Source organism: Cryptomeria japonica, chromosome 7 (assembly GCF_030272615.1).
Source record: "Cryptomeria japonica chromosome 7, Sugi_1.0, whole genome shotgun sequence".
Classification (NCBI taxonomy): Eukaryota; Viridiplantae; Streptophyta; class Pinopsida; order Cupressales; family Cupressaceae; genus Cryptomeria; species Cryptomeria japonica.
The window spans coordinates 540,826,141-540,898,229 of NC_081411.1; positions in this window are offsets into that span (position 1 = coordinate 540,826,141).

A 72,089-nucleotide genomic window follows, 5' to 3' on the forward strand; every position below is an offset into this window, starting at 1 on the left:
TAAAGATTTGAGGCTGAGGACTTGTGCCAATCAAAGTTGAAAGATATGTTTCTACTTTCGCCCATCTTCTTCCTGGCCTTTTTCGAGCGAACGATATGCCAGTTTCCGTCGGAGGGTAGTGACAAGGCATCATCCATTTTTGGATTAATTACTACATTTTCCCCAAACTTGCCCGCTTTGCCAACTGAAAACCGACCTTCGTTTGTAACAGGGTTTTTCTTACCTTGCGGGCTGAAGATTGAAATGCTCCTCGGACAAGAGGCGAAGACTTGTCTGCACCCCCCCGCCGAAAACCTTGGCAATCTCGCATGACAGAGATTTTGCATTTCGCCAGATATCAAAGCAGAAAACTACAATTTATAAATATCAAATTTTCAACTTCCAAGAAATATATATATATATATTAAACCCCTCATCAATTTTTTATTAAATTTAACATTGAACTATGCATTAAATTCAAGGCAGACAATTAATTTTTGCACAGGAAGATTGCGCATTTAACTCCGTTAAACGGAGGAGGCAGTGGGGAGTGGTACCCCCCACTTTCCTTGCGGTCACTATCATGACAATGGCCACAAGGGGGTGGTAGGCCCGCGGACCCCACTCTCCCCTCCCTTTTTCAAGACATTACCCATTTGGAATGCAACTGTATCTATTTGGAATGCATTACCCAAACACCGCAATCGATCACTCGCACACGAAGTTCCACGAGTGTGAGATTTTTCAAAATCCTAATATAATTTCTATCTCGTCAACCTCTAGAGGAGCCACCTGACTTGGCCCCACCCAAACTAAGATCCATTCTTCCCACTTTTCAAGATTGTATTTCTCTTCACTATCTTGCAGTTTCCCTCATGAATGTTCAATTATAGTGCACAGTTCTTCACGAAGGACACCACTACATCGTCTAGAGTCTATGCTTCAATTTTTTTCTTTGATCCCATGGAGGCCAATAGTCCTTTGTCTGAGGAAGTGCTTCCTGAATAGTCATGGGGGGGAGAGGTAATTCTTGAAATCGCCCTTCTATTGGGAGATTGTGTACATAAGCTCTTGGTCTTCTGAAAGCTGAAAATTACTTTGAGCCTGCCAACTCTAGTTCCACACTATAGAAATTTTTGGATATTGACTTCCAAATATCCCTCGGTGCAAAAGCATCATTCTCATAATAGAAAAAAGGTTCTCCTTGCATGAACACATTGATTTCCTCCAAGCATGGCCCAATAGGTTTCGCAGAAACTCCAAAACCAATTAGTCCCTCTGGACATAAATTAGAGATGTCACATCAAACACTCCAAACATTGTTTGTTTGTATTGCATACTCTCTATCTATTTATCACCCTTAAACATTTTCCTCTGCCATTCTCCAATTGCTCTCTTCTAGGCAGCTGATGAGCTTGTTTCCATGTCATTCAAGATAATGCCTGCTTGCTTTCTTTTAGGAAATTTTCTTGCACATGACTCTTTAGCTTGTATGTTCTGCTTCCATACAGATATAAATTTTAATTCATGCTCAGATAATAATTAAATAAAATAAGCATTTGTAATGAAAATATTTAGTCATTTTATGTTACATATTATCTGACGGAAAGATCATAGATAATTCTTGGAGAAAGGAAACATCATTGATAATCATTTTTTGCAAATAACACTAAATCAAATAAATTAAAAATGTTTCATGTAATTTTTAAAAGTAGAACTCGTTCAATGCTTTCATGCACCAACGACAAAGTTGTCTGACCCACACCATTATGCATAATAGAACAAATTAATATAATAGGCTATTATAAAGAATATATACAAAAATATGAAAGAACATTAAATTACCATTACAAACCCATAAACCATTAAATAGTGAAAATAGATATAAATTTGTAAATGTCTCCCTATAAACACCACAACCATAACCAAAACAAAAAAAAATTTTACCCGCAAAAACTAAGTAGCTGGTGAGTTGCAAGTCTACAACATCTCTCAAATAATCAAACTGTTTCTTAATTTTGTTCTTCTGATTAGTCAATGGATTTAGTTGCATGTACAAGTTTTGTATTTGAAGCCTTTTGTTTCCCTATATTTGAGACATAATAAAATTCTTGTGACTAGGAAATTGATTCAGGAGTTACATGTGAAGAATTTGGCAAAGTAAATGATGACAATCAAACTCAAATTTTATTTGTCTTGATTAAAGACTTTTATCATGATGGCATTAAATTAAAGTTCTTTCCCTATTTTATGGTGATCTCTAGAGTAGAGGTTGCTTTGCATCGACCTGGGATACATTTAACTTGTGTTGTATCTATGGAAATATGTATCCTAGGACAATGCAATGCAACCTCTGCTCCACCAATACCAGATAGAAGATAAAGTACTTTAATTTAAATCCATCAGGATAAAATGCTTTCAAGACATATATTAGGTATAAAAGGAAGCCTACCCTGTCATTTGAAGAGGTTTACCTACAATTCAAGTGATCTCTTAATTATAAAATTAATTCAATTCCAAGTGTATAGGCAATCAAGTAATCATCAAGAATTGAAGGAGAAATCAAATTAATAAAGATATTCAATAGAGGAGATATTTAATAAAGATGTCATCTTTTAAATTAAGAAATGGGCAGGAGATTAAGAATACAAATCTTCCATATTGCACACTTCAAGGTATATTAAAATCAATTTAAAGTGTATTCATTTAGGGACCTTTCATAAAATATTCTCAACTTACACATCATAAAAGGATCTTAAAATATTCATTGTTTATAATGATAAGAATTTGGTTGTTCCATACACCTTCCTTTACTATTTTAAAAATATAATCGACCAAAATATTGTGCAGCAATAGTATGGAGTGCAATTCATCTATTTTATGCCTAAATATTTCATCATACCACTTTCTTTTCAAAGGTGACTGATCGATTGCGGTGTTTGGGTAATGCATTCCAAATAGATCCAGTTGCATACCATTTATCTATCTTGATTAAAGACTTTTATCCTAATGGCATTAAATTAAAGTTCTTTCTCTATTTTCTAGTGATCTCTGGAGCAAAGGTTGTTTTGTATCGACCTGGGATACATTTAACTTGTGTTGTATCTGTAGAAATATGTGTCCTAGGATGATGCAATGCAACCTCTGCTCCACCAATACCAGATAGAAGAGAAAGTACTTTAATTTAAAGCCATCAGGATAAAATGCTTTCAAGACATATATTAGGTATAAAAGGAAGCCTACCCCGTCATTTGAAGGGGTATACCTACAATTCAAGTGATCTCTTAATTATAAAATCAATTCAATTCCAAGTGAATAGGCAATCAAGCATTGAAGGAGAATTCAAGTTGGTGCAGGTGCATTTGGAAGGCCAAAGGACTCAATGAAGCCATTAAAGACTTTTGAAGGTCTTAGGAGTGAAGAGCCAATCAATTATGATGTCTTAAGGGGGTAGTCTTAAACAACACACACTAAGCTTTGACTGCTTAGGTGTGTTGTGGGCCCATTCCTTCCCTTCATGTCCCTTCCCATCTGTTTCCATTAAAAAGACAATCACCGTTAGCATTTGAATTCAAACAGTGTTCCCACATTTGACTGGATAGAACAAAGCAAATGGCATAAGAAACTCTCATCTACCTTGCAGCTGTCATAGAATACCTCCCCGAGGAGATATTCTCATGTCCTTTCTTGCTTTATGTTGTTGATGAAATACATAAGCATCCTCACAATGCAGTCAATGCAACAAATAGATTTCCATTTCGATCAGTTTTATTTGCCAACGTACTCCCTACCTGCGCCAAAATGGGAGCTTTGGAACAGAGTATGGGCTTCCATCAAAGCAGAAGGTAAGGGAAATTAATATCAGATGCTTATAGTTGGAAATGCTCTGTTTGACATGTTTGGAAAATGTGGAAGTATAGACATGAATGAATGCCTCATCTACAGAAGAAAAAGGTATCTCTAATGGTTTCAAAATTTGTCAAAATAGTTATGATATACCAAATAATCAAGTGGAATATCCTTTAGGTAACTAATATTATCTTCAAACTGTTTATTTTGATTTTCATCATATATGGACCTAATTGCCCCAACTTTAGGAGATAACTATAGGAGATAATTTATTACATTTAAAAGTCCATCATAAATAAATTAATTATACATGCTATGTGAATGTTTACTATCACAAATTGATTTTAATTCATTTATCTACATGAATACACTCTTTATTTATTAGTTCTAGGAATGGAGCACTCACATGGGCAAACAAATGCTAGGTTTGAGAAAAATAGTTAAGAGATTGGATATATTTTTTTATATTTTCCAAATGGCTTGAGTATAATGATAATATAATTTTTAAAATAGGTTTATATCACTTTCCTTTGACTTGGTCATGGAAGATCATCTAAACCCCGAATGCACCTTCATATTTAAAAACATGTAGTTTAAGGTCAATCATTCATATCTATCCTATCAAACATTAGAGGAGTGAGCTTCTAAAAGTAAGAAGTACCAAGATGCGTGGTCTAGTAAAAATTTTGTAGTCCTATATCACTCAAAATCATAACCAAGGTTTTTGCATTGCATATCTATCATTTATTTCAATTTATTATTAAACCAAAGAAAATAGGATTCATTAAAATCCATAATTCCATTTAAAATATTATTCATATCTAAGAAGGCATGGAGTGGGATGAGTATTCATAGAAATAACCCTTTATCCTTTCTAGGTGCATTTCCCTTGGTTTTAGTCCCATTTTTTTTTTATTCAAAACAAAATTTATTGATGCCTCTACTTGTCTCACCATTCATTAATTGTTTGGGATTTTCATTCCATTCACCAAGGTTGGCATCTATTCTAAGACTCTGTGTAATGGCCAAGCTAAATGATTTGACTCTAGTTTCTCTCCAATCTAGTCACCTAGTAGCATGTGAAATCTATCTCTTCCTAATTATTATTCTCTCCATCTTATTAATGACCATTTCATTAATGAATCCTTCCTCATAATTTTGGAAAAGTGAGACAATGTTAGCTCAAGGAATCTTTTCAATCCTCTTTCAAGATTCTTTCCCAAGTAATAATCTTGCATATTGGAAAATAAGTTACGATTCTATTTTTCCAAGCTACTCTTCCTTATAATGTTTAGATTTACTCTAAAGTGCTCATTGTGACTCATGTTTACTACTCTTCCTATTAGTCTCATTCCAATATCTCCTACAAAAATATGGAATGATTATATTTATATTTTATTTGTGTCTCCTAAATATCCACAAAATTTGGAACAATAATACAATTTTTTAATAATATTTAATTATAAAAGAAAGGATTAAAATGGAACTAAACACTCTAAATAAATTAATCAGGGTTAAAGGGATAAACTAGGATCAATTCATGAAGGCAAGATCTGTTATCTCAAAATTAATAGATTCATGCAAGAAAAGAAATATTAAATCTAGACATAAAATTCTTGAAAAATTTAGCTAGCTAAAAGTGAAAGAATGTTGTTAAGCTCTCATTTTCGCATAGACTGGAAGATTGGTGGCAAAGGTTGTAGAGGGTAAAGGCTGCTAGCCATTGTAGGGTCCGACTTTATACCCACCAATCAGATTTCATTGGAATTTTGTAAATCCATTTCAACAAACATTGTTTGTGCATATCCTGCAATCATAAGATTTCATTAGACCACATTTCTTTGAGGCACCTGACCAAACAGTTCATTTCTTAATTATAAATCAACTCAATTCCAAGTGAATGGGAAATGAAGCATTCATCAAGAATTGAAGGAGAAATCACTATTGAACTTACCCCTGTCTCATATAACCCTATGTTGGCTAGGCCCCACAATAATTAGAAGATCCTAATTACTGTTGTCCTAAACCTTGCATTGACCATCACAATTTCACAGTGTGTTGAGTTAATTAGTCCATTAGTGAGATTGGGAAAGAGTTTGGTATTGAGTTAGGTGTTGGTGGAAGGTTTAAGGAGGTACACTATCATCATAATTAATGTTAGAGAGTGTTGTGTGAAGAATAATGGCCACGAAAGGAGTGACTATCCTAAGTGCTTGAGACTGTCACAAAAAGTGAGTGTTGCAGTAGTGAATCTTCCTTTGACCTTTGTGTGTTTGGGAGGGTAAAGACCCATGGTGGTATATGTTGAGTGGTTGGGAGGGTAAAGACCCACATATCAACTATCTACTTTGATATCCTAGGATGGTGTCCACCTACTGTAAAACCTTGTGGGCATTCTCTATCTGATACTAACATATACATAACATGTGCCTCTCATATAACCTTATGTTGGCTAGGCCCCACCATAATTAGAAGATCCTAATTACTAAAAACACTAGATTCTCCCCTAAAAGGTTGTTGAGTCATAGAAGGCCTAGCTTGATAGCCATATAGTCTCTCATACCTAAAATGAGAGACTTTTCCATAGCTGGTTACAAACTTCTCTCATGCCTCTTGTGTCCTCCCATGTACCTCCTTTTCCATAAGAGACTTTGCCATAGAAACCCTAAAGCCATTTGGATTGGCCATGTGTAGGAAAACTGAAATTTTTGGGCTTTCCACCCCTAATGAAATAATTGAAAAGTAACTTGTCTTGAATGTAAAATACAAACTACAAGAACTCCAAAAACTAACTCTCATATTGAGCCACTATGAAACCTTATTATGTAAATTGTGAAACTCATCTATGCATCTCTGTCAAAAATATTTTGAAATAGAACACACTTTGAAGCACTCCAAAATGGTATCTGGAGAGGGTTTCCAATGTGATTTGGTGCATTTTATCCTCCTAGTACCACAAGGTGGAATCAAGTCCTCTCAAAAATTGCATTGAAAATTATGCCTTTAAGTTGCTCACATATAGATGCAACCCAAAGCATAAGTCCAAGCTAAGTAACTAAGACTTAACCTCAACCCCATTTGTGGATCTTAAAAATATAGAGGATTGGAGATGAAGCAACTCTCTAATATGATCCTTTGGCTCATGATATGTGCTTGCTATAGTCTATACCTCTTGTATTTATGCATGATGAGGCTAGGTAATGTGTATTCATCAATATTCTATCTCCTCTATGTGTATTTCCCAAATTTAAGGTGAACTCCTAATAATCTCCCAAGATGCAAGTATATGCTCCTCTACTACAAGTGGATCCTCATGGCTTGTAATATTTGAGGTCCATACTCCGGCTACTCATCTTGGTGAAAACTCTCAAAGTGATATGACCCTTCCTTCCATTTCCTAGACCCTATTTTCTAACCCACACCTCATAACCTTTATCTCACTTCCTATCATTATTACCTTCCATCTACCTTTCATATCCCCTATTTTAACCTCCTCCACTTTCCTACATCCTATCCTAAGCCTTAACCTCATACACACTTACTTTTACTTCACCTACCTAACCCCATTCCATCCTTCACATCCTTAATTTATCTCCCCCCATTCACTTTCCTACCTTCCAAACCCCTAACCTATCCTAACTTACTCTTTCACCATTACATCCTTCATCACTTAGCTCCCTATCTTATCATCTTTCACCATTTTATACCACCTTCCTAGTGGTACACTTATGCTCCCTTTCAAAATATCGATAAAAAATAGCACTCGATCACTACACAGTGCTCTCACGGTTCTACAATAGGAATATCACCTCAATTTGTACATATTCACCTCAATTTGAGTAGTAGCAGATATCAAAGCATAGAGAAGTGAAGGACAACTATAGTAGTAGTTGCCCATAGGATCACGAGATGGATCTATCACCGAGGCTGCTTTCTTTGTTGCCTCTGCCGGACAAAGGGAAGCAGTGAGGAACAACTAACACCTCTCTAGATGTAAGGTATAGGTTAGGGTCATTGATTTCAGTCACTTCACCTATCATGTATATGAGAAAAATGATCAATTGATCGATGGTTTATTAGCTAAATGTACTTTGGTCGCTTCTACAGTCATGTCTGCGAGAACAATGATAAATGGAGAGAGGGGTTATGTTGGGGCCCCTACTATTCTATGGTGGAAGAAGATCTATTCCATCTAATTTTTTTCTGGTCAGAGGATTGATCCACAGTTGTTATACTCCATCCCAGGGAATCCATCCCGAGGAAGAAAGATTGAAGTCGGTCCAAAGGATGGAGGTAGTTCACCCAAGTTGAGGAAGTTAGGTTCTTGACAATTCAGTTGAAGGGAGGGAGGATCTTAGGGAACCCCACTTAATTATATTTCATTACCCCACTGGATTGTTCTCCCTCGTTATCGGTTTAAATCCTAAACCCATGCACAGGGGCTAAGTGCGGGTGAGTTGCCTTGTAGTGGGGTGATCTTGTGTGTAGAGAGAGGTTTCATAGTAGGAATCCACTGTGTGTTGAATCACAAACTTCCCTCTTTCTTGACCGAGTGTTCTTGGTAAGCCAAAGGATACGCTCATGTTTCCATGTGTAGGGGCTATGCCTAGTTCAGATGCTTTCATGAGATGGTCAAAATATTTGGAAAATCTAGTAGTATATACATATTGAGTGGGCTTTGCTCCTAGTTCTAAAACTAGAGGATTAACTAGCAGCATTTATCGTTTAACCACCACCAGTCAAGCTAAACATCCATTCCATTTCAAGAACCATAGCCCACTATTCTGGCATCTCCATGCGTTCCAATAAGTTTTGTTGCAAGATTTGCGGAGGGAGGATCCGAAACTAGCGCTACTACTGATCATGAGTTTTTGGGATATATTTTTATTTTCCAACTCATTCTTGAATGAACTAATACCAACCACTATATGCAATCTCAAACTAATGATCACAGATGAGTATCTCTCCCGAGCCTGGTTAGATTAATTGCAGGGTGGGGGCCATAGTATGGTAGTGGGAGGGATTATAAGGAGTAAAGTTCTGGGAGGGAAGGGTCGTGCGTGTCGGTTTCACCAGGATGCAGTATACCACCCACCCATCATTCGATTGACTAGCTCTCGCCCTAACAAAATGCCAAACGACTTACAAATGGGCCCAAAACATGCCCTTATTACATTAAGTAATGCAGCCTAGACTTGAAAATTCCTAACAAAACACAAAAACAAAAACATAACAAAATTCCTACCATGAAGCTAGAAAGTTTCTCGTCGCCTGGTATCCTGGTATAATTGCTCCTGCAGCACCACTTCATTTCATGACTAGTTCCCTATAGAGGCGGGATTTTGTAATGGTAGAGGCGGGAGGAAGAGGTGGGATTTATGAAATGACTTGGTATTTTCTTTTTTTTGAAGTAATCCATGCAGTCATCGGAATTTTGATGAACGCAGACACTTTTTCTAAAAAAACCGAAATGCCATTGCCAATTCCTTCTCTGTTGAAACCAAATGTTGCATTATCGTCGGAATTCTGATGAAATCGGGCATTTTTTCAAAAAAAAAATCAAATTTGATCACAATATACCTTCTCCATCAGAAACCTCCGTCGGAATTTTAGGCCGAATGTATTAGTGATTAATGTTAAAACATTATAATGACCTTCTCGGCCAATAAATACAATTGCTCATTAAATTAATATTAATATAATAAATTTGTAATAATATTAATATAGTAGGTTATATAATTGTTTAGATAATAAATGATTAATAACCTTAATGTTAGAGTAACATTGTTAGATATGTTTCAATTATTCCTAAGCAAAATTGAGTACTTAACCAAAATTACATGTAGGTGAGAATAAAACCATTGTGAAATTATATTTAGGTGTGGAGCCTTATTTCAAGTACTTAGCCCTATGTATTAAATAAATTAATTAATCAAATAAAAAATATTAAAGTCTACTCTAGGGATAGTCTCTTTAATTAAATTTTAAGGAGCTATTCCCTAATGAGGGAAAATTAGTGAAATGACTTAGGGGTTGAACTTACCCCGCTTAGTTTAACTTACGCTCACACTAATACATTTGGACTAGATTTCTGACGGAGAAGGTATATTGTGACCAAATTTGATTTTTTTTTTTAAAAATGCCCAAATTCGTTGTAATTCCGATGGCAATTTGCCATTTGGTTTCGATAAAGAAGGCATTAGTAATGAAAATTTTCTTTTTTTCAAAAAAGTGCTCGAGTTCGTCATAATTCCGACAACAATGACCATTACTTAAAAAAAAGAAGAGGGCAATTCATTTGTGCATTGAAATCTTGCATAGGCATTCATGGTAAATTCAACCCCCAACAACATCAAACCCACATCGAAGGCATTTTTTCATTGCTTGCAATCTCGCACAGGAGGTAGATTCTTCACCTTAATTTTATGTTGCAAAAAATATACCATTCAAGAGATTCTACAACTTTTGCTTGCTTTTATACATGCTAGCTATGCCTACATTCTTGTGGGATATTGACCGATTGTGGAAGCAACTCTTGGAGTATGAGAGATTCCTTTTTTATGCTAAATATGTTAGGAAATAAGACATGTGGTGATTAATTGCCCTAGTTTTTAATGTGAATTGGTCAATCGCGTATTCATATTGATTATCCAATCTCAGGCTAGATGGCTCCTAGTCAAAAGTTTGGTTCCCTGAATGTGTAATACCCTATAGGAATCCACTCCTCATAAAACCATAGAACTGTGATTGAGGAGTGAGTGTTCAATTTTGTTGCAGCAATCCGTTCCTCATGTATACATGTTGATTGTTCACTATTGTACGAGCTAATATATAGGGCGGTGTTTGCCTCTGGCTGCTGAATCAATGAAGCTCAAACCAACACACAAGAAAACAATGGGAATGAATATTATTCAAGTGATTTGCAACCTTGATTCAGTGTTTTTCATGCAAGCCTTTCTTTCTCTTGCCAGCCAGCCTAACACACCCGACTCGGAAGCCCTAGGGAGATACAATTGTGTTTGGTTCAGCACAATCCTAACCTAGAAGGAGTAGACTGAAAATTCTCCAACCACACAAATTATCACTTTGTAATTAACATACAATATAAAGCTAGTCTATATGACCCCCGAACCATTTTCTTACTATCTCGAGTTACCCTAGTTTAGGGTATTGGCAACTATCTCTCCTTTTGTATAGTTTTAGGTGGCATACAAAGTCATTGCCTTCTTTGGCTTCCTTGTAGCCTCAACCTCAACGATCATCTTTTGCAAACTTACTTTCTTCAATACTCTCTTCTTTATCCTTTCAAAGTTGAATTGTAGCCACTTAGGAACATCTAGATTCTCATCACTTTGGATGGACGGGTTCATGGTAGTTACAACCTACTTTGGCCTTTGTTCTTCATCTTGTTTCTTGTGCACCTAAGTTTAAATTTTTTGGAGGATTCATCTTGGGTGTGGGGGCCTAGATAGATCCTCTTTTTCTTGTTCTCCATGCTTCTTTGACTCCATATTGTAAGTTCCTTCAGACTTATATTTCATTTTCATGAGTCAACTTATAGTTCTTAATTCAGTTATAGGCTAGTATCTTGTGTGTTGATTGTACCTCTTAGTTTGATAAGGTTTTGGGTGGAATTTAATCTCTAATTTTGAGGAAAAATTTCCATATAAATGTAATTTCAAATTTCATTTTGAGCTTCTAATAATTGATTATTTAAGGTCCAAGTTTAGTAACACTCATTAGTGTGTTTTCTTTCAAAAGACATTTAGCAATAGGCTGTAGATTGAATACTTGTGCTTTGCTAGTATATTTTGAAGAATTAATGGAAATTAAGTTCATAGTTTGCAATGGTATTGGTAGTCTTTTTTGATTGCTTGCCATTCTTTTATTTCTTTCATTTTCTTGAGTCCTGAATTAATATTTACATTTATGAAACATCTTCTTTGTTATAATCATTTGTGCATCTTTCGTGGTGATTGAGGTTAATAAGGAACATGTGAATGAATAGTAGTAGTTGTTTTGATTTGATTAAGTAAAAATAGGTTTTAAGGGACCCAAAACCCAATTACAATCAAAAGATATTCAAGAAGGAAACAAAACAAGACAGCTGCAAAAGACCAGCAAAAAACCAGCAACAAAGAAAAGGACAGCAAGAGGCCAGCAAGAAATTGACCCCAAGCTGAGCATTACAAGAAAATTAAAAACTCTTCATAGTTTCCTCAACATTCTGTACCAAGAGAATCATCACCTTGGCCACTTCCCTCAGGTCGTTATAAAACTCTTCATAGTTGTTATAGAGCTTTCCCTGGTCTCATTTTCATGTTAGAATTGGCAATTTTGGCATGATAAATTATTTACATACAAGGTTATTTCTATATTTTGTTGATAATCTGGATTTAGGTAATACTGATGATTCATTTTCTCGTAGCCTTGTTCTATCTTTTGCAATTTATTTTAACCTTTTACCTTAGGCAGATTGAGAAATTGACATTTCAACTTGATTAGTGACATTTTCCCCTTGAACAACTTGACTAGGAAATGATAAATTCTAAAGGTAAGCTAACTTAACTCAAGGGACTAAGATGGTATCCAACCATGAAAGATGATAGTTCTAAGCAAAAGACTACCTAGTGATATGAAAGTTGATGCAAGATAGTAACAACAAGGAAATTTATTTTGAACTTTGACAAGATTGAATCTTTGGGTGGAAGTTTGAATGGATTGATAGTGAAAAGGCACACTGATGTAGAGAATCCAATAAACTCAACCAATAAGGGAGATATTTCTCCCAACTCACCTATTCAATTAGGTGTCAACCCTTCACTTACTCACAAGACCCCTCACAAGGCCACAAGTTACTCAAAAGGATTCAATACCCCAAAACACACCCATACTCACCAACCCTCACCCAACCATTGAATCACACTCAAATAGGACAAATAAACATGTCTAAGTCACAATCCAACTCTCCAACATTCAATCACCACCAACAGCCTCAACCCTTATTCACACAAATCCTCCTTCAACTGGGTCTTCTAATCCCCCCTGGTACTCAACTCACAAAATGTACTAGATATCCAAAAACCAATGTACTTTCGGATACTCTTACAAGAACCACTAAAAATATACCACAATTGGTCTTTACCCTCCCAACCACCCAAAGGTCAAAGGAAGATTCACTATTGCAACACTCAGTTTTTGTGACAGTATCAAGCACTTAGGATAGTCACTCCTTTTATGAAAGTATCAAGATCAGATCGATGCTGAACTGGGTAATAACGGAGCCGCCAATAATGTATTTCTCATCTCAAATAATAAAGAGAATATAAGGCTGAATCTATGAAGAAAAAAATTGTTGGAAAAGACCATTTCCACCTACTTGGCCGCCGGAGTGGTTTTTGAGGTGTATGCAAAGCTTTTACTCCTTTTGTTGCATTTTCACTTGAAATGTGGTTGAATTGGCTTTGTAACCTCCTAGATACTTGGTACATATTCTAATCGAGTTAAAAGAGTCTCAAGACTACCCTATAGTCATGCTCTACCTTATCCAGCTACTCAATTAGCTTCCCAAACTTATAGGACATATGGTTTTATTCCTTACTTTGAGTTGAAATTGTCTTGGGTTAGATATAACTAAAATAAGCCATTCATTCAACTACTTCAAAAATCATCAAAAATACTTCATACTAATATCTACATGTGTTTCTATCGTTAAGAAGTCTAATTTATGCAAGTGAAAAAACACCTAAGAGGTCATAGCTACTCCTTTTGACTTGGTAATATTCATAGTTTTTCTTTGTCTATTTAACTTCATTCCTTGCATCTTACCCACTGTCTTGTAGCATACTTTGTTTTCTTTTTTAGTGAATTGCATTTAGTGGACTGTTGTGCATCTTTAAAATCATTTGACAACTTCAGGAAATGGTTTTCCTTCTTTATTACTTGACTATATCATTTAATATGCATGGATGGTATTATCATTTAATTTTCAAGATGGACCTTATATGGATGGTCCTTACACCTTTTCAAATTGAACTTTTGCAAAAGTCCAAATTTGGAGAGGAAATTCCTACAATTTGCGAATCCACCATTCATGTTTCAAATTTTAGGTCCAATTTCCATGAATAAGGGTTCCCAAGACCGTAGTCCTATAAAAATGAGCCATGAGTAACATCATGAATAAGGGAATGAACCAAATTTATGGAAACTTTGTCAAACCTAAGTACAATCAGGCATAAATAAGGCACAACCACTTAAATTGAGTCCAAACTTAGTATATATTTTTAAAGAGATACAACTTATGATGTAATATTTAACCCCCTCTTAGCAAGAGTATGAAATTATGCTCATTTACTCTTTGGAAAATATGGAGAAACCAAATATTCTTTCACCAAGATATTGAAGAGTCAAGATGTCTACAAGTTCGGAAAGGTGGTAGCTCCCAAGACTTATGATGTAGCTCCCAAGACTTATTGTATATTTTTAAAGAGATACAACTTATGATGCAATATGAGTAACATTGGTAACACACATGGAGCATGCAAAACACAAAGTTATGACATTTTGAACTAGTAAGATTCATATATTCTCACTGGGAACCATATCAAAAAGACAAGGCATAGATCTAGGACTAGTAAGATCCTTATATAGTTACTAGGAGTAATTTTAGAGACACATAAAAGCATGATACCCAAGTTAGTAAGATCCTCTAATACCTAGTCATAGATCGCATTCTAACAACAAATAGAAACCTAATTGTGAAAGTTTGAGGTCCATTGGGAAAAAAGTTGTCATATTGCCATGACAACTTTTGCATTTCTTGTAGAAACTTCTTAAAAATATGGTTGGAAAGTTATTTTATGGTGGTTTGAGGTTGTAACACACTTGGATGGGAATAAATAGGCCTTTGGAATTCCATCCAAGAGTTTTGCTTAATGAAATTGGGGTTTTATGTGTATTTTTTCATGCTATGTATCATATCATGCTTGATGATAGACCTTTTTCATTCTATGTATCATTTCAGGGAAGAATTTGGTGGGAAGACCAAGTGATTGGTATTTTTAAGTGGTTTATGATAGAGAGAGGGGTGAGGGGACCCTATGCAACCTTTAGAAGGGTTTGTCGATCAAAACCAAATGAAATAGATTAAATTTCTATGACTATCCTAAGGGTATTTGATTATCACAGTAAAATTGATGTAGAATTGGTAGAGATATGGTGGTATAAGACAATGCCCAAATAGATATAGATGACTTTGTAAAATATAAGGGAAATACAAGGTAGGAAATGATAGATCCTTTTAAGCCTACAAACACCCCAAATGGTTCAAATGGGCCAATTATGAAACAAGACCTTCCCAAATGAAAATGATGGTTTAGAAGGTGTAATTAGGTCTATTATGAAAGGTTAAAACTATTTTTGGCCTTCTCTTCAATACCCAAATTCCCAAACCACAATTTCCTCCTACTAGCCCTAGAGCCCCTATTAGCCCTACAACGAGAGAAATTTAATGATAATTATAAAAAATTCCAAGAAATAATACAAATAAAATATATTTTTGGATACCCTTTTGGATTTTCTATAACATACTCAGAGCATTTAGCAAGTTGTTTTGGAAAGTATCTGTTGTTTTTAGACTGTCCTTCATTTTCAAGCAACTAGAACATTGGGTTAACATAGCAACTACAAGAAATATTACTTGTGGGTACTTATAACCTTAAAAAAGTATTTCTAAATATCAAATGATGAAGGAATCCATAATCAATTTCAGTTTGTGAGGCCTCTAACCCCAAAAAGCCCTAAAATCTAGGGTTTCTCCAATCTCCCACGTCTACTCACTCCTGGATCAAATTGGTTGTTGATTCACCTTTATATAGGTGTTTTACTAATTTAAAAATCATAAAAACTACCCCTCATGTAGGTAGATCTCTCCAACCTTCACCCTACCGGGCCTCTTCACTAGGCTTCTCACTCCCTCAAATGGTGATCACCTACACTAAACCCCTCAATTTCACATTTTAGTTGTTATAATGTATTATACATGTTATAAAATAGTCATCCCATGAGAAACAGGGTTCAACATTCATGGAATGACCCCATGATTGAATTTTGTCAAAGCTACCAAAGGAAAATACTCAAAAAGTTATGACAGTCAGCCCTATAACAGAGTTTCAGAATGAATAATGAACTCAAATCATCCATAGAGGTGTGGACTATTGATAAAAGTTCTTTAAAATGTTAGGGAATGAACAAATATAAAGTAAACCTTCACAAAGAATAGAAAATATGAGAAATTACTCCAAAATTCTGAATTTTCATTGAGTTTCTACAGCAGTCCATACTCCTTGGCATTCAATATGACTTACAAAGCATGTCTATGGCTTTAAATAGCCTCTCTAAGTTTTTTCAACCACCATATGGTTGGTTACAAATTTTATTTAACACTAAAACAATTAAAACTTGCTTTTCCCTCCTAATTCTTCCTAACCGTTGGAACTTGAAAATTTGAATTTTACATTTTTTGCAAATGCTTGACAACTTTTTGAATAAAAACTACAATTATTGGATTTTCATCCTTATTGGAATATTTGATGAATCTAAACCCTCCTAAATCCATTTTTGAGTGTTTTGATCTAATATCCAACATTTGACAACATTTTACAACTTTCAGGACAATTTGACAGCTTTTGCATTTTTTTAGTTTCAAAAGCCATTATTGGCTTTAGGATCTCATCATTGATTTTATTGAATTTGTTTGATGTTGGACACTCCTCCTTGGTCTCAAAGGTCTTCAAATTTGAATTTTTTTTCCATTTGTAGTTTCAAAGGGTGGAAAAAGAATAAGCATTTTATTTACCGTCCTAATAGACCATCCATCATAACAATTATTACCAATATTTATGTGTGCGTTGCAAACAAAGTTCTAGAGGAAGGCTCTTTCTATTTTAATACCAAGTGAGTGTTCATAGACCTTTTTTAGGGTCCTCCTAGCCTAGAGTTAGGATTTCGAAGCCTACATACATTGATTTGGCCTTGTGGCCATCAATGAGTGCTCACCCAATAGAACAAGTCTTGAGATTAGCAATTTTGGAAGTGTGGCATTGTTGAGAGCCAACACTTATGTGTGAACCCCATCTTCATGTATTATTATTAGTTTCCATATTGATACTTGACCCTATCCTCATGGTGTTGGCTCAATTCATATTAGTGTATTTTGTTGAAGAAACATGATGTGAGAAGTTTGATGTAGAGGCAAGGGTAGAACTCAGTATTTCATATTAGGACAACAACCACATTGATTAGGCAAGTCAGATAAGGTCTCTCCAATGTTTAGGATACTGAATTCACATTACACGCTCATGGATTACCCCAATTAGACATCAGTCAACTTAATATCTTATACAAGGATTGCATACCACAAAGCCATTAGATATGTTTTGAGATGAAAAAGAAGAGTTAAATGGTTTTGCTTCAATGATGATAATTTCCATTTTCAAGTAATTTGATTCGGTATATTATACTAAAACATGATTTCATAACTAACATTTCAACTTCTATATGACTAGTTCTATAGCTCAATTTTCTTTCCTGTGAAGAAAGACCATATCAAACAATATCAATGAACAACAAAATAAGGAGACAATTGCTAGATTGTGGCCTAACTTGAAAAGAAAAGGTGATGGAAAATGTTATTGTCTGTGCAAAATTTGTAAGGGGTTAAAGACTAGAAGACTTCTAATCAAAACAACGAAGAAACATTGTAGGTTGCATGGTCACATTGAAGGCGGACATGATTATCATCCATTGGTAAGTTTTTCATTATATCATTTTAACAATTTATATACATAATAAATCACGTGATGATGAGATCATGATCACGGTTTATTTATGTTTATCAATTTTATATAGGTCGAGAACCCCAGAGCACATGGTATGGATCAACACAACCTGGAGAATATGGTTTTTGAAGTGGATGAACATGGAGGTGTGAATATCGAAGCTAAAGATAATGATCCCATGGAAGATGACGATCATGAGCCAGAAAACACAATTGAAGATGATGGTACAAATACATTGATCCATGACTCATTTAGTACTCATGCAGTTGATCATGATGATGAAGATGACCTTGATGTTGTTCATGATGTCCCTCTACTTGAGAAGGCATCTGAGGCCCTTTACGAAGGCTCACAGGCAACTCTTTTCTCCACTATATTGTTGTTGGTGAACTTGAAGGTTATGAATGGTTTATCCAACATAACAATGTCACGTATGTTAAGGTATGCCATATATGTCATAATAAATTGTGAATCATGTTGTACCATTAATATTCTTTATATTAACAAATTATAATTTTTTGTTGTAGATTGATAGGTGAGCTTTTGTTACCACCATCAAATATTCTACCTCACTCATACCGAGAATTATCTGCTGTTATGAAAGATATTGGAATGGAGTATCAAGCAATAGATGCTTGTCCCAATGATCATATTATATATCACAAACAACATGAATTTTGAACTGAATGCCCTGAATGTCATATCAATAGATATTGAATAGATCAAATAACAAAAAGGGTTCCTCGCAAGGTTCTTTGCTATATTCCCATTATTCCATGTATGCAATCATTATTCAAGTGCACTAGCTTGGCACAATTTATGGATTACCATGCACGTAATAGAAGTCAAGATGACATTATTTGAATGCCTGCAGATGGCTCAACATTTATGGACATAGAGGAAAAGTGGCCACACTTTAAAGAAGTGTTATTACTGTTTAAGAAATGGGTTCTCTTTTCCCATGATTGGCTAAGTTTTGAAATTTTTGGGTCAGGTATGCTATTAGTCACTTCAAATCTGTTCTAGGTCTTTAAGGGTTGAGGTTTTAGTTTTTAATCACTCAAATGTCTGATAAAAAAACCTTCTGGCTTCTATTTCTGCATTACTTTATTCACTTAAGTAATGGGTCTTTAAATCATGTAAAGTGTCCCCCCCTTGTTACTTGCCTAGGCGATCATTAAATAATTATTAAACTTTATGCCTTATGCCTTTTCCTAATGTTTGTCAGGCCTAGTAAGTGTCGTGCAACTCTTAGATAGATCTACGGCTTTCGCTGTTTCATTGGGTGGAGTTGCTAGTGTGTTAGCCTCTGCGAAATAGCGAAAGGCATAAGTACGCCCGACCGAGTACACTAGGATCCAACTTAATGAGACTCCATCTAGTTTTGAATCTAACAGCTTGCATTGTTTCGCAAAAGAAATAAGCCAATAAGTTACCTTTCACAAAATGGTGAAAAGGTTTGGCGGGACCCAGCAGTGAAGACTTTTCCACAGCTAAAGGCGATCAAGTTTAAAAGAAATCGATGGCTCTCATTGTTTCACAGCCGAGAGATGCTTACAGTTTATTCTCTGCGAAATAGCAAAAGGTTCTTTAGCCTAGGCAAAAGAGGTTACTAAAAGGCATAACAGATGCATAGGTCCTCGAGATCTAACGGCTGGCGCAGTTTCGCGGGGTGAAGGTGCTTGAAAGATAGCTTTTGCGAAATGGTGAAATGACATGGCATTCCAAGCGAGTAGTCCAGCTAGCTGAGATGGCAAGTAAGAAAGTAACATGTGGCCAAAAAATTAAAGTGTTCAGCGAGTATACATTTGAGGATTAAGAGGTGGGCCCAAGGAGATGAGTCATACTGCGAGATGAGAAATGACATAGCAGATACAGGTGGCAAGGATGAAGTGGATCCCATAGAATTCTCTCAGCAAATAAGAAGTTGACACGTCAATTCAAGAGAGATAAGATGCCAGGTGGATGAAGCCGAGTCAGAGGCCCATGTTTGCCAGTTTTTAAGCAATTTGTTAAAGCATCATGCAAGTTCTTGAGATCTGACAGCTTGCATGAATTCACAAAGGTAAGATGCTAGTATTTTAAAGCCTGCGAAATGGTGAAAGAGCTAGTGGGCCCAAAGGACAGGCAAGGCATAAAGGTAAAGGTCGATCAACTTTGTTTTGATCTAACAATTCCCATGACTTTGTGGCTGCAAACCAATCAGACATTAATGTTCATGAAGTTGCGAAAGATAGGTGGAAGTCACATGAAGGTGTGACATGGAATGACAACTGCTATGTTTTTGAAGAGCCCGACGGTGATGTGTTGATTGACATGTGGTTTTAAAAGGCAATTGAGGGCCTACCAAGGTATAACCAGTAGTTATGTGGGAATAGAAAAGTAAGACATGTGGCTGACTCAGAATTGAACCCGAAGGGGCTTCCAGGGCAAATGGTCAGATGCCACATGGCATTTGTTAATCGGTGAACAAGTGGGGTATGTAGTACTGAGATAAAGGTCCAATTTAAAAGGTGTTCATCTCAAGATCTATCCAATGCTTCTCGTTGTTTCATGGCCCAAAGATGGAAGTAGATTAACCCCTGTGAAATAGAGAAAACTGTTAGCTGTCAAGATGAGGCATGGTTAGTGAAAAGGGTTGATGGTCCCGATTGGAGTTAAAGGTCGGGTGGTTAGAGTTCCATCTAATGCTTGGCATAGCTTCGCAAAAGAAAAATGCTCGAGGGTTAAAGCTTGCAAAGTGGCAAAATGGAAATAGGGCTAAAGACCGATCAAGTTCCATCCGATCGGACAGCTAGTGCGGCTTCGCTGGGTTAAAGTGCATGTTGGCTACTCTCTGTGAAGTAGCGAAAGGATTTTTAGCTCGTTGCCGGATGAGGAAAATAAAAGGGTAAAAGTAGTGCAAGTTTGATGTGATCTAATGGCTAGTGCAATTTTGCTAGATGAACGTGCAAGGATGTTATGCTCTGCCAAATGGCAAAAGAGAGAAAAGGAAAATACACAGGTGTGTTATGACCCGTTGGAGTGAAATTTTTGAATTCTTCTATGAATTCAATTCTGAAGGGACAACCGAAGCATGCGGTATCAATGTCACAGTTAAGAGCCCGACTACCGTATATGATCTCGTATCAATTGAATGAAGACATCATTTTGAAGAGCTGTTACAGAGGAGCGGGTGCAAAGCAGATTTTTTCAAGTGCAGAACAAAATTCTTCGAGCCAAGAACAGGTTCTCTTGTACTCTTGCTTAGCAATTACTTGATAGTTTGTTTCAATTGGGGTTTCAATCTGTTACAGGACTGTGTGGTTAGTAATTAAGTGCTTTCCTAGTAGTTTTAAGATGGCACCTAAAAGGGAGTTCTCAGGAAAGGTTAATTACCAAGAGAGGGCAATCTGTGATGATTTCCTAGAATAGTTGACCATGTCAACTAATGTGACAGCTAGGGTAAAAGAGTTAGTGCCAAGAGCTCCTTGCCTAAAAATAGGAGAAGGATTGTATGACAAAGGAAATTGGCTGAGAGACCCATAGATTGGATTGTCTGGGTTGGGGATATTCAAGGTGGGATTTGGTATGAGACACTCCCTAGCCCCAATGAACAGTATTTGGGAGTTGGATGTAGGAAAATTGGTTGTCCCCAGAGTATTCATGGATGTGGATCTCCTAACTCAGATTGCACACAACTATGACCCAATTACAAGGAGTGTTAGGGATATAAATGGAAAAACCCTCATTGAAATAAATATTGAGGACTTCAGAAATGCTTTGGGGCTTAGTGAATTTTCCAATTTTTTAGAGCCCATCAATTTTAAATCACTAGCTCAGGTTTACAGTGTACAGAGGAATCACCTTAGGGATGGGCCTCTTAAAGAATTACTTGTGAAGATAGGTGGATTAACAGTTGTAGGCCCCAACACTATGGAGCCTTTCTCCTTAAATTTGTTCACCCTTAGAGCCAAGGGATTATACTAGTCACTCTACCAAATTTTAGGAGAGGATGCCAAAGCAAACATGCCAACTCATTACATGTTAATGATTGCTCAAATTTTGAATCCTTCTCTGGCAATGACCTTTGATTATGCCTCCTATGTAACTGATGCCATCCATGAAGGCTTGATAGTGATAAAGAATGGGAAATCAGATAGGCCTTTTGGATGGTACTCCCTCCTCATGCACTTATTTTTATTGAAGGGTGGTGACTATTTTGCAAATGGAATGGATCTTGTGAAAGAAAAGAATGGAGAGAAGATGCCAGTTCAGTTATGGAGTACAGTGCTTTCATGGGATAGAGAAGATGCTAGCTACTTGAGATTTGATAAATGCTTTGCATCCAAGATCAAGACTCTTGTATGTTCAAAGAATCCAAGAGTTCCTAAGGTTCTTTTGGAATTCATTAGGCCAAAAGAGTTTTCTGAAAATGTTAAAATTGTCCACAATTGGGGTGATATGTACTTATACCCTATCTCCACAGTTTTCAGAGTGTATGGTTTTAGAGGCACTCCATTTTTGTTGCCATATCAGGTCCCTCTTAGAGTAGGAATTGAAGAAGTTCTTAGGCAGATTGGTAGTGTGCAAGAGGCAGAGCTAACAGGTAGAGGTAAAGGGACCATTTTCCCTATAATAACTATAGCTCATCAGTTTGTAATAACTAAAGGGGGCTGGAAGTGCTTTGAAGATTTCCTTAAACCATACCATTTATCAACTACAGTATCAAGGTGTGCTGACCCTGAAGATTTCTTCAATGGCATGTTCAGAAAGAGGGCAGTATGCAGAGGTAGACCTCACCAATTCCAGTTCCCTAAAGACCTCATTAGGAATGAGTTTGATTTGGATGAGCAAGCGCTCAGGAAAGAAAAGTGGGTGGCCTACAAAAAGGCCCTAGATTTTATGCACCAATTTGACACCAGCAATGACCCTTTGTCCAGCTTTCACCCCTTTGAAGAAAAGGTAAAATTCTTAATTCTTTGTTTTGAAGATGTGATGCAGAAATTAAAAGAGAAGAGGGAGGTTGTGATTAAGAACAACTCTGAGAAAGCAAGACTAGTTTTAACTAGGTCTACATCTACCAAAGCAATCCATCCAAGTGATTACATGTTACATAAGAAGTCCAATTATAGTGTGTTGATGCCAACAACAAGGGAGCCTTCTACCTCAAAAGGGAAGAGGAAGATATAGGATGTCATTGGCATTTAGGAAAGCCCAAAGAGGCAAAGAATGGGAAAGTAAGTACAATCTAATGAACCCTTGTATTCTCCATCTCAATCCCCTATTCATATAGGAGATGAACAGGCAGCATCTGAGCAACTGTTACAATTAGGCAGTCTTGGAGAGATAGCCTACACCTATGATGAAGTAGAAGAGGGAATGCCAGAAGAGCCCCTTAATGCTGAAATGAATATAACTATTGATGAGTTCAAAGGCCAGGAGTTGGATCCTGAGATCAAGCAAGCCAGTGAGGATTTCTTGGCTAATAATAACTTTATCACATTAGGAGCTTTCATGCAATTTGTGTGGAAGCAGAATATTGATCAATTTAATCCTAGGTGTGAAAAGAGGAAAGGTGAGCAGCCCCACAAGGATCCAACTATGGTGGAGGAAGAAATAAAGCAAGAAATGGTCACTGAGTTCAAGACAATCACTCCCGAGCAAGGAAGAGACATGGTAGAAAAGGCTGGTGTACTCATTTTCCCTGAATGGGACATAGCAGATGCCTTGGTTTTAGAGGCAGTAAGGAAGGAGACTAAACCTATGGAGGGAGTCACTTTCACTAAGGATAATGCTGCCCTAGTCATGTGGTCTCTGAAAAGAGATGAAAATAGAAAGAATAAGGACACCCCAGGGTCAAGCTACCTTGGAGGTATGGTTGTGAAAAGAGTACAAAGCACTGGGGTGGTAGAAGTTGCAAGCATAGTCCTAAAGACTACAAAATTCAGTGTTGCAGTAGCAAAAAGAGAGGCAAAGGAAAGGGTAGATCTCCAAGCTAAGTTGGAGATAGTTCTAAAAGCTTATAACTGTGCCAAGGAAGAGGTAAGGGGTAAAGATAGCATCATTGCCAAGTTACAAAGCCAGTTGGTAGGATAATACCATCAAGGTGAGTCCTCAACATTGATGATCTCCTCTTCTCTTGCAAGGCCTCCACCTACCAGCCCCATTATTGAATTCCCACCATCTCCAGCACCTTCTAGTTCCCAGTTGATTGAAATCACTCCCCATGAACTGGAGAAGCTAAAACAGGCTCAGGCCCTGTATGCAAAGAAATATGAAGATAGAGTAAAGGCTATAATTTTGAGTTTTGCTGACACCATAGGGTCCTCACTAATGTACAATAACATGAGTAAGATTTTGGAAATGTGGAATGAGCTAAATGGAGACAAGGCTGTTCTTAATGCCTATTTTTGACAAATGGAAACCCAGAGAGCAGGATATAGAGATTATTTGTGTATCCTATGATGAGGCAGGGGCTGACCCCATTATTAAATCTACCAATGATATGACAAAGGATTTAGTAAAGTTGGCAGAAGGAATTGATAATGCAAATAGAAAGATCAATTTGTACAAGAAAGAGTATACTGATCAAGTTTTTGAATTACTCCTAGGGGGTTTTTCCAGTCCAACACAATTAAAGGACAAACAAATATGGCTTAAGTAATTAGAAGCCAAATTGTCATTGAGAAAAAAAGGAATTATTAATTCAAAGGATGCCTCCATATTTATCAAAACAATTGAGGAGATTGAGAAAATCAAATCTCATTATAGTTTTCTGAACTCAGAGGTCAACAAAATGAGGAACTCTTGGAAAACATTAGCCAAGACAAAAGGAAAAGTGGTTAACTTCTCGTGGCCTACTGATGATGTATACCAGGAATGGACAAGAAAATATATGGTATTGGATGTGGAGCAGTTAGAAGATGTTGCAAAAGAACAACAAGTAGAAGAAGTTGCGGATGTTGAAAAAGACTTGTAACCGCATTTGGAAAAGGTTTTGTAACTACTTCTTAAGAGAAGTAATGATTGTAACAAACTCTCCTAGGAAAGTCTGAAGCTTTGTATGCATCCATGTTATTATAAATGGATACCAGGACTAGTAAAAAAGGGATCGCAAGGAATTGTAAGAAAACACTACAGAAATTTATCTGAGCTTCTTTCTAAGTCTTAATGGAGAACATCCAAATGTTTTTGTAATACTTTCTGAAATAATATCAATACAAAAACCATGGGTTTTAAGCTTAAACTTTGTGTTGTCTTCAAGTATGTTTATAAATATTTACTGTTTCATTCTGAGTAATCTAGGGTTATTCCTTTTGAATATGGGTTGTAAGGCAACTTCAAGTAGATGTGCTTTTTAGCTTTTCTCTTTAGGAGGGGTTTTAAATACGTAGGAATCACTTCTACCAGTAAATTATTTGTGGGATACATTGAATTTGATAAATGCAGTTTAGTTTTGGTATGAATAAATTCTTATGTATGTCAAGCATATGTGGGGATCTGCAGAAGCCAAGCTGAATAGGATGTGTGGGTATATTTGATTGTGGGAGTATTGTTTAAACTTAGATGACTCTGTGGCCTGGATAAGGCACTGGTATTAATCGTGGTTATCTTTTACATCATCTTGTAGGTCAATACCGAACATGAGTACAAGTTTTATTTCTTTATTTCAGTTGGTTTTAAGGTGATAAGATCCACTGGTTTTTAGACTGGTTTACTATGGGTTTGTCTTTTAAAGGTGTGAATTCAGTTCACAAAAGGTATACCCACCTGAACTTTGGACAAGTTCAAAGTGTAGACGGTTACTCACACCTTGTCATATGTTGTTCTGGAATTTCTTTCTCCTTGTTTTCTCTCTCACACACAAAGTTATTATTTTATTACCGAATCAGATTTTGAGAACAACAAGAAGAACCTCATAATCTCAGGCTTTCATTGGTAGTGGGCAATGTCAATCCATTTGGAGAGATGAGATCTGTTTACTCAGTGTGGCCTGTTTTTGTTATCAACAATAACATTCCTCCATGGACGTCAATAAAGAGGGAGCACATAATGTTGGCAATGATTTTTCCAGGTATTTTATCATTTAAATATAGTCATCTAAATTTAATTAAAAATATTGCAGTAAAATAGTCATAATAATTATGTAATGTTTTTGTTCATTCGATTAGGTAAGTACCAAGTTAAACATATGAATGTATATATCGAGCCTCTTATCAATGAGTTGCAGGAGTTATGCAATGGTGTCACTATGTATGACATCTCTAGACCAATAGGACAAAGACAATTTGAATTGCATGCGATGCTTCTATGGACAATACACGATGCCCCGGGGCTAACACATTTTTGTGGTATGTTATAGTGTTTAAGTTGTGCATGAACATTATAACTCAAAAACTTATCATATTTAATCTAATTATACATTATCTTGTAGGTCTTCAAACAAAGGGAAAATTTGCATGTCCTGTTTGTGGTCCAAAGATGAAATCTCGTCATTCAAAAAGTTTAGGAAAGCAGGTGTTTGATGAGTATAGGCACTTTCTCCACAAAAATCATGTATCAAAATACTGAAAAACATCTTTTCAATGGGAAAGAAGAGAATACATCAAAGCCACGAAGAATGACACCTCACCTATGGAAGTTGGAATATAATAGAATTAACCATCAAGGTAATGCCATTCCATCTATTGGTTTGTCATAAAACATCTTTTCTATTTTGTTTTGTTTACTGATGATATGATTGATGATCATGAAGGTCGTGAAGGCATAAATGACCACCTTCCTAAGGGACTAAAACTTTGTCCCCGACAATTTAGTAGGTTGCCCTACTACGAGCTGTTACAAATTGTTCATTTGTTTGATAGTATGCATATTGGAAATAATATAACAGAGATGGTATGGAAAATATTGGATGGAAGGCATGACAAAGAAAAAAATGTCAAAATATGTAGTGACATTCAAGATTCCAATCATGCAATGATAAATTTCATTCAATCAAATAGCCATGGAGACCAGATTAATATAAGTGAGCTTCCTTGGTTATTAACAGACCAACAAAGCAATGCTATAAAAGAAGTCATACGAAAAATTTGATTTCCCACAGGATTTGCTATGAACATAAACAATCTCATATCAAAGAAAAGTGAATTTGGGCCAGGGATGAAAACGCATGATTGGCATACCTTCATTAAGGTAATTAATGTTCTTGTGTTTTTAGTATGTATTTAAGTACTGCGCGTACGTGTACTTTTCATTGTATTATTTTACAAAAAAATGAAAAGATAATTTTATAATTGTTGCAGTACGTTCTACCTCTATCTCTCCTAGATGACTTCAACAATAATGTCAAGCAAGTCATATATGATCTTGGAAAATACATGAGGTAAGTAGTGATATTTGTTCAGTTTGTTGTATAGATATTATATTTTCTATTTGTTTTACTTGTTATGTAATATATTTTTTTGTGGCTTGAATATCTTGTAGGTGATTGTCATGTAAAGAAATCCATAAAGATGATATAAAATATTGGAAGAGAAAAATTCCTCATTTAATGTGTGAAATGCAAAAGTGTCTACCTCTAGCTTTTTTCAATGCACATGAACACTACCTCATACACCAAGTTGGTGAGGTTGAATTGTGTGGACCTGTACACACTAGGTCAATGTGGATGGTTGAGAGGCACTTGAAATTTTTGAAGGCTTTGGTTCGACAAAGAGCACATCCTAAGGGTTCTATGGTGGAGGGATATATGGTATACTAGACTATGGTGTACATTTCTGAATATCTTCCTAAGTTTGCAACAAAGATCCACATGGATCGCATTTGGGATCCCAACACCATTAACAAATTCGAAGGGGAGTACTTGACAGGGAAAGGTAGATTGAGGAAAGTGAGAGGTAATTATAAGATGTTATTGTAGTTAATTAATTCTTAATCTTCAAAATAAATTGATTGTAAGATGTTTATTTATTTTTTGTATAGTTGGTCGAGAGTGGGATGCCCTACATTTGTATATTGCAAACAATCTTGATTGGATGATAGCATGGATTGAACATTATCAACATTCTGGACGCACGTTAACATGGGAAGGTGTGGCTTCATTGGTTAAAGAAGCTCATCGTAATAGAGATTCCAATGTTACGCAAAGGGAAATTGATTTAGCATATGGTTTAAGAGATAAACAGGTACGTATAAATTTATTAATCACCCAAATGTTTATCAACTTGCAATGGAATAAATTTTACATGTCTGACATATCATAGGTCAAACACCACAACACTATGTGCTACAATGGTCATAAATTTTGCATAAAAAAGTTTGATGACACGAAGAAAACTTGTGATTCTAGCATCACTGCAGTCTTTGAGGTGACAAATATTTCATTGAGAAATGACATACATCCTCAACAGTCTCAAAATCACTACTATGGCATTTTGGATGATATACTTGAGTGTGACTTTAATTCCTTCAAATTAGTTTTGTTCATTGTCAAATGGTATAGGCTACGATTGAATAAAAATGATCCTGATAGAACTGTTATTGAACATGATAATGGTTTTATAATCCTAAATACAAGGTCATTTGAACCAGTTGAGGATGAGCCCTATGTTCTTCCAAGCCAATGTGAGCAATTATTTTACTCAGAGGTTCCACATAAACCGGGTTGGTCATTTTTTGTTAGATATGATCCAAGAGGAAAAGTATAAACCAAAGAAGAAGAAGAAGAAGAAGAAGAATATGTTTTGAATTCTAATACCATTACATAATTAATTCACGATGCACCTTTTAATATGGAGATGGAGATAGGGAGAGTGACTATTTATGTGACATTTTTTAGACTGTGTTTATTTATGGAAATTGGATTGTTTATTAGCTATGTGATGGATGTTGATTTAAAATACATATGTGATGGATCACATGTTTATGATGATGCATGTGACATTTTTTGAACTTTGTGTTTATTTATAGAACATGGATTGTTTATTACCTATGTGATGGATGGTGATTTATGATACATATATGATGGATTACATGTTTATGATGACACATATGTGATGCTAATTGTCATGCTCAATTACATATATGATGACACATCATGTGATGCTTCGGATGCTTATGATGCGTATGTATTTATTGTTTATCAACTTAGAAATGTAGTAATGCTTATGATGCTCAATTGATGGTGTTGATTTGAGGTATAGTCCCTCTGTGATGTTGTCACCCTTGGTGGGAATAGGTCATTGACTACAGAAAATGTCAACCATTTAGTTGAGGATCTTGCATAGTCTACAAAAAGTAAAGGTTCATGTTGTGTACTATGTAATTTTTAGCTAACATAAGATAATTGAATTACATTGTATAGGACCTTGAACCCCTTTGATGAGGATCCTGCACAGTCTCATGGATGGATAGGTATAACTAGTCAATACACCCTATAGAAACAGTTTATTTTTTAAAAATTACTTGGAAAAAAACTTCCTCAGTTTTTCAAACTTCGACATTAGCAGCAAATCTAATACAGTTATCAACACTTGAGGCCCTAGTTGGACTTATTCCAATTTTAATCCCAAAATCAACTTTAGGGTTGACTTCTTCATCAACATTACCCTCATTTGAAAATTTTCTCTCTCATTACCAATTAAATCTATCATTTCATGGAGTGCGGGTACCCCCAAATAGGTATTTGTCAGATCTGTCTTCATCGAGTGAGGAAAATGCAGGAATAGAAAATGAAAGTGACACATGTAGTAGGTCTACAATAGGGAGATCAATAAGAGGTCAAAAGATTAGAAGAAAATTCAATAAATGCATGAAATTTTTCCTTGCTCAAGGGGGGTCATGTTCTTATGATGATGAGACCAAAGGTGATATTGAGGAGCCCAAGGAACTTCCTCCAATAAACACTGATTTTTGTGTTAACGATAGGATATATCGTATAGCACCTTCGTCGTTACATGGTTTAGGCTTATTTTCCATGGACGACATAAAGGTTTATTACAATAGAGTTGTTGAATTGATGGAATTTGTTGGACCTTGTTACAATTACAATAATTGGATGTAGATTGTAAAATATAAATAGTATCAACAAATTATATACAACAGAAAGATAATGATCAAAGTAAACAAGTGGTTGTATACATTGATGGTCGGCCAAAAGCAATAGGGAATATTGTAGGTGTTATAAATAGCATGCAACCTAGGTCAACTAATAAACAACCCAATTGCATATTTGAGGCGCGCGAGGGAAATCGTGTATTTGTATGTGCGATAAAATCAATAAGTGCAAGCGAAGAGCTTCTAATCAATTACAGTTTGAATCGTATAGATACAAACAAAGTTAATATCATGGGGGTGGTATGTACTATATACCATTTAAATTAACCAACCTCCAATTAATGAATCCAATATACCATTTTATTATGAAGTTTTTTTGCTAAGTCTATTGGTTTAATTTCACTAACATTTTTTATATTTTTTCTTTGTCACAGGCCGACATGGATCCATCACATATCGCAGACAAGGATGTAGCTTATGACACTTCTACCGAGCAGGTAAACCTCATTGTAATTGTACAAATTAGATAGAAGCAAACTGTTAAATTATTATGTTCTTTTTTTTAGTGATTTATACTAATTTTGTAATTGTTAATGATATTCTTGACACAGACAGATGTTTGGCGAAAGGGAAAGGGAGTTGCAGTACCTGAGCACCTTTCTAGGGATGTGGAATCATTAGGGTTAAGCGATGATGACCCTAAAGATTCCACACACCTTATGAAATTCTTTAAAATTCCTCTTATAAAAATTAGAAAAGAGATTGTTGCTTTGGAAGACGTGCATCCTATTACTGATGAGATATGAGAGAGGGTGGAATTATTGCTTTGGACAATAGAAAACTTGCAAGTAAGCAATAATGAAAGCTTTAATTATAACAAAAGTTCAATAATGGTTTATATTTTATTTTATTTTATTTTATGTCATTAATGAAAATATGTACATATTGTGTTTACAACAATTTATCCGCCCTCATGAAAGTCATTCCCATGATCAGGGTGTTGCAGGATCTTTAGGTGATGACAATTTTCTTGTATTATCACTTGCTTGGCTTATCACTCTAAGTACCCAAAACACATCATACTTGATACTGTCAATTTTCAAAATAAAGGTTCATCCTTGTTTACAATTCTTGCACTTTTCATTTATTTAATGTATTATTCTTTAGGTGTTGTTAATATTACTGTGCAAATATCCCTACCGCCTCATCAGAGGTTACCCTCACCTATATTGCCGACTGCAATGTCGACAACACGTAGCATGTAGAGATCCTCTACTACACGTCATATTGGCCCACCCACTGTTGGGAGATCCCTTTTTTTCTCTATCTTTTGTCATGTATTTATTTCCCTTCAAGTGTTCTTTCTTGAATTCTAATGCCATTTCATAGTGGATTCATTTTTTGCAAGAGGAGATGCACATGAGGATGTGCTAGAGGTGACTACTACTAATAACATACCATCATTTCCTGGATCTTCTCGTATTGCTAGTACGGGAATGTTGCAGGCCACATTGGTGGTGAGCAACGAAGAAATGATTCCCTTAAAGATACAAAAGGTTCCATGTACTTCAAAATTATTATTATATATTCTCTAATTGTAATTTACTTTATGATCACTCATTTTGGACTAATGATCCCATGAATTTTTTTCAGGCAATGATATTTTCTATAACATCTTAGTGACATTGCATTGCAGATATTTGGGCCCACTATACGTAAAAGGTGGTACATCATATGTGAACTAACCCTAATCCACTATTTTGATTTCATATCATTGCTAGAATAGTTTTCCTTTGATCCATTTCTTGAAGTGTAATAAATGTAGCTTCAGTTCATTTATGAATCTAACAGGTTTGCTTTTGCTTTAAAAGGTGGAATGACGAAGAAAAAAGGTTAAAAGATGAATTGACAAACCAAATGGTTGAGTGGTTTGGAAATAACATCTTTGACAAAACCAAGCTCCTTGAAAAAGCTAGCACATATCTAAAGTATGCAAGGGACCAATACAGGACCCATTTAGAGAGGAACCTAAAGTATGAGCGTCCCCCCATGATTCCAGAGAGGGAATGGAAGGACCTGGATGCCAAGGAGAGAATTGAAAGGAAAAAAGGAAAAAAACCACTAGATGCCAGAAGAAGGTATAGGATACTATTAATAATGTAATTATGTACTAATTAATTACTCTTAATATTTATATAATCTAACATATTTCAAACTTTTGATAGACTGAGTGACACATCAAAGGCAACCAAGGCAAGGCAAGAAAAGAACGGGCAACACAAACTCGTCTATGGTGGTTACATGAAACTTGTTGCAGGAATTGTAAGTATCTCATGTAAACAAAATATTGCATCAAAATATTAATAAATTGCAAACGTTTTTTTTTTTATCAAACAATGCAAGCAAAATGCATGGTACCAAGCAAAAATGCAGGGCTCTGAATTCAATAGAGTGCCCACAGAAGATGACAAGAGGATTGCCTACTAGAAAGGCTATTTAGTCGTGGTTGATAGACTACGAGAATTGAGTGGGCATACACAACATTTGAGTGCATCTGTCATATAGGTAAATATGCTAAATGGAAATTGTTTTAAATTGAATACTTTACCAATAATCTAATTGATGTTGAGTTCCAACATAAAGTGACTATAGTTGTTTTAAATAAGCAAGCAATGATAACAATGTGCATGTCATTGGAATGCAGCCTGCTAATCATGAAACACCACCTGCACATGAAGGTCCGGATGTGCATCCCAGTAGTGGAGGTATTCATTTGCTATTCAAATTTATTTATTTAGCTATTAATACAATTAAACATCTTAATTTGTAATTAGAGTAGTAATTAATGTAACCTTTTTTGTTAATATGTTAGAGCATGTAGTCAGTGGTGAGCAAGTGGAGCATGATCTGGGTACACAACATCAAGAATGTGATGTTCCCCACTCAAGTAAAGAGGACCACTATTATTACTTTAAACAAATATAATTGCAATTGGTGTTCAGCATTAATGTAACCTTTAGTATTTCAACTCCAGATGATCTAGAGGGTGTTCAACATGTTGAGGTTGAGGCTACACAAAATGATGTGGCCCCATCAGGTAAAGAGCACGACAATTATGTTCTCTAAATTAATGAAATACTTGTAACAATAATCTTTTTTTTGAATTTAACCCATTTCTTTGTTATTGCAGAGGACCCCCCTTCACTTCAATGTCCTCGTCCTCAGTATAGGACTAGGCATACATCAAGATCACGAGCAGTTGGTGGAACATCTGCAGAGGGGAAATGATGAAGAAACCGACGTTCCACTTAGTCTTTTCATAGCTTCAAATAAAAAACAAAAAAACAAATAATTGTAATCTAACTTATTTGATAATGACTGATTTTTATGTGTTAGTGAATGTAATTGTGTGCTAATTAATGGTTATGGATGATATGTGTTAATTAATATTGATGAATGTTGCATGTTAATAAATGTTAATCAATGTTATGTGTTAATGAATGTTATGTGATATTAATGAATGAATGCTATATTTTATTAATGGTAGAAAGAATGAATGAATTAATGTTATAAGATGTTAACGAGGAATTTAGAGTGATGTTAGGGGGGCAGGAGGGGCCAAATGAGCTTCCACCTTCATGTGGTTGGCCCTGTTAAGTAGAGAATATTAAACTATTCTTGAAACCAAGTGAATCTTAACAAGATAACACACTTTTTAATATTTCATTATGTTGCACAGTTAATCTTATTGAATAATGTATATTGAATCTTAATTGCAGGGTCCAACAGAGCCAACACGAACAACAACACCACATGTTGCTGGGTATAATGAACTCCCATATTGTCTTGTCTGTACATGAACAATATGAGTTGCTTCTAGTGTTGATATCCAAGGCGAGACTGCAAAAGTTATGAATATGCCTAATCCTTATAAGTTTTTTTATTACTTGTAAGTCATGACTATTGCTCTTTAGTTGATTAAAATCATTTTAGTGAATGCAAATCTTGATTATTATAAAGTGATATCTACACTATCAATTCCAAATTGAAACCCTTTTAGTGCATGCATGTTGTTTTCAAAAATGTCATCTCAAAAGTATTAGCAAACAAACATTGGCATTCACAAAATCAAGAAAGACAAACTGAAAAATAGTAGTAGAGAATTCAAGTAAACTGTTTGTCAAGGAGCAAAGTTGAAAAGGTGCAAAAGAAATTGGTTTCAAAACAGGGGTAGACCATTACAAATTGGCAACTTGACATCACTTCTCTTCTTACTTCTCCTCAACCCTCTTCCTCTGCACTCTCACTTTTTTACCTGGCACCTGCAACTCTCACTCTCACATTCACAGTTGTCAGCTTCTTGCTCTTTGTTTTTGTGCGTTGAAACAAAAATAGGAGGCAGTTTTATAAAGTTGGTGGGGTTTGGGTGGGGCCCATAGGTTGTGACGGTTTGACCTTGGGCATGGAGTTTAAAAAAATTCTGATTTTTTTAAAATCACTTATGGGTTGTTGGGATGGTTAGGAGGCTCTTGGGAGTCCCTCAAATGTCTCAAGGATGTCCTAGAGATGTCTCAAAGATGATGGCATTGGATTGCACTAGGGCAGCAGGGGGATGTCTCATCCAAGTCCCTGTATTCTGAAGATGTCCCCATTTCAAAAACAAACAATTTTGGGGGAGGAAATGTCCTTGTGGAACACTGGCTCCAATACATACGTCTTGGTATGTTTTTTATATAACACCAGAATTCATAAAATAATATCTTGAGAATCTATATTAATCAATAAAAGGTGTTTCTAATTCATTGTATGTACCAAACCCTATTACCAACAATATAACAGCCCTAGCCTACAAATTGGACTAGTAAATTTTCTCCAATCAAACAAACATGTAATCACTCCATAAACTAGGTACATTAAGCACACATCGAATTATAAAATAACTAATTGTGATACATCAATACATGAAAGTTTAATGACCTAGATATTAGGACTGTAAAATACTATATCGTATCCTAATTCCTAAAATAACCCTTTTTGTGTGATGTGTGAAGTACAATACACAACTAGGAATTATGTTGAGTCAAATGCAAAATCGGTACTAACCATCGAAGCTAAGGATAAATCATGAACAACATATCTGAAGCAACACAGGAATGACTCAAGTGCAGATGAATGCTAGGAAATAAAGTAGAAAACAATGCAAAATTAGGTAAGAAACTAGGTGACAATAAACCATGAACAACTTGAAATAATCTATAATTAATGATCTATGTGATCCATCAACCTATGACTATGAAACGTAATCTGCAAATAGTAAACTTGTGGACCATTAAGAACAAGAAGAAACTTTTTAGTAGATCTGCCATTTCTTGTCAATCAATCATCAAAGAACTTGTGATCTGCCATGCACCATGTATGTCATATACCATATCTATATACAAACATTTTGTATCGAGTAAACTACATTTACTGATTCATTGAACTTGTTTTGCTTGGATCCAAACACCATGGAAACATAACCATTAATCCTAATAACTTGTGAACCATGGAGTGCAAACTAAATGGAATCATGTCCAAAATTTTGGTTAAAAACAATCTAGGGAAAATAGTGGGATTCCAATTAACCATCTCAAAACACCATCATTGAAACTTCCATGTTCAATATACAGAAAAAACTCTATTTTTTAAACCATTTTACTCATCAATATATTTTTTTGCTAAATAAAAGTTGGATTTATATTAAAAGAGCTAAATATTACAAAACCATTTCAGCACAGTTTATATCCCTATCATTTATCACTATTTCTTTTTGACAGATTGCTGCCTTTTTCCAGTGGCAGTGTTGTAGTATTGATTAATCTACTACATCATATTGTGATCAACTTAAAAGAAGTACTAAATTTTACCTGATATTTCTTTTAAATTGAGGGGTGAATTAGTTATATCCTCTAAACCAAGCATTATTTTATCATATTTATTGTCAGCATTCCTTCAATACTTGTTTGTGAATATTTAGGGTGACATGATTAGCATCCTCCCCTTTGTACAAAATTATTGATTAAATGAAATGGATTTTTTATGTCATTTTGCAATATACCATGGTTGTATATGTTTATACATAAAGTTATGAATCCAAAATTGTCAAATAGATGTTACATAGATAATAGTCTTTCCTTCTTGCTATCTACTACAGACAATGGAAAAGTTTCCATTGTCCTTAATTCTCATATACATTACTTGAACCCAGTCTATGTGTCCTTATGGTCAAAGTCATGGAATTTCAGCAATTTAATTCTTAGTATATAGCAATAGCCTATTAGCAAGCTCACTCTAGCGAAGACAAATTTGAAAGAATTCATAAAACAAGAGTTGTCAATGACATATACTGACTCTTGAGTTTTATGTTTCTTTTGTTATAGGCTCCTTTGATGTAAGGGATAAAGAGGATCGATGGATATGAAGATGGGTTAAGAAGGGGGATATGATTATCCTCCTAGGAGGAATCTATCATCGATTTACCCTCGACACAAACAACTACATTAATGTAAATGCTCTTTTATCTCAAGGATACTCACTATAAATCATTTCTTATATGAACTAGAGGATATTATTATTGTTTCTTTGACTTTTATCATAGATCCTGAGGCTTTTCCAGGGTGAGCCAGTCTGGACAACATACAATCATCCTTGTGAGGAGAATCCTGCTAGGTAAGAACCCTGATATTTGTAAGACCAAGATGAGAATTTCAATTTGATTGTTTTCAAGAAAACCTGAACATTGTAGTTTTACATATAAAAATGACATATTTTTTTGATGTCATTCCAATATGTATTTTCTTTTGATAGATTGGTTGTAGGTTCTAGAGAGGACCCACTTCCAAACAGATAAAGTTGTTATAAATAGGCTATTGGTGAAGAATAACTGAAGAAAATCAATGAAAAATCACATCAACAATAACCAGCACAGTCAAAAACATTAATCTAAAGATTCTTTTTAGCCCTCACCTTTCTTGACAACTTATTTATCTTTTGACAAAACCAAACTACTTGAGAAGTATCTTCTTACTCAAAGAAAAAATGTGATAAAAAATAATTGTCCAATCACTTGCATCAACATCAACCATGCCAGAATTTGATGTTGCAAGATCCAAGATGGATATTGCATAACATAGAGAAGCCATCATTTGAAGGAAACAGGAACCCAGTGAAGGCATTAAGAGGGCATGAAGGCACAACCAAGGGCCATTGAGTAGAAGGCAAAGGACAAATCTTGGAAACAAGAGGAGGAGCACTTGGAGAAGAAGGTAGGGAAAATAGTAGTCTGACCAATAGAGAAGTTGAACTCTGAGGGCAAACTACCAGAGATAGCAATAAACTCTCCAGCCAAAGTAGGGGAGACAAAACCAACAATCTCTACTTAGGGAGGAACTCTAGACCCCAAATTTGAAGAAAGAAATAGAGCTAAAGTAAGTGAATTGGATAACAACAAGAATGAAGGAAAGGTTGACAAATTTACGGTGATCTCTTTGTGACCACACCACAATTAGGATAATGATCTCAAACACACTTTTTACCATTCTCTTGGTGATTGTGCCCAATTGTGTATGTCTTGCTTATGTATGAAAATGGTATTTTGCAGCTTCCCACCGACGATGTATTTGAGATGTCTTTCATTTAGATATGGCATGAGCCTAGTCCTAGAGTGAGACTAGGGAGTTGGACCATCTCAACCATGGTGCCCCTGATCATATTAGCTTGAAACCATGTGCCTCATATTAGCCTCAAATCTATGCCCCCTACTGGTAGGTGGTGGCGATAGAATATCATTCGCTGTACATATTAATGACTAGATAATAATAAAAAAAAATTGATAAAAATATTATCATCATCAGAATTACGACAAATACCAAGCTTTCCACCAATGATGAAATCGATGGACATACAGTGTTCTTGTCGATGAAATGTTCTGGAGTTGTCACACTTCTGACTCAAACCACACAAACATTCGATGAGGATGTTGTACATGCGATGATACCTCGTAGTAAGATGGTGGTCGATGCCTCCAAATGGATTGATAACACAAGCATCGAACAAACAACATCACCGTCAGTGCGAAGTTCCAAATCGTCGTCGACTTTGCGACGAAATCTACTGAAGCATCCGATGAGGATGTTGCATGTCCGATGACTTTTTTGACTGGAAGAGTGATCATGCCCACCATCGGTAGAGTCCATGGGATTGTCATATTTCTGACGGTCAGAGCATCATCGACAAATCTGATGATGAGTTTTTGATGGCTACTTTTGTCGGCACTCCAACGAAAATTAGTCGCAAATCTGACAATCGGTCGTCAGAATTCAGCTCTGAATGTACTAGTGTCATTTTTGTTTTTGCTAGGTAAAAGGTCATAGCCAAAGAATTTTATTAATATAAGCATAAGTACAACTCTATTCAATGCGGGCACCGGTAGGAAAGAACGGAGTCAAGAAAAGCTCTGGTCTAGCCCGGGACCATGAGATCTAGAAATATGTTAATACAAGAAAATCACCCCGTCGAACATTACATTTATTTCCCCTAGTATATAAATGACCTGATACAATTAAGCCTTACATTCAAAGTTCCCACTTCCCAAAACTTAAAATACGATAGTCTCATTTGAATGAACCAATTTTGCTTTCAACAGGTACTCCTCTGCTAAGTTGCTTGGTTGCCTCTGCATCTACAAACATAGCAACCTTTCTCAACCACAAAATTAGTATTGCTAATTGTTAGGTCCCAGAGACAACTGAGTGGGGGTGTGAATCAATTGTCAACTAATTTTAAACCAAAAGATAACTTAACCACCTTAATGCTTAATATCAGTAAACTAGTTAAGTATGTCAGTAGACAGTGTTAACAGTTATTAGCTATACCGGTAAAGATTAATGCATGAAACATAAGCACAAAGTCATCCACAACATATGACACCAATATTTGTACGTGGAAACCCTATAAGGGGAAAAACCATGGTGGGAAACCTTACCCACAATCAGATGATACTACTACAGATAGTAAGTGTACATAAATGGGGTCTACACATGTAGAAAGGCCAAAAGCCTAGAGCTCACTGCTCAATCACAAAATGGGAGTCACACTGACTACGGTTGGATGGTTAAATACAATAAGAATGTACTACACAAAATAGCACTTCATATGATGGATTCAGTATCGGTGTAATGTTGATATACTTTCACACAAACCTAACTTCACCTTCAAATGATGTCTTCATGTATAGATCTTCTTAATCTCGCATATACCTTCACACAATTCTTTTTCGCATTCCACATTCGATCTTACAATTAAGATCTTACATTTATACCATAACCTAAGACCAATTTTAGTAGGTCGGCTCTACAAGATATTACAATAAAAACATTTTACAAACAATAGAATGTTCGATGTAATAATTTATTGAACATGTCATCTTAATGCATTTACAACAATAATTAATCATTTCCTTAGCATGCCATGATGATCCGAAAAAGATAAACCTGCCAGTGTAACCCTAGGTAACCCTGGACCTATTTGCCGGTAAAAGCAAATGTGCAAATATGAATATACCAATGAAAAAAACTCCAGGACAAGATGTCAAAAAGATGTCTTGGACATTACCAAGTGTCTTCCACATAATTCCGAGTGCCGGTGATCATTATATCCTGCCAGTGTACCATATACCAATAACTGTACAATAGTTACTTGCTTGTCGGTGAATGCTTCTGGATCTCCAAAGTGCTAGTGTTTTAGTAGGTGTTGACATCAATGACAAAACCATACCAAAATACTATAGCAATACTTAAAATATTATGCTTTAATCCTTCAACATAGTAGACATTGTCAGTGTTATGCTTACCATCAAGAGATATTGTACCCTTACCTTTGATTGAACAGGCTTTGTCATCTCCAAATCTTACTAAACCTCCATTTTATTCTTGAAAGTTCAAGAATTTTCCTTTGTCTCCTACCATATGATGTGAGCATCCTGAGTCAATGATCCATTCATCCTTTATTTCAACTTTAGTTGTTAGGGCTTGTTCTACCGGTTGAACAGTAGGTGCCGGTTAATATTTTGTTATAGCAACAAAAACCCATCCATTGTCTGTCAGATCCTCATCAGAATCATCAGTCACACCTTCATCATCAATGTAACAAGATTTGTCTTTGTTCTTCTTGAATCTGTATCTTTGATATTCAGGATTAAGCTTGTATGTCCTTCTAGCTTCTTCTCTTAGTCTAGCATGTCTATCAGGGCATCTTGAAGCTATATGACCAATCTTATTGTAGTTAAAACATTTAAAGGGTGTTTTACCTTCATACTTACTTTCAATTGGACCTTTAGGAATTTTCCTTGCAAATACTGCTTCAAGTTCTTCAAGTTCTTCATTTTCTTTCCTACTTTCTTCAAGTTCTCTTGCATAAAAGGCTTTCCAATCAGATTTGTCAAATGATGGAGCAGATGATGTTGATGATTTAAAGACTAAATCTATCTTTATAGTAGCAACATGGCCAAATTCTTCAATTTCAAAAGCTGAAAGTTTTCCAATCAATGTATCCCTAGTTACTGATGTACTAGGCATTGTTCTTAACTCATTTATAGCAGTAACCTTCATTTTATATGTCGGTGGCAATCCTCTTAATATTTTTGAAATAATTTCATCCTCACTTAAGGTTCCTCCACAACATTTAATACCCAAAATAATTTCATTTACTCTTTCCATAAAAGAAGAAATCCTTTCATCTTCTTTCATTTTCAGATGTTCATACCTGACCCAAAAGCTTTCAAGTTTTTCAATTTTGACTGTGGAATCTCCTTCATTTAGTGTTTCCAAATTATCCCAAATAGCTTTAGTAGTAGACATCTGATAATCCCATGATTTGTTGATCTGATAATGCACTCAAAAGTGCTTCTCTTGCTTTGCAATCATTTTCCTCATCTTTAGCCAAGGTAGTTGGATTGGGCTGACTAGCTACAACAGTAGTGTAACCTTTCTTTGTAACTTCCCAGACATCTTTGCAAATGCAATTTAGATGTGTCTCCATTTTGTTCTTCCATATGCCATAGTTGGTTCCATCATGTTTAGGATTGTCCTTCCTGAAATAATTAGTAGACATTGGATCTCCTCAAGTTGTTAAACTTTTGCAAAAGAGGACTTAGCTCTGATACGAATTGTTAGGTCCCAGAGATAACTGAGAGGGGGGGGTGAATCAGTTGTCAACTAATTTTAAACCAAAAGATAACTTAACCACCTTAATGCTTAATACTGGTAAATCAGTTAAGTATGTCAGTAGACAGTGTTAACAATTATTAGCTATATTGGTAAAGATTAATGCATGAAACATAAACACAAAGTCATCCACAACATATGACACCAATATTTGTACGTGGAAACCCTGTAAGGGGAAAAACCACAGTGGGAAATCTTACCCACAATCAGATGATACTAATGTAGATAGTAAGTGTACATAAATGGGGTCTACACATGCAGAAAGGCCAACAGCCTAGAGCTCATAGCTCAATCACAAAATGGGAGTCACACTGACTACGGTTGGATGGTTAAATCCAATAAGAATGTACTACACAAAATAGAACTTCATATGATGGATTCAGTACCGGTGTAATGTTGATATGCTTTCACAAAAACATAACTTCACCTTCAAATGATGTCTTTGTGTATAGCTCTGCTTAATCTCGAATATACCTTCACACAATTCTTTTTCACATTCCACATTCGATCTTACAATTAAGATCTTACATTTATACCATAAGTTAAGACCAATTTTAGTAGGTCAGCTCTACAAGATATTACAATAAAAATATTTTACAAATAATATAATGTCCGATGCAATAACCGATTGAACATGTTGGCTTAATGCATTTACAACAATAATTAATCATTTCCTTAGCGTGCCATGCTGATCCAAAAAAGATAAACATGCCGGTGTAACCCTAGGTAACCCTAGACCTATTTGTCGTTAAAATAAAATATGCAAATATGAATATACCAATGAACAAAACTCTAGGACAAGATGTCAAAAAGATGTCTTCGACATTGCCAAGTGTCTTCCACATAATTCTGAGTGCCGGTGATCATTATATCCTGCCGGTGTACCATATACCAGTAACTGTGCAATAGTTATTTGCTTGCCGGTGAATGCTTCTGCATCTCCAAAGTGCTAGTGTTTTAGTAGGTGTTGACATCAACGACAAAACCATACCAAAATACCAACACTAATCTATCTAAAAAATTACCCAAAACTGATAACAACTCCATATAAGTTTCAGAATATCTGTCTCAAACTCAAAAAATTGCCTAAAAGAGATTATTCCTATAGATAAACTAACTAGCCATCATATAAACTAGGTTGATAAAACACACTATGTTGCCTCAGCATCAAAGGAAAAGAAAACAAATCATAAACAAATAAAACAGTGATAAAGACCAGAAAATCTATCCAATCATCTCTTGAAGGGGCAAAATCCATAAGCCCAAAGCTAAGATCTAAGAGACCTCAACAACTCCTCATATCAGGTATCTATGGCTATGACAATGTTTGTTCCTTACTAGGTGCCATAGAGACCTTTGCCTGCCTCTAGACAAGGAGCAATCAACTCTTAGCCATAGTTCTCAAAGATTTACATAAGATACAAAACAAACACAAAAGAGAATTCTTTCCCAAACTAATTTCTTCTCAAAACAAAAAACTAAAACCCAACATTATGTATGCATCTAAAGATATTAAATAGTATGACCATTATCAACCATGCAACCAATAGGAACTAAGCCATAATCTACTAATACAATCATAGTAATGGAATTAATTTGCAACTTATCATAAAACTTACTATATTTAAACCCCAATACTACAAATCCCTACTATATTAACAACCCATAGACTATCATATCAAAAAATATATGAAGTCAGTTATGAAATGCATAAACAAACTATTGATTACTATACCCTTGGTGAATTTGCTAATCTTATATCACAAAAATTGCATACTATATTTAAACCTATATATCTAAAAGGTACTGTATTATTCTAATCCCATTACTCTTCAATATCTGTGAGATTGATGACAGAGGGCGACGCCTTATCCGCATTCATTTTCTCAGGCTGATTATAGGAGGTATCTCCAGCATTTGCTTTACCTTTGACCCATGATGCCTTGATTATCATTGGGGGAATTACCTAGATCCTATCTGCTGGTATGCCTGACAAACTATATGGGACCGCATACCCTTCCTTCTTAAGATACTCCACCCACCAATTTCTATGAGGAGGCTCCTTGATGTGTTTCCACACTAGCAAAAACTCTACATTCCTATGAATAATGGGGGTTCTCTCTGGAAATTTTGTTTCATCCTTCACTACTAGTATAGGCCTCTTACAGATATTAGTCCCCTTGTCACCATAATCCTCTAGATATGAAACCATAAGGGTTTCATCCACACTACCCACTACAATTTTAAAGAGTCTCAAAAATTCTTCCTTGAATAGAGACTGGCCCAACAAAATCACCTCACTCTTCAGTATTCCTACCCTTAGCAATATTGTCAAGAATATGTTTAGGATATCACAGTTAACTCGATACATGAATTCATAACTAAAGAACTCTTCCCCCATAATCTCCCTCACTGCCCTAAGTGTGACATCATCGACCTCATTCAAGATTCTACACCCTCGTTCTGGTTTAATCTCACCTCTAAAGGCCATAAGATGATTATCACTTGCAGAAAAAACTTAATGTTAGACTCTATGACTCTGAAAAACTCTATGCACTCCCGTCATCAATAAATGTTAACTTCTAGATCCAACCATGCAATATAAATTCCTATCTTCTTTGGCATGTGTTAACCAGGCTACAATCTAGCTCGAGGTCATTCTTTCCCATAATGTATCAGTCATATCTCATTATGATTATCCTTACCCTATGCCCTCAGGTAACTCACTATCCTCAGGTGAAGATTTTGATGGTAATTCGAAAAGTGAGACTGAGGAGAGTCTGGAGGACTCTGAGGTTGAATTTGGTAAGAAAAGAAAATAGGTGAGCATTAAGCCTTCCTCTTCTAAGGGCAAGAAAAAAAGCAAAGAGAAGGTCTTCTAGATTCACTCTTCCTTGGAGGAGGAGGTCTCTAAGGACTTTGAAAAGGATGACTCTCTGTCCCCTCGGAAGAAGAAACCTAAATCTTCCTTTCAGAAAAGGAAAAAGTAGAAAAGGAAGGGCAATTCTGAGCTGGAGTCGGAGGACAAAGAGAAGAGAAAGTATTCTGATGTGGACCAAAAATTTGAGGAGGAGATTATAGGGGATGGTTTCAACTAGAGTGTTGGTGGTGATGTCAAACATATTACTGGTGGAGAAGTCCCCAAAACTGAATAGGCAAAGGCTGGTGAAAAAATCCCCCCTTCAAACCCTTTTGTTGAGGGTTTGAAGGGGTTTGTGGATACCCTCAACTAGCTCATAAATAGTCACAAGAAATTTGTGGAGGAAAATAAGAAACTGACTCATAGGGCTCAAATTCTGGAGACAATCAGCATCGGTGAAGGTAAATCCATGGTTGAGTATGTTGATGATTTGGGAAAGACTATTGCCAGAGCTGAAGTGATTAGGGTTGCCTTCAACCCAAGGTGTGAGCAAGTGGAGAAGGCCCTAGAGGAAATAAAAAACAATGACACTACTAAGGACCAGAGAATGGTGGATGCTGAAAATAGACTCAACAAAATTGATACCTATCTCAGAAGCATTGCTGAACAAAGTTATAACACTCTGAAGGCCTCGGCTGACAACATCAAAATCCTGATCAGTAAGCTGGAGAATGAGAAGGTATCCCAGGAGCAAGAACTTGACATGGAAGGCATGGGAGATGTGCAAGGACCAAGAATGAGGACCAAAGGCAAGAAGAGGGAGAAAAAGCCAAATAAGGAAATTGAAGAGCTCAAAGTTGCTTCGGCAAATAATGACCTACTAGCCATCAAGGGTGTTGATCTTCTTAAGTCTCTGTAGGTGTTGTTAGCTAACTAGGTCTTTTTTTGGTTCTTTATGCTTTGTTGTTCCTAGTCTTTTGTTGTTCATTCAGATTATTGGCCTTCTTGCCAATCTTTTGTTTGTTGTCATTATGTTGGTCTAGTTGTTCTTTGTTGAACTATCTTTTGTTCTTTTTGTCAAAGGTTTCGAGTCCTTAAAACCTGTTTTTCTAATTAATCAGAACTTACTATCCTTAAAATTAATTATGAAAAAATATACTATCTGAGACTATCCAAATTCATGATTGTCGCCATCAGTTACCTAATAACCATGATATCATGGAAAGCTTTGGACAAAATCATTACTAACCCATCGCATTCATTGCAAAAATTAGCTGAAACATCCCTATTTAAAATATTCACCTAAAAATTGGGAAATAAACTTATATATAACTTTATATATATTCAATTATAAGTATATGTCTGCATGCTATCCATCTCCTAATTTGGCAATCCAGTGACCATCCGCACCCAAATTAGCTAGAGAATCAACATCAGAATTTCCCTCTCTATAAATATGATTGATCGTATAATGTTTAAATTTACCTATTAGTGTAAGTTATCTATCTAGAAGAGGTTTAAGATGCCAACTAAGTATATTCTATGTTTGTATAGCATTAATTGCAATTTGTGAGTCCCCTTCAATTGCCAATTTCTTAATCTCCAATTCTAAGCTAATTATCAAACCTTCTATAAGGGCTTCAAGTTATACAATGTTGTTAGATGTCTTTCCAATTAGTTTAGCTATTCTAACACATGTTGCTCCACTCCAATGTCGAATAATACATCCAATACCAGCAATACCTAGGTTCCCCCTGGATGCTCCATCAAAATTCAACTTAAACCATCCATATTCAGGCCTTTCCCATTTACATTGAACCCTTAGTTCCTTGGTATTGTTACCCCCAATTCCAAATTGGACCGGCATAATTAAGACAAAGAAAATCTTCCTCATATTTTTGTCCCATTTAGTGAATTATCTCCCCTTAAGATTACCCTTCTGTAGCTGATTGTTTGTGACTTTCACTATACATGCTTCTATCTTGTTGTTTAACTAATGTGGATTCATTCTCTTATTTTTAAAAATTCTTCTATTGTGTTCCTCCACAATTCCCAAGATAGAATTGAAGGGGATATCTTCCACAAATCTCTAAACAAACTTTTCCTATACATAGTAGGCCATCCCTTAATAAGGGAGAAAAAGTTCTCAAGTATAACCGTAGTCCACTGTAACTTACCTATTAATTACTTCCAACATTCAGCCACATATGGACAATTAAGCAATAAATGAGCCACAGTTTCCTCATTAGTTTCACATAAGGAACATCTAGATGGACTGCTAAACCCTATATTTTGAAACCATTCTGTTGTTAAAATATTTTTCTATAAAGTTGACCATAAAAACATCCCTGCTTTGGGAAGCATGGTTTGCCCTAGCATAGATGCATAAGAATGTGTGTGTTTTTCCAGTTGAATGATTCTATAATATTAGCGTAACCATCCTTAACCTTGTATGAACCTGAGTTGGAGCCTGTCCAAATTAGCCTATCTTCTCCTTCTCTAATCATGATTTTCATATTAGAGAGTACTTGAGCAAACTCATTTTGTTCATCAGCAGATAAAGGGGTATCAGATGTGCTTCTCCATTCCTATCCCTAAGTTGGTCCCTTACTAGAGATCTTGATATAATCTTTAACTTGGGTTCCCCAAACATTTATCAATACTTCCTTAATTATGGGACTTAAGTTTAACTTGTCTAATGCTACATAACCTCCCCAAGAATCATCCCAAAATCTTGCCTTGTTTCCATTGAAAACATCCCAATTTAATCTATCCAAAATGAGTTGTCTACACTTTATCATGAAGTTCCAAATCCTCAACCCCTGAGGCGAGCAGGGGGTCTTGAAGATAAAACTTTCATCCCCACTTGATAGATATTTATGTTGCAAAATCCTAGCCCATTTCTTCTCTGGGTTTTGATACAAGCTTCATACAAGCTTTGCTCCTAAATCCTTTCCTTGCCATTCCATATCTTTTATTCCCACTCAACCCATTTCTCTAGGTTTGCAGATTTTGTCCTAGCTTATTAATACTAGTGTCTTTTGATCATTTGGACATTGCCAATAATTTCTTTTTAAGAGCTTCTCTATTTTATCTTTTTCTCCTTGAGCCAATGGTAAACATGACAATTGGTAAATTATAATGTTGCTCAATACCGCCTTAATCATAGTTGTTCTACCCTCATTGGAGAGCCATTTGCCTTTCTATGAGCTCACCCTACGTTCAATTTTCTCCTTGATCAGTTCCCAAAGCCTATTAAGTCTTACTCCTCTATCCACTAACAGACCTAAATACTTGCAGGGAAATAACCCTTTCTTAAATCTTAATAATCTACATATCTTATCTGCTTCCACCTCACCTTTATTTATGAAGTATATCTCTAATTTGTGCACATAGACCTCTTGTCCCAATGCCCTAGTATAATCTAGAATAATCTTCTTGAATTGTTTTGCTTCTGCTATAGAACTTTTTCCAAATAACATTGTGTCATCTACAAACTATTGGTGAGTCACATTCTCAAGTCCATCAGTGACTTTAATACCTTTGATCAAACCTTCATAAAGTGCATCTTGCACTGATCTACCAAATGCTTCCGCCATTATTATAAATAAGAAAGGAGATAAAGGATGCCCTTTCCTTAAGCCTCTCAACATCCCAAAGTACCCTTCAAGGGAACCATTAACTAAAATTGACATCCTTGAACTAGATATACATCTAAAAATAAGGTTGATGATGGATTTAGCAAATCCAAATGACTCCAAACATTTACACAGGAATCTCCATTTGACCTTATCATAAGCCTTTCTGATATCTAGCTTAACCAACATACTAGGTACTTTGTTTATTTGAGCTGAGTGGACTACCTCTTGTGCTATGATGACACCATCCAGTATAGATCTACCAGGAACAAACCCTGTTTGTTCCATGGTAGTGATATTAGGCAAGATTGTTTTAATTTTGTTGGCCAAAGCTTTGGACATAATTTTATATATGGTATTACATAAAGAGATGTGCCTAAACTCATCCAACTCTTCTACATTTTCTTTTTGAGGAATCAAAGCTATGAAGGTATTATTAATCTCATTCAAAATTTAACCATAATTTTGCATCCTATCTATCGCCTCCCAGATTTCCTTGCCCATGAAGGGCTAGCATATTTGGAAAAAACCAGCTAGAAATCCATCAGGACCTAGAGCCTTTTCTGGATGTAACTAAAAAGTTGCTTTTTTATTTCTTCTATGGTAAACCTACTTTTAAGCATCTTATTATCCGCCTCTATTACCAAATGTGGAATATTTCTCAATATTCTTAACTAAGCTTCTAAATCTGAATACCCCCAATTATCTAGAATATTAGTAAAATAATCCACAATTCCCTCTTTTATACCTAATGGATCCTCAATAAAGTTCCCATTACCTTATTTGATTTTATAGATAATGTTAATGTTCCTTCTTATTTTAGTGCTATTATGAAAAAAAATTGTATTACTATCTCCATCACTTAACCATTCTTCTCTAGATTTTTGCTTCCAAAATATCTCCTTTTTTGTCAAGATGTTTGCATATTTATTTCTCGGCTCTTTTTCCTTGAGATATTGCAAATTGTCCATTCCTCTATTAATAATTCCTTCTTGAACTTTCTCCAATTCTTCTTCTATTAATAGTTTTTCTTGAAATATGTTTTTAAAATGTTCTTTATTCCAATTTAATATTCTCTTTTTGATCCTTTTTAACTTTGTTATTAAACAATAAGCTTTGGATGCACTGACCTGTCCCTTCTTCCACCATTCTTCCAAAAGACACAAAAATTTGGGATCTTGCAACCACATTCTTTCAAACTTGAATGAGCATCGTTTAGGTTTCTCCTCTTCTTGAATATGTAATGTAATGGGGTAGTGGTTTGATCTAGTTGAGTATATTATAGTTGAGTTGAAAGTAAAGTTAAAACTTGCCAAATCTCCTTTATAGAGGAATCTGTCCAATCTTTATGCTATGTTGTTACTTCCCAGCCTCGTATCGCTCCAAGTATAGTTTCCATTTGACATGTTAACCTCAATCAATCTGCAGTTAAATATCTATGAATTAAATTCTCTTTGAGCTACAGACTCTATGTGAACCCCTCCCCTCTTTTCTGAGGTAGCCCTAATAACGTTGAAGTATCCTCTAGGGAAAATAGAAACCTCCTTATACCTTGTAATGAATTCCTTAATTTCCTTCTAGAATTCTCTTTTACCCATAGTGTTGATAGGGCCATAGACATTAATCAAAATGAAGCTAATTGAGCTATGAATCCCTTTAACACACCCTGCCTTCCATCTATCCTTTTGTAATATTTCCTCATACCTAATCTTCCTAGGATCCCATAAAATTGTTAAACTCCTAGCTGCTCCCAAGACAAATACAGGAGAAGCCTTCCAAACACCCAGTCTCTTTTTAAGACTCTCACAATCTTCTTCCTTCAATTTAGTTTTTTGTAGCATAACAATTTCAGACTCCAAGCTTACAAGATTGTGTTTCAACAATCTTTGCTTGTTAGGGGTATCTAGTCCCCTGACATTCCATGATGAGTTCTTCATTTCTCTGTGGGAAGGCACTTCCCCTTCCCACCATTTATCATATCAGTGATCTTTGTTTGATTTACTATATCCCCATCTTGAGCTCTCAGCTTCTTCAAGGACTTCCTACCTCTACCCCTGCCCATTTTTCCACACTCTAGGGATTATATATTGAGGCAATCTTGTTCCAACCCCAACTAATCCTTAGTCTCCTCCATAATCATGGAGGGAGACTCTGCATCCTCCCATGTCACCGGTGCCTCCTGACCATCCATTTGCAAAATGATTTTGATAAGCTTCTTTTCCTCTTCCCTAACCTCCTCATTCTCCTCTTCCTCAGAGTCAGTTTCCTTATCGAAACCAATTAGGAACTATTCCTCCTCCTTTTCATGAGGAACTGAATCCCCATATTTCCCATTACCTCATCTTCCTCCATCTCCATGACTCCAAGTACTTTAGAGGAAGGAAAAATAGGGGAACCAATCTGTTCCCGTTGATTATCCTCATTCAAGGTGTTCTCAGGAAAATTGTTGTATTCTAAATAAAATCACCCTTGAGTTTGATTGAATGAAAAATTTGGATTCCTCTCCTCTTGTGGAGGGAAGACTGGAACTGATTCTTCCCCTATATGTGTCAATACCTTCTCAAGCACGTCCCTCCAAAAATTTCTCTTCAATTTTGTAGGCTTGTAAAACTGTGATTAATTCTAATGGCTCTGGATTTGTCAAGCTAGGGTCCATATCTATTAACATCTTAACATTGGTAGAATGTAGGAAGTTTTCCTCTACACCAATAAAGTCACCCAGAACATTGCCAGTTTTTTAAACGATTTCAAAGTTTAGGAGCTCTACTGGCAAATAGGAAATATTAATCCATCTAGGGTTTCCTTTTTATTTGAAAGAATAAGGATCAAAATTTAATTGTGTCTACAAATTCAAAGTTATACCCTTTAAATGTAACCACATGTCCACACATCAATTCTTTTCTCAAATGCTCATCATTACAACAAATAAATAGGATACTATTAGGAAGAAGTGAGATACTTACCTATCCTGAATAATAATCTTTAAACCAGGATATAATTTCAGATATTACTTGACCGTGCCCTAACCATTTTGCAAAAAGTCCAAACCTTTGGCATTTCTTGATTTGATCCTCCTTGTGTTTCTTGTTAATGACAAAAGTCATAGCATTACAGTTTCTTCTATCCCAACTATCTGCCAAGCTCTATATGTTATCCTTCCCCTTGCTATTCATTTTGTTTGAGTTTTGTTGGACCTTCAATTCCAATTTTAACCTATGATTATTAATAAATTGTTTATTCCTTGATGCAGGCACCTATCGTGTGGGCTGATGGAAGTGAGAGTTTTCTCCTCCTTGCATTTTTATGCCATATCTAGGGTTGAATCGAGGTTTAACATTGCGAGCATTTTGCCATGGCTCTTGAAACCTATTCATTCTTCACTTATGTCTCTTTGAAAAAAACTACTGCCATCCATCCAAATTTGGGGTTTGGGTCGAATTTTGGATGGGTGCCTTATCTACCCATCTGCCATTCTGAAACACCCATTGTAGACGATGAACTTCGTTGATGCCCATTAATTGGGGATTTTGATTTTTGATTGGGATATGGTCTCCCCTTGCTACAAGATAGGGGGAGGTACAATTTTATAGAACCCCCTCTTGGGAGAAGAAGAAAATCTGTTTACCTTTCACATTTATAGCAGAGCAGAGTTAATGTGTATGGTTTTTAACTTACACTCATGTTACCCCTCTAGATTTGATTTAAAAACCAAGTGATCAACCTCATCTTAACATTACATAAACACAAGTAATTAAGCCTTTAGAAAAAAAAAATTGTGTTTTTTCCCAAAAGTTTGGGCACTACACGCCCCCCCCCCCCCACCAAAAAATAAATAAATAAATAAATTTTACAAACAAACCCTACCCAAAATACAAAATCAAAACCATATTTTTTTTCACCAGAAAATTAAAATTGAAAAACTCAACCACATTTAATAAACAACCAATTCCTTTTTTCTTTTTAACAACAAATTTTTAAAAGGGTTAAGAAGACAAATCCAGGGTATATGATTTTTTTTTTTTGTTTCTCACAATTTTTTCCTTTCAACACCTAGAAATTTCAAAACATACCCAATTCCCAGGTTTTCCAAAATTAAAAATTTTGGCAGCATATCCCCCTATTTAATCAACAATGGAGGAATTTAAATCTTAAACAAACAACAGAGAAATTAAAAACAGTAGTTTAAATTTCATTCAAACACACCCACAAACTTACAAGAACTGATTTTAAACTAGTATTTTACAAAAACAAAAGATTCAAAATCCCAACCTAGTGAGCTTTTGAGGAAGACTAAACTGAAGAAGAGCAAACCTCCAACTTAAATCAGAATCTTCAACCACAAACTTCTCCAACCCAAAATGACACACACAGAAAATTTCCATAAAATATCTTTCCCCAAATGCAGAATGAATGATTTTGGAAAAATATTTCAAATTATATAAAAAATTTCTCACACAAAATATCTTTTAGGTCACATTTAAACTTTTAAAATGAAAATTAAAATATAAAATTTCTTTTCAAAATAATACACTTTTCATTAAATTTCTAATTTGAAATCATTTCTTTTTTTTTCAAAACAAAACAATACCTTTTAATTAAATTTTCTCATTGAAACAAATCCCCTTTTTTTCAAAAAATGAAAATCAATTAACCATTAAATAAATATAAAGGTAAAATAACTTAATCCTCTTTTTAAACAATTGAAAACACAATATAAATTTTTCCTAAATAAACCAACAATTCAACTTTAACTAATCAATTAAAACAATTGATTAATCTATTAAAACATTTAAATACACTTAATCAATTATTTCCGAATTTAATTTAATAAATGCATAACACACAAACAACAAATCAAAACGGATCCAGGACATGCATACCAACAAAGGCAAGGTTGTCCGATGACTGACAATGTTGAGTGATGAACAAGGATAAGGGTGAAACTTAGGGCCTTAAGACTATCTCGTTCACTTCCATCAGATTATTTAGGTACACTCAGACCTATGGAACCAGGTGAAGTCAGTACCTTGTACCTGCAATTCTTGTACAACCAAACCACACATACATATATATATTCAAACACGGTAGACACACCGGTGAAGGAGAATCGTGGCATTCCATGTCTCACCAAAGTGAGTGAAGGAAAATCATCTCCTCGCACCCCATACACTTACACACATACATGATAACATATACATAACACATCTCATGCATAAAGTAAATGTGTTAGTTCATGGTCAATAATCCAATAAAATTAACATCTAACCATCAATAAGGAAATAATGCATAAACAACATCTACTAAATCTCAAATCAAAGCATAAAATGATATAGCATAATATCTGAATAAAACATCACTATATAATGTATCCACTAATATCCACTAAAAAAGTCAACCATAGTCAAAATAAGTATCTAAAAAGTCTGATCGAGGGAGGGGTACTACAAAAAGCATTGAACTGCTCTCTATGGGCAAGCTACATTGCTTCCATTCCCTTTTCATGGTATGTTGTTATATGGTTTATATGTACATGTTCGACAATTTGCTTATGCAACAGCAGGTATCGAGCATCGATTCCACCTGAATCTTCAAGTCTGAGCGTGCTCTACAACCCAATGAAAATGAGGAAAATTTGGAGTATCAATCAGACCCTAAACATAACCACCATTCCTATGGAATGAGTCTTCTGTCAGGTATCTCAATGGTCATTGTTAGCCTTGTATTTGTTGTTCATGTCCTTTTAGACTTCGCGCTATGTTAATTTGCAATTCGTTACCTTAGAGTATGGTAAATGTTTAAATAAATATTATTGTAAAAAGATTAATTTTATAAACAAATGATGCTTGAATATCTTTTGATTAATTAATTGATTGTGAAAGATTAAATTAAACTAATTAAATTTATTTTATCCTTGTTGCAAATGATTAATTAAATTGAAAAAAAAGGACATTTAATTTGATACTTTTATAGTGCTCTAGGAAAATTAATTTTTAAAAGTAATTTTTATTTAATTATTTTTAAATTGTATTTGCATGGGGGGGAGTTACAAAAGTAATTAATGAGGTCCAAGGGGTTGTGTTCTACTGGTTAAAGCATTGAGTTCTCATTGTGGAGATCAAAGTTTAAATCCCAAAAGGACATCCACTATGGAATTCAAAGTTGTGACTCTTAGTCTTCCACAATTGGCTTCTAGGTAGTTTCTAATAAGTGGATTATAATTTGTGACTCTTGGTCTTCCATAGGTTGATTCTAGCACATGGTTGCTCGAAGTGAGCTAATGGTGGTTTCTAATAAGTCGATTCTAATTTGTGACTCTTGGTCTTCCACAAGTTAATTCTAGTGTGGTTGCTCGAAATGAGCTAGTATTAGTGTCATGGTTGTGGTTGCTAGATATGAGCAAATATTAGTGTCATGTAATGGTCTCAAGTTGATACTCATATGAGCAAAATATTTGTAAACAATCTGAAATATTAAAAAAAGTAATTAATGAGAAAAATTAATTAATAGTTCTTGCATGCATTGGGGAGTTACATTCTGGGGAAATTATTATATTCTGCTTTTTGGGAAGTTATGGGGAGGCTCTTGACGTGAAGAAATTGGCTCTGGGCATGAGAAAATTTGCTAGTTTCTGGGAAATGAAAGGGGCTTTTGGAAAATATCTAAGTTGAACAAACAAATTGAAATGAAAATGGAGAAATGGGTACTAGAAGGTTGATTTGATTTGTTGGATTGAAGTTGTTTGGCTGAACTTTGCCTAGCCAGGAATTTCCTGGAAGGATTTTGCTTCTATTTCTTGGATTTTCCAGTTAGCGTATAGAGGTAGGATTTCTTTTGGATTTATTTTCTTTCTTGCTTGTAAATCTCATTTCTAATGAAGGAAATTAGCTTGATGATTAGTTGTATATAGAAAAATTGAAAAGAAGAGAAGCCTGTGATGAAAAGTTTTGGGAATTTTGGGGTTTATTGATTATCTGGAAGTTTTCTGTCTGGGGCTTTGTCTTGATTAATTGTTGATTGTTCTAATTTTAAAAGAATTTTTTTAAAAAAATTGGGGTTTGTATATATTTGTTTTGGAATGATAGTGTTTTTGGATTCATGGATCTGAGGGGATAATAATTATTCTTTTCTGAGAAAACCCTGTCTGTTATTTGATGAATACAAATTATATATATATATATATACATACACATATATATACATATATATATATATACATGTATATATATATATGTATATATATGTGTATATATATATATGTATATATGTATATATATATATAAATGAAAATGGTTTAATGTTTTTGATTATAAAGCAGCCAAAACCGAGGGCTGACCTGACAAAAATAGAAAAAAGAATTACCAGCACACACACCATAGACATGCGGCAGTCAACCAATCCCTACTCTAGTAATAAAAAACAAAAACTATTTTCTGCTATTGGATAACCCAAGATCAAAACCAATCTCATCCAACAAGCGCCATAACCAGTAGCAAACCATCATAATGTCAATACTATAAAAATTATTAATAGTGGCAATATCACCATAGAACTAGGCATTCCAGCAACAAAAACTATAGCAAAAAGGAAGGAAACCAACCATACAAACTAATTATCAGCACCCATGTTCTTAGAGAGCATAAGCCATGTCCAGTCATTAGCCAGGAACTGGAACAGTTCCTTAGTGGTGTCGCTTTCTAGCCCATCCGGATCAGCCTTATCTTGGTGGAGCAAGCATAGAGAGGTAGCCGACGAGTGCATCACTTTGATAGTAAATTTCCCAATCTTGTTGGCATAGGACTCTAGGTGCTCCATCTTTTTCTTAACACCATTTAAATCTTCAAAGATAGCACTGCAACGCGAACACTGTACCACCTCTTCCTTCTCCCCTTCTTCAGCAGTAGTCTTCCTACCATCAGAATGTCTACCATCCCCCTTAGAGGTGTGGGGCAAGGAAGTGCTAGAATGAGGGGACGTGTTCTTGATGTCCTCCTTTATGGTCTCTGAGTCGAGGACATTAGTGCCCAAATTGGAGGAATTTGAGCCCTCTGTGGCCTCCACATCCTCCTCCCCCTTCTCACTTTTTGCTTTCTCATAATCATCCTCTTCTTTGTTAGCATAATTCTTTCTCACAACCATTTGCTTCATCTGGGGTTTGTTTCTATGGGATCTACACAAGGTGATACCCTCCTCCACATCAGATTCAACAAGGAGGATTTTGGGCTCCTTTCTGGGTTTCTTGGAGGTGGGTTTCATGGCAGAAGGGTTGCATTTATTTTTTCCCCAATTTTGAGGGGGTAGGGGGGCCTTGGTCAGGGGATTGACAAGGAGTCATCAACTTTTTTTAAGACTTTTTGAGGACTTTTTAAGGCCTTTTTTAGAGCCTTCAAGGGGACCCAGAATGGAGGGGGCGGGTTGAACCAAGATAGGTTTAGTGGGGAAAAGGACCTTATGAATATTCTAAAGCCTAAACATCATCCCCTGGTGGAGGATGGTAAAATTACCCTCTTGACTCATACAATTGCACACATCTTTGATAGTAGACTCAAGAGCATGCAGTAGAAAGAGAGGAAAAGAAATGGTGTCATGGTTTTGAAAGTGGTTTAGCAGCGGGAAGTGATAATAGTAGAACACACCATACCTTCCCTCAAGGGTGAAGTATTTCATTATGATTTTACAAAACCTGATCCCACGGGTAGGGTAAACATTCCCTAATGGAACCCACATGCATTCTGGTCGGTTCCTCGCCCTTTTTGAAGAAGTGGTTCATGTTGTTTTCATCCACAACCCTGCTAGTTTTCTTCCATTTTCTGCCTTCAGTAGAGAGACCCATAGCCTGGGTGATAACTTCCTCACTAATTTCAAACAAAAATTCCTCCATGACTACCCTCCTATCCTTCCAACTATTGACAAATTACATTGACAGGTTTTCATCAAATCCCTTCATGACTTCCATGAACGGGATGATTCCTTCTTCTTTCGCATACATCTAGACGCACGGGTCATTGCGAAAACAGTCATCAATAATGTTTGGTTCTACCCGGACTAAATCCCCTCCCATGTTAGCTTCCTCTAGAGTGAAGTTGAGATACAATGCAAGCCTTAAAAGAGAAATGCAGAGAGGAAAACCAGAGCTGGAGTTAAGAGAAAACAAACAGTAATTAGCCAAAATATTGTGCAAGGTGTAATAATGATTTTTGGCAGTGTTTCCCAAGGCATGCATACACCAACTCCGGGAAGCATGCAAAGGGACACCTCTTGATATCTCCGCCAACTTGCAAAGATCGTCATTATGGTGAGTTCTAAGTTTCCAGTTAAGGTAATAATTAGGATCCTTGCTATGATTAATGATCAAAAGTTGGCACTCCAGCCAATTGACGATGTAGAAATAGGTGGCCAACCAAGTCAGCATCTGGTGGAGAAGGTGGGGACCACAAGAAGCCAGCTTGGAAAAGCCCACCCAATTTGAATTTAAATTTCCCGCCAGTAGCGTAGCATAGTAGCCGACCCAAAGCAACCTGTTGAGGAAAGGAAAGTGGCACTTCATTGATGGATAGAGGCGATTTGTTTGTTCCTAATAAGGTCCTTCTACTTGTTAGTGAGAGAATATAGGTGCCTCTAGCACCTCATACCTTTTATCTCTAGTCCCATCGCAGCTAGTGAGTCTACCACTGCATTCCCCTCTCTATAGATATGCTGAATTTAAAATTCCTCCAACCAGACAATCATGGACCAAATGTCCTTGATGACATTATTGATTCTCCAGCTAATCCCTGAAACACCTTTAGTGGCCTCAATAATCAGTTTAGAGTCTCCTTCAATGATCAGTCTTTTGATATTAGTGCCAAGAGCCAGCTTAAGCCCCCAAAATAGAGAAAGGGCTTCAGCCATGTTGCTAGAGATAGAGTCAAAATTTCCTGCATAGGCCAAAACCAGGTTGCCCAAACTATCCCTGATAATTTTGCCCCTTGTCACAGAACAACTATGAGAAGCACCATCAAAATTAAGCTTGAGCCAAGGGGGGCGAGGTGTTGACCATCTGGTATTAAGCCTCTCCATCTTCTTCAAATTGTCATATCGAAGGAAGCTATCTGGAAAATTCCATCTTTTAATCCACTGCTGATCCAAAGCCATAGGGCCAGATTGTGGGGTTTTCCACTTGCTAATGAGGGAATTCTCCTTGAGGTAATTCTCATCTATGTCAGTCACCGTGTCAATTGAGTTGCTAGTGTCATGGAATATCCTATTATTTCTTTCCTTCCAGATATGCCAATAGACGTGGGGAGGAATGAGTCTCCAAAAAAGTATGACTGGCAGGTGTGCGGAGGGGCACTTCCAGTTGCTGATAAACTATTGTAAGTCTTCCAAGAATGTCCAAGCCAAATTAAATTTTTGTAGAACTTTGTACCAAACCCCAGACACAAAGGGGCAATGAATAAAGAGGTGATTTATGCTTTCCTCAGCACAATTATCAATAGTAAGGATCTTCCCGTGAAGGTTTGTCCACCAGAAGAAGTTAATTTTAGGGATGAGCTAAGAGTTCCAAACTTCTTTCCAACTATAGAAATCATTGAAGGAGGCAACCAAGAGATTGTAGGCCAATTTAACATTGAAAGACCTTGAGGGATTTGCAGTCCAAACAAGTTTAGTAGTGTGAGTGAAATAGGGGATCCTGATCCCCTTAAGAAGGGATTGCAACTCTTCAGCCAAATGAAACCATTGGGGGGTATTTCCCAGACTATCAGCAAGCCTTAACCAGTAGCGGGAGGGAGAGATGTAGTTTATCACAAGGGAGCCAATCAAATCCTTGAGAGTGACCATGATGCAACTGAACTAGGAGGAGGCAAGGGGTCTATCACCAATCCAATTGTCCTCCCAAACTAATTTTCTCACCATTACCAACTTGCCACTTAAGACCCTGCTTGAGAAGTTTCCAGTTCTTAACAAAGTTGTTCCAAATTTTAGAACCAGGAGGGAGCTCATTGGAAGAGAGGAGGGAGGGGAAGCGGGTGTGATTGAAGTACTCGGCCCTCATAATTATGCTCCAGTCAGTTTTTCCCTTCATAAGGATCCATCCAATTTTAGTCAACAAGGCCTTATTCAAATCAGAGATTTTTCTAATCCCAAGGCCACCCATGACCTTCGGCTTGCACACCTTCTCTAAGTTGACTAAGCTAATTTTAGCCTTCTCCTCCAATCATGTCCACAAAATTCTTCTTTGGATTCTCTCAAGTTTCTCAGCCATAGAATTGGAAATCTTGAAAAGAGAGAGAAAGTAGATAGGAACACCTTGAAGGGAGGCTGCCAGGAGCTGGAGTTTACCCGCACTACTCAATATTTTTTTCAGTCCAACTAGCAAGTTTCTTTAGCATTCTTTCTAGGATTGATTCCCAAAAGTGGGTGGTGACCTCCTTGATAGTGAGGGGGAGACCCAAGAGGAATCAGGGAGATCAGCAACACTACATCTAAGGATTTGAATAAGTTTACCCTGGAGAATTATGTTTGTGTTAAAGAAGTAAACCATGCTCTTGCAATAGTTGATCAATTGACTAGAGGCAAGGGAATACTCTTCTAGCAGATGTTTCCATTCTTTAGCCTCTATCATAGACAAGAGGCTAGAAAGGAAGGTGTCATCCACAAATTGCTACATAACCATAGGAGGGAGAGTGGAAGCATCCTTTACCCCTAAGATTCTATTGGTCCTAATCAAATTGGAGAAATTCCTACTCAAGACTTTAGCTACCATAATGAACAAATAAGGTGAGAGAGGGTCTCCCTATCGTAGCCCCTTCCCAGCCTTGAAGAAGCCCCAGGGGGTGCCATTGACAATCATCGAATAGTGAACACTTTCCACTGCCACCCTGATAATATTGATAAATCTTTCTTGGTATCTCATCTTAGAAAGGACCGTATACAGGAATTTCCAATTAACTTTATCATAAGCCTTAGAGATGTCAAGTTTGAGAGCTATACCTAGGTTGTGAATTTTCTCCATGGAGTGAATGACCTCATTAGTAGTAATGATAGCATCAAGAATCTGCCTACCTAGAACAAAACCTCTTTGAGAGGGACTGATGCATTTATCAAGGAGGGGTTTGATTCTATTGACAATAACTTTAGAGAAAATTTTATAAACTGAGTTACATAGGCTGATGAGCCGATAGTTAGTCATGAGTTTCAGATCAAGAACTTTGGACACCAAAACAATGAAAGTGTTATTCAACTTCTTTAGGAGTTTACCAGTGTGAATGAAGTCCCTGGTAGCTTTAATGAGATCATACTTCACAGTTTCCCAAAAAACCTGGAAAAAAGCAATGGGAAAGCCTTCAGGATCAGGGGTCATAAACGCATCCATAGAAAAAACCACTTCTTTAACTTCTTCTTCAGACACATGGCTTATCAATAGCTCATTATCAGCCTCATCCAGAACTTGAGGGATGAGACAAAGGAGTTTATCACTGATCTCAGTAGGTTTCGTGACCCTATCATTCGAGTAGGCATTAGCAAAGTGAAGGGAAGCCCATTTCCCTATTTCATTATTCCCCACCACTTCCTCATTTTTGTTATTGAGAATGGAATGGATATTGTTCCTCCTTTTATACTTTGAGGCCGATCTGTGAAAGAATGAGGTGTTCCTATCACCCTTAGTTAGCCATTGGATCCTGGATCTTTGCTTTGAGTAAATTTCTTCAAGATTCTGATTTATTTCCATTTGTGTCTCCATCTCTCCTCCTCTGTATGAGTGTCCATAGAGGAAGTCCCCTCTGCAATGGTCCTCTAGAGGTGGTCCAAATTGGTTTCAACCTCCTTTTTTCTCTTGGAGATATCCCCAAAGGAAGAATGACTCTAGGCTTTCACCTCCCTTTTGATAATTTCCAACTTTTTAGAAATTTTGAACATAGTCATACCTTGAATAGGGGAGTTCCACCGGCTTTGTATGCATTGTTTGAAGTCTAGATGGGAGTTCCACATGATCTCATACCTGAAGGGTGAGGGACCGAAGGTCAGCTTGTCAACCCAAGAGAGGAGGATCGAGGAGTGGTCAGAGATAGTGTGTAGGAGAGATAAGAGCGAGGAATTAGTTCCAATGTTCCACATGGCAGAGATCAGAAACCTGTCCAGCCTGACCTAAATCAGATTGGAGCCTTTTCTATTGTTAGACCAGGTGAATGGCTTCCCTTGAAGGTCAAGATCAAGTAACTCATTATTTCTGATGAAGTCAGCAAAGTCAAGCATGCTCTCACTATAGTCTGTTAGACCTCCTATCTTTTGAGAAGGATAAAGGGGGGTGTTGAAATCCCCAGCTAACATAAACAAGTCCTCCTTATTGTTAGTCTAGAAGGTAGTGATTTCCTCCCAGATCAGAACCCAATCGTGTCTAGTATTAGGAGCATAAATATTAAAAAAGAACCAAGAGAAGTTATTCATAGTGAACCTGGTGGAAAGAAAGTTGTGACAAGGGCTAAGTGCAAGACCATTCAGCTTACTCTTATTCCAAAGGGTAGCAATTTCTCCTAAGGCACCATCCTCCTCTCCATAATGAAAGGCAACACCCAACCATAAACTATCAACAAGCATAGCAAAATTTTGGTAATTCATTTTCACCTCCTAGATTAGGATAATATCAACTTTATTGGTGAGTATGCACTGCTTTTGGGGGTTGTTTAAACCCCTTAAATTCCATGAGAGGAACTTCATTTCTTGCCCTTCTGTGTTGTCTCCAGGGTTAATTGCCTTCCACTATCAATTTCCCTTGTCATTACCTTAGTTCTGAGGGTCCCCTCGGAGGGTCTTCTTTGTTTAGGGTCATTTCCCACATCCGCCTTCTTATTTCCTCTAGTTTTTTCTTTCACTTCCTGCCATTCCCCCTTTTCCTTATCTGCCAATGAAGATAGGGTAGAGCGACTACCAATAGATAGAATAGTGATATCCCCAGAGGATCTTGTAGCAGATGAAGAGGAGGTTGGGTCCAAACCAAGCCTAGTGGTAGGCGAGACCCCAGTATAAGTGCTCCAGATATTCCTCCCACAACTTCCCACTAAGTTGGATATCAGATGCACGATTACTGGCAGAGTGGAAGTATTGAGCCCTTCCTTCTCCTTGATATTCGCCTCCACATTGAGACCTTCTTGTTCAATCTTCATTTGGGGAATCTCTCCTTCTTCTAGCTCTGGCCCCAAGCATCTCCTCGAGGGGGTAGGAGCCTTCTTGGAGTCAGGGGTAACTATCATGTTAATAATACCAACCAAGAAGGGGTAACCCTCTTCAGAGCTATCTTGAGGGCCCCTCTTTTCTATTAGGTCCTTGGTCTGACCCACAGTATTGTCGGAGGCTGAGGGGTTAGGGGGGTTACCATTCTTAGTTGTCTCCCCCATAACAATACCCAGGGACGATAGCTTCTCCTTCAACTTTTCCTCTAGAGGTTGTGAGGTTGGGAAGTCCACAATAACATGGCCATGCTTACCACATCTTTGAAAATACAAGGAGGCATTCTCATAGACAATGGCTTGAGTCCATTTACCCCATTTGGATTTGAGGGCAATGAAATTAGGGAGTGGGTTGTTAATAGGCATATTCACACAGAGGTGAGCATACACAAGTCTGGACTTCTGTATTGTCACATTGTCGATAGTGACAAACTGGCCAAACGAGTTACCAATCAACTTGAAAATAGTATTGTACCAAAATTCTAGGGGGAGGCCCAGGAGTCTGATCCAAACTGGCACTAGTCTAAGGAGGTCTGCACTTGGGTCAAATCTCGGCTTCCACTTGGAGAGAGTAAGGCAATGCTCACCATAAGACCATGAACCAGACATAATACAGATGGAGTCTTCTTCTGCAGTAAATCTAAAAAGGAAGAGTCCGCCAAGCATAGCAGAGACCGAGACACTACCTTTGATTTTCCATCTAGAGCCCGCACATCTTTTGACCATATCTATAGTGGGTCTGAAGGATAGGAATCTTCCTACCAAGAAAAGGTGGTGGGAGGAAGCAATATTATCCATGATATTGTCTGGGAGGCAAATCTTGGGACCCTCCTCACCATTAGTGACTTTTGGTAGCAACGTCAGAATTTCTGACTTGGAGTTTCCAACAAGGGCACCTTTCTAGGAGTGCACTTGAGCTTCCCCAGGCAAAGATCCCACCTCCTAAGTCTTGGGGTCCTTTTTGGGGGAATCCAAGTTGGGGGCCACCAGAGGAAGCTTCGCAAGGAAGTGGGCCTCGTGCAGGTTCTCATTGCAAGCAACAATTGAGGGAGCCCACCCATCACCTTGCACGCACAGCACAAGAGCCAGATCTAGACAAATATGTAGGTCAACTAGGGGGGTCAAGTTCCAAGAAGGACTAGCCCTCCCTAGAAAAAATGACAGGCATAACAGGAAATTCAAAAAATTGTAGAGTGGGAAATATCCTTGTTATTGTAAGAAAAGATGTTACTAGCAAACACAGATAGAGAAATTGTTCTATGCAAAATACTCTACCCAATTATTCACAATAGCAAGGAAACCTAATATAAAATGATTTAATGTTATATCGGCCTAATGCATTTGTTTATTTTCACTGTTATTGTTGCATTGTGGGCTTGACCCACTATCATGGGTTAACCCATGACTGTGGGGAGCTCTTCCCATAGTTGTGGGAGATCCCACTGTGGGGAGATCCTCCCATGACTATGGGTGGCTCTACCCACTATGATGGAGAGACTCCCCATAGCCATGGGGAGAGAAAACCACCCCACTATCATGGGTCAAACCCCACGACATTCTATCTTTGCTTTGTTGTGTTCGGTCGACACTCTTCCAGTGTGCTATGTGACTTGTTGTTAGTTTGGTCAGTAAATTAACATATATATATGTGTGTGTGTGTGTGTGTGTGTGTGTGTGTGTGTGTGTATTTTATTCTTCGGGTTCTTTCATTTAATCCAATGTTGATTCTTTCATGTTAAGCGTTATGGTAATATTGAAATGTGTTATTTTAATTAGTTACATAGTGTTATGTAGTTCAATTGAGCATATTATTAAGAGTAAGATATGTTATAATGGTTCTTTTTAAAAAAAAACTTGGATTAACGAAGTTAATGATGTTTTGTCGTATTAGTGTTATTGTGGTCTTTTTAGTAATTTTGAATGAATCCTTTTATCCTTGGCATGATAAAACCTTATTTTTTCTTTTGGAACTTTTATCTCCTTGTGGGGATATTCAAATGACTTGTTCTATGTTATTGGTTTCCAGAGGCTATGGGAGGGAGTTTTTGGATTTTTTATTATATAGTCATGCTTGTCTTTTGTCAGATTAAAGTTTAGGCCTTGCATGTTTTTGAAGTTGGGTGGTGTTTCCTAGCCTAATTTGGATACCCCATGTATGTTATCTTCTTCTAGAAAGAGAGTCAAGCCTTGTTGTGGTATTTTGGTGTTTAACCATCTTGTGATTTCCAATTTGATCTTTGGTGTTGCTTGGATTCCTAGGCACAAATCTTGGGGGAGTGGCTTTCATTGGGGATTGGGACCTAAAATGGTCACAAGGGTAACTTAATGAAAGTTTTTAATCAAGTGAAAACATAACATAATGAACTGGGGTGGGTAGCTAGCTCACACTAATTAAGATTAATTTTGTTACCTCTCTTAATTTTAAATGCTTGTATAGGTTTAGGGTAAGTTGAGAAGGCTTGGAATGGCTTCCACCAATCTTGTCCCCTTGAAAGGTTGGTGTGGTCCACTAGAGATTGTATGGGGCCAAGGGTTGGGAGAGGTCACCAGGGTAACCCAGGAAGGCAGTCGGGACCTAGTGATGACACTCTTCCCAATTGCATACCTAGTTGTTTGTCTTGGTTATATTCTTCTATGAATTGCTTGGGCCTTTGGAAATTGGTTGTTTGTACCTTGATTTCCTATTATCTTAGACTTGTGGGTCACTTGTGATTGTAGTCTTGTTAGCCCTGTGAATGACTTTGTTTCTTCTTGTTCTTCCCTTCATCTCTTGGGTCTGGTTGATACCTCCTAGCACGGGGGGTGGACCTGATGGTGGGTAAGTGCACAAAGATGGTGTGCAGAAAAGTGGACACACACCTTTAAAAACATGAAAAAGTGGGTACCGCATTTGCGGTACTTAAAATTCAAATCATCCTATATGCACTAAGGTTTGTTGTCCCCGAGACTAAAGGTACAAAAGTGTGTACGAGGTTCCATTAGAAAAATGACTACATATGTGATTCTTTAGGAATTCAAACCTCATACATAGTTTTAAGTCCTAAAGCATCGTGTATATGGTACCTGTCAATTAAAAAAAAAATTGGCCGACTGTGTCTTATTTTTCACGCAGCCACGAGTTGAGAATTTGGATTTTTTCTCACTAAACTGTGCATAGGCTCCCTCTTTTCTCACCCAAACAACATGGATCTGATAACTCAATGGTGAACCAATAGTACCAAACTTGTACTGAGAGGGGGGGGGTGAATCAATACAAACAAAAATACAGTCCAAAATCAGTTTGACAACAAATACTCCAAATGACTGGCAAGCAGTGATACTAGCTGAAACGGAGTGCAACCGGTAAGACCCAGAATAACTAAAACAAGCATAAACCAGTCACTCACTAAGCTTTCCTCTTAGCTCAATACTATAGTACCATTACACCCTCATGCATGAATAGGTAAACTATCATCTGATCTTCACAACAGTTAGTTCAGTATGTTTTATAAATAGGCATAAAACACAAAACCATCATATGCTCAGCAGGTAATAACAAAGAGTCACACATGACACGCATATTTTTCACGTGGAAACACAACTGGGAAAAACCACGGTGGAGATGAATACCCACAAGCTGCTTTTTGAACTCTTTAGAAGTTTGCTCTGTTAGGAGCCTTGTTCGGTTAAAGACATTACAATAGGTTCTGCTAGGAACTGATCCTATTAGGGATCACCCGATTAAGGGATGGCTACAATACCCTATTAGGGTTACCTTGTTAGAGAATTTCAAGAACTCAATAGCTAAGGGATCTCCTAAGCTCTATAGCTTCTCAAAACTCATTAACTTTGAGTTACCCTATTAAGGGATTTGAATCAATCTGGTTAAAGCTACCCTGTGAAGGGATTTGTATCAAGCCAGTTAAGGCTACCCTATTAAGGGATTTCACAACTATTGAAGTGGTTAAAGATCAATAGGAATTACAATGATCTGGTAACAACACTCAATGCTAATGCAGATCCATTTTGGCTCCTTTTCACCTTCTGCACATTCACTTTGCAGGTATCTCTTCTCTCCTTTGGTTTGGCAAGAATTACGTATCACTTCCCTTGGATACTCACTCACAACTTTTGCCAACAACCTTAGAAAGAAACACAACATCGACCTTATAGGAAACAGATAGGTCAGTAGCAAAAACCCTAAACCCTAAACCTGTTAGGTTAAGCAATTCAAGCGGTTCAATCCTGACCATTAAATCATACTGCGTTAAATGCAATAGTCTTGAATTGATCTCAAGACACTCTCCATCGTCCATTATCCAACAATTTTGTGGTAGCTGATAACACATCATGCATTATCATCATTTGAAAAACTTCACACATTCCCAAGGTAGATAGGAATAGTCTTCTTCATGCAAGATTCTTCACGTACACAGAGCTTACATGGCAACACAACCTAATCTTTGTTATACTGTTAACTCATCACACAAAGATCACCGATTGAGTCACATAGGCTTGAGGTACTCCAACCGGAAATCCTAAAGTGGAAACTACCTATCAACCGGTAGTCACACAATGCTTCCATGTGTCAGTTCCCATAACTACATGTCGGTTCATCTTGAACAAATATGCCACTTCACTTTGGCATATATACCAGTTCATACATATGCCAGTTCTCTCTTCTCACCTATCACATGTGCCATTTCTCATCATGTCACATATTGACATCAATGACAACATACAATATCATTATGTCCTTATACCGGTTCACATAATGCCAACAATCTCCCCCTTTGGTATTGATGGCAATATACAAAGATATCTCTCCACTTCACATCTTCTCCCCCATTTGCTGCAGATATCTTTTCTGCTTCACTCCTTCTCGCCCTTTGACAACAATGCCAAAGTGGAGGCACAAGCATCCCTGTTCCATTATGCTGCTCCCCCTAAGGAGTAGCATCCTTCAACACATCAATCAACAAAAGTTTGACTATACAATACCTGACTGATGTGGAACAAATACTTTTAGTTCACCTCCTGAATGGGCAATACCCCCAATTCACCTCTTGAATGCACAAATGTAGTCTTTGGAAGAGGCTTGGTGAATATGTCTGCTAACTTCTCCCTACTGGAAACATGTTCCAGTGCAATCTCTTTATTCTAAACCTTTTCCCTCAAGAAATGATACTTAAGCTCAAAATGCTTGGTTCTAGAATGTAAAACCGGATTCTTTGAAATATTGATAGCACTTGTGTTATCACAGAATATACTTACCAGTTCATATACAGGGATTTTGAAGCCTTCCAGTACATGCTTCATCCAAATTGTTTGAGTGCAGTTCATGAAAGCTGCAACATACTCCACTTCCACTGTAGACTGAGAGATACAACTCTGCTTCTTACGCATCCATGAGACCAGTCTACCACCAAGAAAGAAAGCACCACCGGTTGTGCTTTTATGGTCGTCCACATTACCTTCCCAATCAGCATCTGTGAACACTTTCAGATTAAAATCATTGCTATATGGGTACCACAATCCATAGTCAATTGTTCCCTTCAGATACCTAAGAATCCGCTTGACTGCAATCAAGTGGGATTCTCTTGAATTTTTCTAGAACCTTGCAGTAATGCCAACTGCATGTGCAATATCTGATCTGCTATGCACTACATAATGTAACTTACCAATCAATGATCGATATTCCTTCTCATCAACCAGTGCGGAATCATCCTCTTTTGTCAATTTGCAATAGGTCACCATCGGTGTACCAACCGGTTTGCTATCTTCCATGCCAAAAGTCTTCAACACCTCTTTGACATATTTGGACTGAGTGATAAGGATTCCATCTTTCATATGCTGGATCTGTAGTCCAATGAAGAAATTAATCTCCCCTATGAGTGACATCTCAAACTCTTTCTTCATCTCATCAGCAAACTCATGACTCATCTTGTCATCTCCACCAAAGATAATGTCATCAACAAAAACCTCACAGATTAGGATCTGATCTCCTTCAGACTTCAAGTAGATATTGCTATCTTCACTTGTTCTCTCAAATCCAATCTTCACAAGATGGGAATGTAGGCGCTCATACCATGCCCTAGGTGCTTGCTTTAGACCATATAAGGCTTTATGTAGCCTGCACACCATATCACTATCTTCAGATAGGGAAAACCCATCTGGTTGCTCTATATATACCTCCTCTTCAAGTACACCATTTAGGAATGCAGATTTTACATCCATTTGATATACTTTGAACCTTTTAAAAGCTGCATATGCAAGAAGCATACGAACTCCTTCCAATCTGGCTATAGGAGCAAAGGTTTCTCCATAGTCTTCTCCTTCTTCTTGAGCATATCCTTTGCACACCAATCTGGCTTTATTCCTAATCACTGTGCCATCCTCATTTAGCTTGTTTCTGAACACCCATTTGGTGCCAATGACATTTTTATGCTTCAGTCTAGGTACCAAGGACCAGTACCATTTTTCTCTATCTGATCAAGTTCCTCTTCCATTGCCTTGATCCAGTCTTCATCTTTATAAGCCTCTTTGAATGATTTAGCCTCAAATTCAGAGATCATACATGATTTTCCTCTGATCTTTCTCCTTGTAAGGGTTCCTGCATCCTTGTCTCCTATGATCTACTTAGGATCATGATTCAACTTGACATACTGAGGAATGGTCTTAACTGGTTCTTCTTGCTTTTCCTCTTCATCCTCATCTTCATTAGTATCGACATTCACTAGTTTAGGAACACTGTTACTGGTACTTGGTTGACTGACAACCGGTTCCTAGAAGGTTGCAACTAGTTCATTCATAGCTTTCTCACTGCCAGTTTCCTTAGTTTTCTCAGAGGATTCATCAATTCTTACATTGATACTTTCCATAATTCTCTGAGTCCTATTGTTGTAACACTTGAAAGCTTTACTCTTGGTGGAATATTCTATGAATATTCCCTCATCACATTTAGCTTCAAATTTGCCCTGATGTTCACTCCTCTTGATGTAACATTTGCTACCAAATACCCTAAAGTAGCTGACCATAGGTGTCTTACTAGTGTAATGCTCATAAGGAGTTTTGTCCTTACCTTTCTTGATGAGTACTCGGTTCATAGTGTAGACTGCAGTGCTCACTGCTTCTATCCAAAAGGTGTGAGCTACCTTACCTTGAATCAACATGGTTCTAGCTGCTTCAACTATAGTCCAGTTATTCCTATCTACTAGGCCATTCTACTGTGGAGTCTAAGGGGCAGATAGTTGCCTTTTGATGCCAAATTCTTCACAATACTTGTTGAATTCACTGGAAGTGAATTCCCCTCCTTGATCAGTTCTGAGACACTTGATTCTTTTACCACTTTCCTTCTCCACTAATGCTCTGAAAGCCTTCAAAAGGCTTTAGACTTGTCTTTCAAGGATGTGACCCACATCATTCTTGAGTAGTCATCAGTGAGAATCATGAAGTACCTATCACCCTGCACACTTCTAGTTTTCATAGGACCACACAAATCAATATGCACAAGATCAAGCAAGTTGTCAGCAGTGAAAGATTTACCTTTAAAGGTTGAGGAAGAAATTTTCCCCAATTGACACTCTTTGCACAAGGTATTATCCATTTTTCTTAGCACCGGCAACCCTCTGACTGCTTTGATCTTACTAGCCTTCACAATGTTATCAAAGTTTACATGGCAAAGTCTCCTATGCCATATCCATCTATCATCAAGCTTAGCCATAAGACATGTACTTATATTTGCATTCAGATGAAATAGGTTACCTTTGGTTTGCATGTCAGTGGCCACCAATTTACCATCTTTTTGTTTGATTCTGCAAACTCCATTCTTGAATTCCAAAGTGAGGCCACTATCGTTTAGATGGGCAACACTTAGAAGGTTTTGTCTGAGACCATCAACCCAGTACGCATTGTCAGCACTGCTCTTTCCATTCAAAGAGATGGACCCTCTACCTTTGACCATGCATGGTGCATCATTGCCAAAGTGAACCAAACCACCATCATACTCCTCCAAGGATAGAAACTTGCTCCGGTCACCTATCATATGGTGAGAACAACCACTGTCAATGATCCACTCATTGGAATTATTAAAACAGGAGACAAGAGCATTCTTGTCTGCCACATCTTCCTTTACAACAACAAACACAATGTCTTCATTCTCTTCATATTCTGATTCCTCATTTGTGACACCTTCATCAACTACCACAAAGCAGTTTCTCCGGTTTCCTCCTTTGAATTTCATGAACCTTTCTGGTTTGTCCTTGTTATCGCCATTAGGACAGTTTATAGCAATATTTCATATCCGGTTAGAAGAAAATCATTTCAAAGGTAGCTTACCTTTGTATTTACCAGTTCATTTAGGAAGCTTCCTGGCAAGGAGAGCTTCAAATGCCATCAGAATCTCCTCATCATTCATTTCTCTACTCTGACTAGGTTCCAGACTAGTGCTAGCCTCTTTTCCTTTTCTAGATGGTATAGCAAAGGCTTTGAATCATGATTCAATCTTTTGAACACTACCATCAAAACTATTTAGATCATAGGTTGTTAACTTGGCTATGATGGATTCCAAGGATACCTTAGACTTGTCTATTGATCTCAGCTCCTGAATAGTAGCAACCCTTATTGCATAGACCGGCAACAAGGATCTCAGGACTTTGCTTACCATAATGGAATCTTCTATTTTACCACCTGCACTCTTGATTTCTCCAACAATTGTTTTGATTCTTATTCCATACTGCTGAATGGTCTCTCCTTCAACCATCTACATATCTTCAAACTTCCCTCTCAGGCTTTCTTCCTTAGCCTGTTTCACATGTTCATCACCACCATAGATATTTTCAAGAGCATCCCATACCTCTTTGGGATTTACCTTGTCCTGAACATCAATAAACTCAATGTCAGATAGACTACTGATGAGGGCTTCCATGACTTGCCCATTTTCTTGTATCTCTCTCTTTTTGTCATCGGTGAGAGTACCGGTAGGGACAACATAGACATTCTCAACATAACTCCAATGTTGAGCACCCATGCTTCTGATGAATATCTTCATCCTATCTTTCCATATACCAAAATTTTCCTTGTTAAACTTTGGACCTTCCCTCTTCATCATTTGATTGGGATCTTTACCTCAATCGGTTAAGCTTACAACATAGAGGACCTAGAGAGCTCTGATACCAATTGATAGCTCAATGATGAACCAATAGTACCAAACCGGTACTAAGAAGGGGGGGTGAATCAGTACAAACAAAAATATAGTCCAAAACTGGTTTGACAGCAAATACTCCAAATGACTGGCAAGCAGTGATACTAGCTGAAATAGAGTGCAACCAGTAAGACTGAGAATAACTAAAACAAGCATAAACCAGTCACTCACTAAGCTTTCCTCTTAGCTCAATACTATAGTACCATTACACCCTCATGCATGAATAGGTAAGCTATCATCTGATCTTCACAATAGTTAGTTTAGTATGTTTTATAGACAGGCATAAAACACAGAACCATCATATGCTCAACAGGTAATAACAAAGCTGTAAAGCGGAAAAATCGAACCCTAGTCGTTCTCCCCTCCCCAACTCCGAGGAGAGAGAAGGGAGAGTCACTAGGGTTGATGGTTTTCACTTAGGAGGGACTTTACATTCAAAAGAGGGGTTGAAACCCACAAGATCCAATCCCACGCAATGCAAGATTGGATTCTAAATGAGTTTCAAGGGTTGTGATAGCAAGGATACCCTCTTTTGTAAAGAATGTAGATAGAAAGATTGAACTAGGAATGCATGTAAAGTAGGAAAGATTCACTTATAAATAGAGATAGGGATATGATATGAAGCTGCGGACCTGGAATTAGTAGTAAAATGTTGAGACGACGCTGTCCTGCAAATTTGAGCAAAAGTTGATGGGACGATGGCGCCCGGCGTGCACACAGTCCTCCGAAAAATCCGCGAAACGAAGGGGGATCTGTTCGTCTTTGCACAAGGATTCCAGATCTTCAATTTCAGCCACGTACCTGCTACCTACACACAGAAAAGCAAAGACGATTGGGGGGTTAGGGATTAGGGGTTTTCCCTTAGGTCAAACCCCAGTTTTGGAATTAACCAAGAAATGAGAAATGTTGTAAATGTAATGTAAAACAAGTACTAATACCTTGTTGTAAGGATGTTTGTATCCTTATATGCGAAGGTATAGATGTTGTTGTATGTTGTATGTTTGTATGTTGTAGTATGTGATCTCCTCTTCAATGGTTGAATCCTTGTCTTGAATGCAACACTTAGCCTTGAATGGAGACTTAGAATGATCAATTGCTTGAAGGAATGCTTGAATGCTTGAATGCTTGAATGCTTGAATAGAGTTTCCACGTCTTGTACACATATGTCCTTCCTCCCTCAAATGGGAGAGGAAATGTAGTTTATATACTTGCCAATTAGGGTTAAAAGACTGATTTTCCCAAC